Below are 65,274 nucleotides of genomic sequence, written 5' to 3'. Positions count from 1 at the left end.
TATAAGGGATGGTGTACCCGAACACCTTTCTTCTTGTTCGAGGAGGGTTCACCGAGTAAGGACCAGGTGGCAAAACAGGGTGTGTGTTAATGTAGATTGTCTACTCTCCAGGCCTTTGAGCAGCACGAAACTTGGGCCCGTGGCTATTGTAGGTTCGGGTTGGGGCAATGGGCCGCACTGCTGAGTCAGAACCTAAGGCCCAAATGGGTCTAGGTATCACAGTTCCATACAACCACTATACCAAAGGTGCACAATGATAGAGTGCAAATATTCTTATTATAAACAATGTAATATCAATTAAGACAAACAATTCTATATTTATTATGTACCAATAATAACATACTACTTCTATAATAATAATAAAAAATAATAATAGTAACATACTACTCAATAATTATGCAATAAGTTATGAAAAAAAAATTGTGTGATATTTTGTTTGAAATATTTTATTTTCTTCCATGGGATTTCATCTGTGTTGTACGATATGACAGGACTTACCGGTAGATATAGAGTTGTCGGTAGAAATGTTAATACCATTAAATTGGGTGAAATCAATATTTAATTATTTCTGTATTCTTCTCCTGCCCAATCCAACAAAGTACCCAATATTTCCTGCTCACACTGACTCCATTCAAACAGAATGACAGCCAGTGCAGATTTCTGGTTTCATTGAGTAAATAACAGTGCCCTAGTACTTTTTTTTTTTGAAACCACAGTGCCCTAGTACTTAGAAACGTTTTTTTTTTTAATTTAACATCATTTCATATGATTAAACTGTAAGGATTGGAATTTGGAGCGGGAATGTATGAGAAAAAATGTTACCCAAAAACAGAGCCACATACCTTGACAGCCTAAATATGGATGAATCGGTAAAAAAAAAAAATACTAAGAGAAGTATAGACAGTTTATTTAAGATATTGTAGTCGTATTATATTGGTATCATACCGACATTATCATATTATAATTTTTCAAATATTATTCTTGTTACTCGTGTCTATATACGTAACACTGCTTCATAAGTAAAAAGTGTCCATCAAAGTTTAACTTTTTTAAAGATTTAAGGCTGTTTTGTGACAGAAGAAAGGAAAGGTACTTATTTATAATGATTAAAAACGAACAAAATGAGAAACATCAAACAATTTGGCCATGATCCCAATATTGGTCTTTCCCCCAATTTAGGATTACTGCCTTTTGCTTTATTATTATTATTATTGTACGGTACAAAACTACAAATAACGAAAGGAACGGGACCTCTCTCAATGGTATTACAGTTCTTACAAGTTACAACAGCAAGGGCATTCTTGAAATTATGATTTCTTTTTGGGGTAAAGAAAGAAAAGGAATTCCATTGTCTCTTATGACAATTTTTTTAAAAGAGGAAAAAATGGTTTGAATTATGGATATTTTTGTTTGAAATATCAAAGATATTAGTTGAATTACAAAATATTTATAAAACAAATACTGCTACCGTCACAAACTAATTTACAACATTTTTATAAATTATTGATGAGGCAAATTTATACTGGTTCTCATTTGAGTTCATTACTAACACTTCTTTTCATTTACCATAAATCACTTATTACATTATCAGTTTGTAAAATAATTTGTGTTTGTAACATTACTCAAAACTAAAATCAATATAGATTTAGCTTTATGCATGCATCTAGTTTATCATGATGGAAGAGTTATCAAATTTGTGACTTAAATCCTGTTTGTATCATAACTAATTATGAGAAAGCAAACGTGAGCACTAAGCAACATGGCATTTCAATAGTTCTATACTTTTATTCCCCCGGAAAGAAAGTAAAAATTATATAGAACTCAAGAAGGTATTGATCAATGGATTGTAACCTAATCGTATTTCATCTCATTTTAGGAAAAAGATTTAGGATTTGGCCAACTCTAGTGTTAGATGTAAAGGACTCTTCCAATGAAAAAAAAAAAAAAAGAAGCTTTAAACCATTTCTTGTTTCGGATCATGTGGTATCTTTACCCAATAAAAGGTATAATTCTCCACAATATATCATTTATTGGTTTAGAGTATAACTATGATCTTTTTTTTAGAGATAACTACGATCCTTTTAAATTGGAAGTTGTTTGGTTTAGTTCAATGCAGTGAGTGAATATTGCGGATTTTAAGATTTTGGGAGCACTTTTTAGCAAGTTGAATTCAATGATTATCAAGGGGAGGGGCTTCTATACGATTTGAATCAATCCCAGTATTCTTTTGGTTTTAATTTTTTGTAGACAATCATTATAATGTCATACTTTACACAAGCAAGGTGCAAGGAGCACCCTTCACAGGCTTCACCTTTTATTTGGGAGAGAAAAGAAGATAGCTTTAAAAAAAAAAAACAATACATAAGGTTCCCCACGCAAGAAAAGAAAAACAAGAAGAAAAGAACACAAAAGATGAAGAGGTAAGTCATTATATTAACTTACAAAAAGTAAAAAACAATATTGAAAGCAAAAGATTGTACAATATAATGATTGTGATCTCAAAAAAATGATGGGGAGAGATTTGCCTATATTTGGACAGAGGGAGAAGAAGATGCCACACACTCCCCCCCTCCCCCCCCCTTTTTTTTTCTAAACATACCTTCAACTTAAATTCTGTACATATAATGTTTTCTTTCTTAGATAACATTAAAATATCTAACTCTTAAAATCATGTTGAATCACACTTCTTGTATTATCTCGTTTTTTTCCCTCCAATTTTATATTTCTTACCATTTCTAAACAGGTATTTTATGGACAAAATTTGTATGAATAATAGTTTATTTTCCATTAAAAACCTAAAATCTTAGTCTCTTCAAACCACTAATTATTATTATTTAATTAATAAGTGAAAGAGAATGGATTCAAATCAAAGTTCTTATAATAAGAAAAATTAGACGATATCATTAGGTCACAAGACTCTTGACATGGGTAAGCTTAAAAGAGAAGACGTCATCCACTTAACTTGGTTAGATTTCATTTACTCAATCAACTCTGTTAATGTAGAGCTCTTTCGCTTACTCTAGATCATCGACTCTACAAAATTTAGCTCATCAAATATTGTACCTAATAATTGGCATCAACTCTCAGCATGAGAAGCCAATAAAGAAACGACCTTTATGCTTCAAAATCAACTCTAGCATTTACAAATCATTACTCATCATTTAACAAAATAACAAAATTCAAGGAACCAATTTTCTATTAATAACGGCCTAAAACAACCATAAAAAAGAAAATTAATAAGAAGACAAGGCATGCATTGAAAAATTGTCAATATAATTTTTTTACTTTTGACAAAGTAAATATTTAACAAGATAACAAAATTCAAGAAAACGGCTCTCTATCAATAACTGCCTAAAACAACCATAAAAAAAGGGAAATTAATAAAAAGACAAGACATGGGTTGAAAAATTGCCCAAAATATCATTTTCTTGCTTTTGATAAAGTAAACTCGATTTCTCACTAAATCATCATAATCTTACTAGTTGACACCACGCTATCCCCTGATTAACTCTCTCTCTCTCCTGACAAATACACATCTTCAAAATCAACTGTACAAACAAATGATTCTTTAAACCACTATTGTACTTGTATTAATTATCATCGAGAATATAGACTACACATGCATTGGAATTGTCTTCTCAAAACAAAGGTAAAAGGAGTAAAGGACCCAAGTTAGCTCTTTGAGAGGAGACACAAAGGGGAAGTGGCTTAAGGATTAGGGTATAGAGGTTAGAGATGTTCCTAATCACGGAGTGAATTGCGGGCCTCTCTTCCCTATGACGAGGGAGACTGTGAGAGAGTGGCACTGTGGCAAAGTTGCAACTAGCAAAATAGTACAGCTGAGATTAACAAACGACGACAATTATGTGGGGCCCACATGCAATCACAGCTCTGCACGAACAAAAACTGTGAGAAAGAAATAAAGAGAAAAAGAAAAGATAAGCAAAGCAAACCAAAGAGAACTCAGTTTGGGTCCCACTGGCTTTGAATAAGACCGCGCACGAGTGAGGACAACACACGCGTGCGTGTGCTGACATGTGTGTAAGAGTGTCTGTGGATCACGCGCTCAGTACATGTGTGTGTGTGTCTGATGATGGGTGAGACAAAGTTGCGGAAACTTTGGGGAGTTTGTGGGATCATAGGCTACAATGTTTTACATGCTTAGAGTGAGTGACTTCAGTATTACTGTACTCTCAGTAATAGGAACGTGGATTACACGAATATAATGAAAGAAAAAATGTAGTATTTTAGGTAAAAAGGTGGGGCCTGTAGGGGGCTGTATAGCCTGTATTCAGTACTCTAGAGCCACTTGATTTGGTCAAGTCCAAATGACATTGCTTTCGTCCTTCTGTCTGATGGATGGTGGAGTTTCTGTTTTTCACTGTTATTATTATTATTATTATTTTTTTTCTTTTGGATGGCAATGAGGTTGTTCATCCTTTCCCCTTTTGATTTTTATGGGATTTTTATTTTTTATTTTTTACACATTTAAAAAAAATGTAGATATTAATATAGTTTTTTGTATTTTCAATATAAATCATTAATCTATAAATATTATTTCTCATTTCTCTCTAAATCGGTTCGAAATGTGACAAGTTAAATAAGTATTTATGTGTATTTTTAGTCACATAATTTACTTCATAGTCATGTGACTTGTTTAAATGATTTAATGAACATTATGATTTTATATATGTGAATGATTTTATGAACCACCACTTAAAAAATTGGAAAATATTCATTCAATCTAGTTTGAAGGAAACTTTTGTTTCTATTTCTTGCTTTTCTTCTTAAGAAATGTTTTTTGATTTTTTTTTTTAATGTAAAATTGACATATTTTCATGTGTTTTGTTACAACCTTAAAAATGAATCAGAAAACATTGTTTATTGTTTGACTAAAATGAAATTCATTACTATTTTTTATAATTTCAAACAATTATATGAACAAAACTTTTAATAATGAAACATGTTGAGAAAACATTTAAATATATATATATATAAACTTTTGGGAGCATCAAATAGGAAAACAAGCCCCATATTTGGAATCTACACGGAAAAAATTATGTGAAGAAGTAATTGGTTTGAGCAAAAGAGAAGGAGAAAAAAAGAAAAAAGAAAAAAGAAAAAGAAAAAGGAAAAAGTCAATGATTGGCAAAGTTGTTCACTGACGATCAGTGGTGTGTAGAGAGAAAAAGAGAACTGACAAGTTACCATTGGACTCATTTTATTTTGTTAACCATAGAATATGTTTTCCTCCATACCAAATAGGGAAAAAAAAGTTTTCCATTCAAATGAGCGGATCATATATTTGTGTCAAATTAATCATCTTGTTGATACTTTCTTTTAAGTAATTTTTAGATTTTCTCAAAGTACGGAGAATAATACTTTCTTCTCTCATATTCACAGTAAGTCCATCATAAATATGAAAAGAGAAAATACTATTTTTCCGTATTTTGGGAGTACTTAAGAATTTTTCCTCTTTGTTAAAGTTTAGTAAAAAACTTTTTGTACAAGTCTAAGATATCTAATTTCATGATATGCATTGAGCATTTAACCCAGTCTTTTTAACCAAATCTTTGGCCCATGGTTTGCATGATGCGCACTTAATTTTGTCATATCTCTAATAATTTTTAAAATATCATTATTCGTTATCACAATATACATATACACATAGTACATGATTAAATTTGTTACACTTTAATAAAAATGTTTGGGAGGTTAATTGTTCAAACTAAAACTCCGAGAATTAGATTGACACTCACGCTCTTAAAAAAATTAAAATAAAAAATTAACACTCATGTCAAAGTCTTATCCTTTTTTTTATTATTATTTAAGATGAAATTTCTGCATCTTTTGCATCTTTTGATCGACATTGATAAACATGTATTATATTAACATTTTTTTTTCTCTAAATAACAAGTTCCGTTAAACAACACACAATTGTCATTGGCTACAATCTTATCTCTAGAGTTTTACCGCAAAAGAATCAAGGAATTTCTTAATATAGATTACTTGATAATCTTCAAATGTTGGCAGCTCTAAAGCATCTTTGAAGCTACGTTTATTAAACGCAGCTCAAGCTATACTACAAAAAAAAAAAAAAAAAAAAAAAAACCCTAGATGGGATTAAAGCCTCGGTTTTAAAAAAGCGGCTTCAGTCCTAGGGAGCTAAACGCAGCCTCACCTAGGCAAAACGCGGTTTCAGTGCTAGTCTATAATTGCGTTTAGTAAACGCGGCTATAGGACCAGGGGTGGAGCCGCGTTCTTGAAAAACGCGGCTCAAAGGAAAAGCTGTAGCCGCGTTTTTTAAAAACGTGGCTTAAGAACATGTTTTTTGTAGTGTAGCTTTTACCACATTTGTAGAACACGTACATTTAAAGATGCTATTTCTTCATTTTTCAGCAGTTTTACCCCAAGATTGAGGGATACTATGTATAGATGCAATATTTAGTGATTGTGTAGATCAAATTGCACATAGACATAGAAATATAGGTGTTAAGGTGAATTGTTCACTAGATTCATTGGACATATGTTGTTTAAATCAAGGCCATGCTTCAAAAGTAGTTATAGTTGGAACAACTAGTTGAGTTACTATACAATGTGCAGTGCCACTTGTTATTAGTTTCTTCCAATATTTCAATATTTGTTATCAAGAGCCTTGTAACTCAATTGGTTGGCACCTTCTCGTGTTTTGACATCAAAGGATCAAATCGTCCCACCCCCAACTATTGATGTATAAAAAAAAATCAATAATTCTTGTAAAAAATTGTAATCTTTAGTATTCTATTTTATAAACAAAAAAAAAAAAAAAAAAAAAACAAAGTAGTGTAGTGATTTGATCATACTATATGTGTTTGCAAACTTGAAATTGCATAATATAGTGATTGATATAGATGCATATGTTTCATGTCTACTCAAGAATGCAAATATCATTTTTATAAAAAAAATGCAAAAAAATTTCAATTATTTTTTTACATTCTTGATTGTGTTTTATTAAAAAAATATATATATATTGTTGGATGTCATTTCAATTGTTGCAAAATCAACTAAATTTGAGCAAGAACGCTATATTTCAAATCAATTGTTTCTCATACAAATCATAAAAAAATTGACATCAAGAGTTCAATATACTTAATAATTAATGCATTACTTAAAATAATTAATATAATAAAACAAATGTATTTATCATATCAATAATATTTTTAATTACATAGAATAAAGACGACAATGTTGGTTTCATCTAAATGGTTAAGATTAATTTTAGTGAATTCACAAATATTTAATTTTAGATGGCTTGTATGTCAATTGTTGTAAAATAATAATAAATAAATATGAGGAAGAATATCATATTCTATTATTATCATTATTATTCCAAATAAAAAAAAATTCTTATACAGTATTTATTGATAATAATCATATGAATTCCTTTAATGTAAATAATCAATGAACAATTATAGATAACTAATATATGCATATAATGAATTAATAATTTGATATAAATGCAAACTTTGTTGAGGTTTTGAGAAGGCCTAAATAAAATGAATTTTAAGGAATGCATCACATGGTAGAAGTACCTTATGCTCTCTCACATGAGGTCTTGGATTATATATATATATATATATATGTGTGGGGGGGGGGGGGGGTGGGCTACGGCCCAAAATAACAAGTTGGGCCTTGGGTCCATCCGAGGAGGCAACATGGCTTAGCGATCCACGTTTTAAGCCTTATCACAGGAGACAAAGAAAAAAGGTCCAAGGAGGAATTCCTCCTCGGACACTAAAAACCCGGAGCAAAGGTACATCCAAACCACTAAATCCCATCCCCTAAATACGTGAAATGGGAGGAAATACAAAAGATCTCAGCAAAAACTGTCACCACCACATTGAATGCACTACAACCACCTTCCTGGCCGTATTAATGTGGAGAAGATCCCTGAACAGTGTTGCCTTGGCCACTGCAACTCACAAAGGACTGAAAGAGGTGTCTGATGGGATGGGTGCTCAAGTGGAGGCTTGGATGATCAACAAGTGTAAAGCCCAGATGGCAAAGAGGGGTTTATATAATGTATAGAAACCTCCAAAAGAAGGGGGGAGATAAAAAAAAAAAAAGAAAAAGAAAAGGGGCAAGAAGACTGGGGCATGAAAAGAAATTCTAATGTACTGGTCTGTATACATAAATATAACTCTGAATCTCCTCGGAGTAGAAGATTTTTCAACGTAATGGTTTATGTTCTTGCTCATGTGTACCTATGTCCCATGCAGGTCTTTGTCTAACTTATTTAACCTTAGTTCTTAAACCCATACTCTACTATATTGATTGTGTTGAGCTTTTTGGATCAAAACTTCACACAATTGGGGTTTGGGCTCCAAAAATTATCACCCTACAATTGGCGCCGTCTGTGGGAAGAACTTGAGTGTTAGTGAGTATGACGTTTAAGCATGGTAGGATTAGGTCCACACCAGGAAAATCCACGCCAAGCTGACCCTCAGCAGACAGAACCTATTGGGCCTCAGTGGCAAAATAATCCTCCTGACCTTGGGTCGAATCCAGTTAATGGAAGAAACTGAGAGGGAAGCGTACATACTACTCAGACGAGTTAAAGCCACTCCCAAGTAGGTAGTCGCATATCCTAAAGGCAAAACAACTATCAGGCCATGCAACGAGAGATAGACGACCTGAAAAAGAAGTTGCGCTGTGCACAGTGAAGGCAATCCCTTTCTAGCTCAGATACATCCACTAACAAGGAGGAGGATGTCAGTTACAGGCGGAGGTCAAGAACTCTCCCAAGTGAAACTTTTTCTTACGAGAAGGAGTCGCGCCATGAACGGAGATATAAGAGCCCATCTGGTAGGGGTTTGGGTAAGGCACTGGATCAGATCTTCAGGTCACCCTTCGTGCACAGGATAGAGGGGGCTAAATTACCTCGGCGCTTCAATCAACCTACGTTTGCCATCTACAACGGTCGAGCAGACCCTGTGGAACACATGAGCCAGTTTAACCAGAGAATGGCTATCCATTCCTAGAATGAGGCTCTGATGTGTAAAGTTTTCCTGTCCAGCTTGGGACTAGTGGCGATGAGATGGTTCAACAGCTTGAAAACGAACTCCATAGATTCCTATAAGCAGCTCACTCAGGCTTTTTGTTCTTGCTTTATTACAAATAGCAGAGTCCTGCGACCCCTAAGTTCGTTATTATCCTTGTCTATGCATGAGGGGGAAACCTTAAAGGCGTATTCGGATAAATATTGGGAAGTGTATAACGAGATGGATGAAAACCACGATAACATCGCCATCAGCACGTTCAAAAGTGGTCTCCCCACAGAGTATGACTTAAGGAAATCTCTAACTGGTAAACCCGTCACCAGTGTTCGCCAACTGATGGACAGATTGACAAATATAAAAGGGTGGAAGAGGACCAGCTACAAGGGAAAGGAAAGGAGAAGATCATCCCCCCCAAAGGGAATGATTACAGGTCGGAACGATATAACAGTAACCAGCCGAGGAGGGATTTTTCGAGACAGGCTGGACAAACTAACATGCGAACGGTTAATGCTGTATTCAGAGAGCCGGTGCAACAAGTTCTGGAGAAAGTAAAAAATGAGCCTTTCTTCAAATGGCCGAGTAAAATGGCCGGAGAACCTTCGAAGCGCAACCAAAACCTGTATTGTCATTATCATCAAGACTACGAGCATACTACCGAGAATTGCAGAAATCTATGGAATCACCTGGATCAGTTGGTTCGAGAAGGAAAGCTACGTCACCTTTTACACCCCTCCAGCGGTCATCTGGGCCAAGCAGTTCAAGAGCCTCAGAAAGATGTATCTTTGAGACCTCCCATAGGGACGATACACATCATCCTCGCCGCCCCAGGAAGAACCGGCTTTTTTCCCTCTGAGGTACTATCCGTCGCCCGACTCTCGGCCGAGGATGGTAAGAGGGAGTCCAAAAGATCTAAAAAGGGAAACTCACCAATATTGAGGTTCTCGGACGAGGATAAGGGAGGAACTATCCAACTTCACGACGATGCTCTAGTGGTTACGTTGAGGATTGGAGGGTTTGACGTGAAGAGGGTACTAGTAGATCCGGGCAGTGTAGTGGAAGTAATGTACCCCGATCTGTATAAGGGGCTCAACTTAAGGCCTGAGGATTTAACGGCTTATAACTCTCCTCTTATAAGTTTCGAGGGGAAGACTGTTGTACCAAAATGGCAGATCAGATTACCCATACAGACCGGATCAGAGGTGGTGGAGGTAGATTTTATCGTGGTCGATGCCTATTCACTCTACATGGCCATAGTAGCCAGGCCAGGGCTCTATGCCCTGGAGGCTGTGTCTTCTACGCTTCACCAGAAGGTAAAATACCCGTCCGGAGGCCAAGTGGAAGAAATTCGTGGAGATCAAGCCATGGCTAGGCAATGCATGGTGGCCGCCATCTCGCACCGATTCAATGCCGAATCCTCAGCTTCTGTGAAGGACTCATAGCAATCAACCGCCTCGACAGCACAAGTCAGCGAACTAGCCGAGGAGATAAAATGTGAAAGTTTAGAAAGGGTTGCCGTTGACGATAATCCAGAAAGATTTTTCCAAGTCGGCTTGGAATTACCTCTTCAAGAAAAAGAGGAACTGGTAGGGTTTTTGAGGAGGAACGTTGATGTGTTTGCATGGGACGCCTACGATGCCCCGAGGGTTGACCCTAGTCTCATTTGTCACTACCTGAACGTTAACCCGTCCTCTATTCCAAAGAAGAAGCCACCCCGGTGCCCGTTGAAAGAGCATGCCGACGTTGTTAGAGATGAAGTGATGAAGCTGAAAAAGGCAGGGGCTATCAAAGAAGTCTTTTACCCCGAATGGTTGGCAAATACGGTGGTGGTAAAGAAGAAGACAGGGAAGTGGCGAGTCTGCGTAGACTTCACAGACTTGAACAAAGCGTGCCCGAAGGACCCGTTCCTGTTGCCTCGAATAGACGATTGGTAGATGCGATTGTAGGCCATCCCAAAATGAGCTTCCTGGATGCCTTCCAGGGTTATCATCAGATACCGCTGGCTCTAGAAGATCAGGAGAAAACGGCGTTCATGACACCCGTCGGAAACTATCACTATAAAGTGATGCCTTTCGGTCTAAAGAATGCAAAGTCAACCTACTAAAGGATGATGACCAGAATGTTCGAACCATAGTTGGGCAAGGTTATTGAAGTCTACATAGACGATATGGTAGTAAAAAGCAAAGTGGTGTCCGAGCACGTGAAAGACCTTGAAGTTATCTTTGGGATCTTAAGGGAGCATAAGCTGCGCCTCAATGCTTCCAAGTGTTCATTTGGGGTCGGATCTTGGAAAATTTTGGGCTATATGGTAACCCACAGAGGAATAGAGGTAAGCCCGGACCAAATCAAAGCGATTAATAGCCTACAAACTCCTCGGAACCTGAAAGAAGTACAAAAACTCACCGGTATGATCACAGCGTTGAATCGGTTCATCTCCCGATCTGTAGACTGATGCCAACCTTTCTACCTCTTGGTGAATAAGTAGAAGGGATTCAAATGGTCTGAGGACTGTGTCATAGCCTTTCAGCAACTTAAAGAATACCTGCCCCAGCCACCCATCATGTCCAGCCCTGAGGCCGACGAGGTTTTGTTCGCATACATAGCAATGGCCTCTCACGCTGTAAGCTTGGTACTAATATGAATTGATAATGGGATACAGCAACCGGTATATTACATAAGTAAATCGTTACATAACGTTGAAGTGCGCTACTTACCACTGGAAAAGGCAATTCTTGCAGTAGTGCATGCCACGCGAAAACTTCCCCACTACTTTCAGGCACACACGGTCATTGTCCTGACTTAACTCCCCCTCCGATCGGTGCTCCGAAACGCTGATTACACAAGAAGAATCGATATGTGGAGTACACTTCGAGGGGCTTTTGATATTAAATATATGCCTAGAACCTCTATCAAGGGCCAAGTCCTCACGGATCTAGTCGCTGAATTCGCTGAACCCGCTGTAGAAGTAGTAACCAAGGAGGAAAACATGGATGGAAAATCGGTTGGAACAATCTCTACACAAGGAGCCTCGCGATGGAAGGTCTATGTGGATGGCACGGCAAACCAAAAAGGATCCAGGGTAGGGCTAGTTCTAATATTGCCCGAGAATATTACCATTGAAAAATCGTTAAGACTTGGGTTCTCAGCTACAAACAAGGAGGCCGAGTATGAGGCTTTGTTGTAAGGAATGGTCATGGTGCAAAAAATAGGCGGAAAGGCGATAGAAGCATTTTCGGACTCCAGACTGGTAGTAAGCCAGGTGAGGGACGAGTTGGAAGCTAGAGATACAAGAATGCAGGAATACCTCAGTCGAGTCAAGCGCCTGCAATCAGACTTTGAATTTTTTAGTTTGACGCATGTCTCTAGAAGTGGGACAACACATGCGGATTCGTTGGCCACGCTTGCCACGTCTTTTGCACAGGATCTACCTCGAATAATCCTTGTTGAGGATTTATGCAAGATAAGTACAACCACAGAGCATATAGTTCGAATCCATCAAGTCAGAAGCAATTCGAGCTGGATGGATCCCATAGTGAACTTCCTCAAAGATGATATATTACCCGAAGAGAAATTAGAGGCCGAAAGGATACGGAGGAATGCTCCTCGGTTCTGGTTGTCAGAAGACCACAAGCTATACAAGTGCTTCTACTCTGGGCCATACTTACTATGCGTACACCCAGAGGCATCAGAATCGTTGCTTGAAGAACTGCATGAGGGAATCTGTGGAAGCCACACGGGAGGGAGATCACTAGCATATAGAGTACTCACCCAGGGATACTGGTGGTCGGACATGCAGAGAGAGGCTCAAGAATATGCAAAGAAGTGTGATCAATGCCAGAGATTTGCCCCAAATATCCACCAGCCGGGGGGGTCCTTAACCCTCTCTCCAGTCCTTGGCCGTTCGCTCAATGGGGTCTGGATATTGTCAGCCCTTTCCCGAAAGCAGCAGGGAACAAGCGATACTTAATAGTCGGCACAGATTATTTCACCAAATGGGTAGAGGCCGAGCCATTAGCCAATATCAGGGACGTGGATGCAAAGAAGTTCATTTGGAAAAAAATCATTACGTGCTTCGGAACTTCTCGCACCCTCATCTCTGACAATGGCCTTCAATTTGATAGTAAAACCTTCAGGAAATACTGCGGCGACTTTGGAATCACCAACCGGTATTCCACTCCAGCCTATCCCCAAAGAAACGGGCAAGCTGAAACTGTGAATAAGGTCATAGTGAATGAGTTGAAGAAGAGATTGGATGATGCAAAAGGAAGGTGGGTGAAAGAACTACCACACGTCTTATGGACCTACCGAACTACGCCGCGATGGTCAACGGGAGAAACCCCTTTTTCAATGACTTATAGGGCCAAAACTGTGCTTCCCCTGGAAACTAGCTTCCCAACGTTGAGATCCAGCACTTTTACCCCAAGGAATAATGACGAATTGCTAGGGAGGAGCCTAGATTTAGCCGAGGAGAAAAGAGAAAGGGCAATGATCCAATTGGCCTATTACCATCAAAAGCTAAAGCAAGGATATGATATTAATGTAAAACTAAGGCCACTAGGGCCAGACGACCTCTTGATGAGAAGAATTTTTGGCAGTGCCAAGAACCCTTCTTGGGGTAAGTTGGGACTCAACTGGGAAGGACCATATCGCATCACCTCAGTGGCAGGAATAGGTGCTTATTATCTGGAAAATCTAGACGAGAAAACCGTACCTCACCCATGGAATGTAAACAATTTGAAAAGATATTATTATTAATGAAAACAGCTATGCCTATGTTGCATCCTGTGATTATCGCGCATTTGTTGACTCACTTCCATCTATACAAGTTTTAAACAGAATCTAAGTCCTGCATGGCTCCTCGGACCACAGACTTAGGGGAAATTAACAACTTATGGTATCTATACAAGTTTTAAACAGAACCTAAGTCTTGCATGGCTCTTCGGACCACAGACTTAAGGGAAATTAATAACTTATGGCATCTATACAAGTTTTAAACATAACCTAAACCCTGCATGACTCCTCGGACCACAGACTTAGGGGAAATTAACAACTTATGACATCTATACAAGTTTTAAACAGAACCTAAGTCCTGGATGGCTCCTCGGACCACAGACTTAGGGGAAATTAACAACTTATGGCATCTATACAAGTTTTAAACAGAACCTAAGTCCTGCATGGCTCTTCGGACCACAGACTTAGGGGAGATTAATAACTTATGGAATCTATCCAAGTTTTAAACAGAACCTAAGTCCTGCATGGCTCCTCGAACCACAGACTTAGGAGAAATTAACAACTTAGGACTTTTATCCCATTCTAAGGTATGTTCATAGTCAGGCGTGATAGCATTTATTGTTCTAAGTTCATTACACAGTTCTGTTTCTTCGCATTTATTTATTTTAGTAGGGTTGCAAACATTAACTAAAGAAACAATAACATTAACTCGGAACAATATAATAAAATTCCATCAACATCAATCATAAAAAATGAAGAAAGGAGCACTTGTATTGATAACCAAAAATAATACAAGAGGTCTATGCAGAAAGCCAAAGGCAATACAACTTTCGTTCGAAACAAAAAAGATAATATTAATAGTAAGGACCCTAGGAACTAAGCCTCAGCAGGAGGATCACACTTTTGCTCTGGCTGAGGAGGAAGAGCATCCTTGGCCTGTGAATCTGCCCCATGGTTTTCAGCCTCAGTGATTGCCTTCTTAGCGGGATCCTTAGCCTTGGAGGAGGGTTTCTTTCCCTTACCCTTGTCCCTACCTTTCTCTTCCTCCACATCCTCGACTTGGCCAGAGCCCCCAGCAATTTCAGCTAAGGGAATGGCATCAGGAACGGCCGTAGGTTGCTCAGAAGCTTCAGCGGTGTCGGCAGGGATCTCCTGGATCTCTGGAGGGAAGAAGACACTCTCGGGCAATCTCAAGGTAGAATCTGCAAGGATCCCTACAGCATCAAGAGATTGAGCCCATGAAATACTGCAGTAATCCCTGCATACTTCCGGCAGCTCCTCGGAAAGTCTAGCCTCAGTCTCCTCCGCCCCCAGCTGGTAGGCAGCCCTTTTCTCAGCCTCAGATGCTTCCTTGGCTAGCTGAGCCACTTCCTTTGCAAGCCGGGCCTCTTCTTGGGCTTTTTGCAACGCGGCCTTGAGATCCAACACGGTTTGCTTTTCAGTGGCAAGGTTGGTCTTAGCCACATATAGTTTTTGGCGTTGGTCTTCGGCTTGACTCTCAGCGTTCTTCAAGCCATCCTCAGTGCTCCTGCGACCTTTCTCAGCCTCTTTGAGCTTCTCAGATAGCTCGTAATGCTCCTGCTTAAGGGTTCCTAAAGCCTTTTCCACCTCGGCACGAGAGAGAGCCTCAACGTCAGCTAACTTGCGATTGTTGCGGCAATACTCCTCAGCTACAAACACTTGGTGAGTAATCTGTCCAAGAAATGACAAAATGATGTGTTAAAACATGATAGGATCTGATGATCTTACCGAGGAGAAGATGAATTGCCTTACCATCGTAAGATCTCTCTTCAGGGATAGGAAGAGCTCAGGCTGTGAAAATCGTCTGTAAGCCTCCATGTCTCTGGGAAGGAGCACGGGCTGTTCTAGGGCTTCAGCTATATACCCTACTCGACCCTTGTTGTACTCTCGGACCGAAGCAGTATAGGGAATGGCAGCTCCGTCCACTTCAAGTTTCGGGCTCCAAGTACACGGAGTAATGCGCACTTCAGCCCGCTCCATCTCTTTTTGGCTTTCTACAGATGGAGCCCTTCTGTCCCTGTGCTCCCGAGTCGTTTTTTGCTGTTTACCTCCCTGGTGAGGACCCACCTCGCCTTCCTCAAGGGACTCAGCCGACCTTTTCTTCTTCAGGTCGGGATTAACTTTTAAGCCGAGATCGGCAGGGAGTTGTGGAGCAACGGGAGGAAGGATAGGGGTCTGGGACTTGGAGGGCACCTTCGATGATTGCCCTTTGCCTCGGGAAGCCATCAGCTCTCGCAAACTCTTTCCTTTGTTAGAGGCCATGTTGTCCACCTCCTTGTTTGAAGAATCGTCCGAGCAAGCAATAACAAGAGGAACGCCGACCACGGAATTCCTATCTGGTTCTCCCTCAGGGTCTGAAAGCTCGATTAAAAGAGCTTTTGGGATATCTTCCTCAAAGTAAAATTCGTCTATCTCTTCTTCTAAAGAGAGACAAGAGGACTCAGTCTCCTTCTCAACAAACGCGGCGGCCTCAAGATTTTCTTGTGGGGGAGGCAGTGCGGCTGGTTAAAGGTTTTGAAGGACGGGCAAAACTACAGGTGGGAGGTCCCTTCGAGCAAAAAATCTTGGCTTCGACACGTCAATCCTGGCCAACCTCGGACTACTAGCTCTTATAGAATGGCCGACGTTTGTGAAAGCGTGGGATAAAGGCTTGTAACCTAGGATCAAATGAGCAGCACGCAGTTGCCCATCCGTGTGAATGAAGATCTCCGACCTTAGGAGGTAGTTCAAGACTTGAACGTTCGTAAGACTTAGCCGAGGAGCGACGTGGCGCCTATCTGTAAAACAGCTGAGAAGGAAATTTGTAGTTAAAAAAAAAAAGTGTTTGAATCTTCAAATGAAGTAAGACTAAAGGGCTAAACTCCCTTCCCTAGGGATTCATCCTAAAGGTACCGCACCTAGTTCTCCTGCCCGAGTTAGACAATGAAGACCGTCGCTCCACTCCCCCGAGACAATTAGGAAGTCATTCTTCATACTCTTATTGGACTTAAGAAGACAGGAAATTAGCCTAACGATCTCGGACCGGGATTTAAGGTAGTACCCTACCTTGTCAAGATGGTGGCACTCATACAGGTGGACTACGTCGTGCCATGTAAGGCCTAAGCCCATCTGCTCGTTCAAAACGTCTATGCTACCCAAAACCCTAAATAGGTTGGGAGCGCATTGATGTGGTGTCAACCTTTGGTTAAACAGGTAATCCCGAGTAATCCTACGCATGGGAAGCGTCATTCCTCCCTCTATAAAAGCGATCATGGGAATGACGACCTAACCCTCTTCCCTATCGGTCAGCACTTGTTCCGGAGGACAATACTCCGAAACCACCCCCTGCGGGATGCGATACCTAGCTCTAAAGGCCTCTATGGCGGCCGGAGTATTTACTAGACACTTGAATTTACCCATCTAGACAATTTGATAGGCCGAGAAGGAGGGCCGAGATGAAAATCGAGATTACGAAGAGGAAGGAAAACTTACGGGTGCCTTTACAGCAATCTCTGAAGTAACTAGGAATCTCTTCAGAGAAAGACGTCTCACGAAAATGACTACAGAAGTTCAAAAGGGTTAGACTGTTCGTGAATATCTGGGCATTGGAGTTCTTTGGAGTTCTCTGGAGTTCTCTGGACTTCTTATATGATAGTAGAGGAGAAAAGCAAAAAAGAGTCTCCTCAGGGTTTTATATAGCAAGGGGAAAAAGAGAAGGTCAATTCCCGCTCAAAGATCTAGGAGAAATGTCAACCATTGGATTTGCGCTTCGCCGTTGGATATGGGAGACATAAAGCAGCTCAGATTAATAAGTAACGCCTCGTAACTTACAACGCGTCAAGATCAACTGTTCCTCACATGTGCAAACCAGAAATTAATTGGTCCTGCCCCTTTAAAAGTCAAAACCTCGCTTTTCTCCTCGGATGGATATAAAAAACTGGAGTTTTGAGGGGCTATTGTGGGGGCTACGGCCCAAAATAACAAGTTGGGTCTTGGGTCCGTCCAAGGAGGCAATGTGGCTCAGCGATCCACGTTTTAGCCTTATTACGGGAGACAAAGAAAAAAGGTCCAAGGAGGAATTCCTTCTCGGACACTGAAAACTCGGAGCAAAGGTACATCCAAACCACTGAAGCCCATCCCCTAAATACATGAAATGGGAGGAAATACAAAATATCTCAGTAAAAGCTGTCACCACCACATTGAATGCACTACAACCACTTTCCTGGCCGTATTAATGTGGAGAAGACCCCTGAACAGTGTTGTCTTGGCTACCGCAACTCACAAAGGACTGAAAGAGGTGTCTAATGGGATGAGTGCTCAAGTGGAGGCTTGGATGATCAACAAGTGTAAAGCCCAAATGGCAAAGAGGGGTCTATATAATGTATAGAAACCCCCAAAAGAGGGGGGGAGATAAAAAAAAGAAGAAGAAAAGGGGCAAGAAGATTGGGGCATGAAAAGAAATTCTAACGTATTGGTCTGTATACATAAATATAACTCTGAATCTCCTCGGACTAGAAGATTTTTCAACGTAATGGTTTATGTTCTTGCTCATGTGTACCTATGTCCCATGCAAGTCTTTGTCTAACTTATTTAACCTTAGTTCTTAAACCCATACTCTACTATATTGATTGTGTTGAGTTTTTTGGATCAAAACTTCACACGATTGGGGTTTGGGCTCCAAAAATTGTCACCCAACAATATATATATATATATATATATATATTACAAAAATTGAATTTTTAAATAGCACTATATAGCTAAAACATATACTAATAGTTATATTCTATAAAACGAAGAAAATAATGTCTTGTAAAATTATTATTATTTACAATGCATAAAAGAAATTCATTATAAATTAAAAGAATTTGTTATTGCATTTGGAATTGAAAATGTTCTCCAATATGCTACTCTTGATCTAACTTAAAAATAAAATCTATAAAATAGGAATTTAATACATTAAAAAAGTTTTATATCCCTAAATTTATTGTTTAATGGATGTCTATTGTAGCAACCTACTCATCGATAAAACCACAAATGCCTTAATCCCACCATCATTTGATTTGAGAAATTTGGTTAAAATCCATCATTCATATCCCATAGCGCCCACAGATTCCCATTTAAATAAAAAAATAAATAAAAAACAAAGCATCAAACATATCAAATTCTATACCCATTTAACAAAATTTGCTCTATAATATTCAGCAACAAAACCTTAAAATAACCAAACTTAAATTTGGAATGGTGAATACTATTAGTAGATAGCAATAAACCCAAAGATCATCCCTTCTGATTGCCTACAATAGCAGGCTAAATGGTTATAGTAAATTTTTCATTTTTGTATATAGAGAACAGCCTTATTGTTTAAACCTAAACTAAATGGCTGGATTGATAATACATTTTCACCAAGTAGAGAAAGAGAGAACAAAATAAATAAATAATTACGTAAATCAAGCACCCTTGTCTGTCATGTCTCCAACATCAAGTTTTTGGTCTTTAGTCTTTACCTTATTTAAACCCTTTTTTTTCCACTAAAACCAGTGAACACTTTTTTTTCACCAAAAACCAAACCAATCATGCAGGGATTTCAAGCAATGAACTACCCCCAATGAGAAAACCACGGCCAAACATACCACAGGGGACCTAAAATAAAACAAAACAAATACTGACTTCCCAACAGAAAAGACTGAACAATTTTATAAAAAATCCAAAAATCCTCTTCTTAACCAATAACTTACCTAAATCATCAATGACTTTTGCTCTAGGAAAATTGTTAAACATTCTCTAATTTTTATATACCATAGAAGCTCTAATTTTATGTACCATATAGAAAAGCCATTATCAAGATAACATTTAAGAAAGCTCAGGCAAGAAAGTAGCTAAAGCAGAAATCAAGATAAATAAATATTGATTTCCAATCCTAATTCTCAAAGGATTAAATTTTGTTGGCTGTGAAATTTAGGGTCAGCTTGATTCATTTTAAAATCTAAAACAACAACTTTAAGCGAAACATTTATTTTAATATTTAAATAAAATTAAGTAATATTTTTTTTATACTTGAAAAATTCATTTATTTATCCAATCTTTATGAGATTCACTTAATTTTTCTATTACTCTCACTCTCTAGTCTCTACTTTTTCTTTCTTCGAAGTTTTTAATAACTAGAATCATATGTTCATGTAGATACTTATATTAAAAAATATTTACAAATAAAAGAAATATTATCTACATTATAAAAGAATATTCTAAAACAAAATAAATTTTAAGTTGTAATACAGTAGAAGCTAATGAGCTTATAACAAGAGAATGATAGAATCAGTCGATAGGAGAGAGAGAGAGAGGTTTAAAGGAAATATTATTTCTTTTAATTTATAGGAAATAAAAGTATTTAGTTTCTTTATTTCTAGTTAAACATGCTCATTCTCTTAGGAAAAATGGATATGATATACAGTTTATTTAGATTACTATATAAATATAATGTTACATGAGAATCTTGTTATTATTAGTATAGATATATTATATATAGGATAAAAATTAAGGGGACTTCTTCCATTGTTGCCTTTGACAATTGCTTTCGTGGATTTTCACATCCATAAAGTCTTTCAATCTAAACTTATACGTACCTATTGCTACCTTGAAGGTTATATTATTCATTTTGTTGTCCTTGACTTGGGAGTACACCTATAGCTATAGCCTATAAGCTCCTTCCTATTCTTCTTGCTTAGGGTGAAAGATCCAAACATTTAGGCCGAAAATGTATTATTACCGGCTCCTATGCCTCAATCAAAGTAATTGAAATGGTATATTTATTTTTTTGTTGGAGTAAGTACGATACTGGATTGAACATTAATTGGAATGGAAGATTTTGTCTAAATTTTAGTCCGTGATTCTTCTTTCTTCATGCCCTTGCCATAGGGTATTTGAATTTGAAGATGAAACTTTTTTTTTCTTTTTTTTTGATGGAATTGAAGATGAAACTTTAGAAGCATGACTTTTGTGAAAGTTCCCTATCCTAAATGTTGGACTTTGTTTTCCTTTATACTAAACCAATCGTAAATGACAATAGATTCTATAACCAAAAGTAGATGTTTCCCCATCAAGAGCTTTTTCTTTTCTTTTCTTGTATTGAACTTTTTTGGCTTATAATTTTATACCTAAAAAGATAACGCAATTAGTTAAAGATTATGGTTCTTGAAAATAAATGTCATTGATTCAATTGGAATAGATTGTACATAGGATGGAAAAGTGTAAATGTCATTGATTTAATTGGAATCAAATTTGTAGGGGGAAAACTATAAGAGGAAGTATGGACACAATAAAATCTCACAATAATATTGTTTTGAGTTATCGTGAATTTGGGTGTAATATTTTATTTATTTTGATTCATGGTGAGCTAACATCTCAGCTTATTAGAAAATGTGGTGAGATTTTATTGTGGCATAAAAGAACTCTTTCCTTAGGACTAAGCTCACTCATTAAAAAAAATGCAGAAAAAAATAGATTATTTTCTTTCTTTGTTATCGAGATTTGAGAGAGATGATACTTTATTTTAAAAAAAATTAAATTAAATCATTATGTGAACCTGTTTGTGCTTCAACTGAAACTTATGTTGGTATATAAACAAAAATACTTATTTTCTCATACATAAAATTAGATCTCATATATTGGGTTGAGTAAGACCCTATTATTAGTATTATATTTATTTTATTTTATTTTATTTTCTTAAAAGACCCTATTATTGAAGTATTGAATATCTGCACCTTAAATAAATTTATACTACATAAAAAAATAAATAAATAAATTGTGCACTATAATGGGAGGACAATCAAGCTGTCCTCCAAAATAATAAAAATAAATAATTTTTAATCAACTTCTAATTTCAAGTGACTCATGTAGTCGCTAAAACCCACAATAATTTACCGATATTAGTTAGGGGGATCATGTATATGTTTCAGGGGAGGAACGAATAAATTTCTCAAATTGCTGATGATTTCATCATACATATGATTAAATCATAGTAATACGTCTCCCTCTTCAAATTTATAGAAAAATTTTTAACTCATGAGCTTGCATTTCCATGTGCATAACATAAGATGTAACATGGTCATCTCTCATGCATGCATATAAAGCTGTAAAAAACATGTGTGCTTTGTATGTATGTGGCTTCGTCAAAGTGACACAACTAATACCTTTCATTTCATGACACAACAGTTTGTCAAGTATAGAATTCATGATTATGCGCGCCCATCGATTCATCTCCACCAATCCGCTTCCACAAACATAAATAAGAAGACAAATATACCATTTTGATCCTTACATTTTTTTATCACTACCAATTTAGTCTTTATATTTTGGTAGCAGTCAATTTGATCCATACATCAACTCGCTAATGGAAATTGAGACTCAAATAGTATTTTGGCCAAACGAGAATTATATGATACTGTAGTTGACTCTATTTTAGACAATAAAATATTCAAATCCCAAAAGAAATGCTTCAAGATACAAAACCATACACACCTAAAGCTGTCCCCCTTATATTTGGGGCTATGCGTTGGATTGAATAAAGGGCATATGAGATATTTTCTGGCTACGGTTCCTAGAAGCTAGAACTGGTGTGTAAAGGTGGTTTCAGAAGCTTTGTATTGGAGATATGTTATGTAGTTTTCACCTTTATTTTTAGAATCCTTTACATAGATCATAGTAGACATTATTGTACCTTTATGCGAAAGAATGGTACGAGTACAATGTTCAATACAGGTTATATTTCTATCAGCATTGTGTCAGAGATCAACAAAAGTTTGTAAATAGAGATTGAAGAAAATGAAATTTGAAAGGAATCACTCACCGCTGCATCAAGGTCAAGGCCCCCACCACCATAGTCTTTGTGTTGTGAAATTTTAGTCATCACCATGACCATAGGCCCATAGACAAAGACCCTTTTGTGAATGTGTTATTTGAGCCTGAAATTTTGTACAATTATAATGTCAATGAACATTTTTTCCTAGACCCAGAGCGGCGCTTTTGTTGGTACTACCATATTATGCAGAAAAAACCACTTGGCTTTGGTGCTTGAATTTTGTGCCATTTAGTCTCCACAGAAATCATCATTATCATATAGGTCTTGTTCTTATTCAATTTTGTCCAAGCTTAGGTTACAGAAAATCTTCAGCAAATGATTTTGTTAGATGATTGATTGCGATATCATGCTTAATTTTACCGAGAAGGAAATATCCAATAAAGTCTCTTAACTCCTAATCCTTGTCGCTGACTAAAAATCTTGTGTACATTAAAAAAAAGTAGGAAAAAACTTGTGCTATTGTAGGCAAAGGAATAATACTAATAATGCAGAAGTGTAAGAGGGAAGAAATGAATCAATCTGTAGATATAGATAATATTTACTATGGTAGTTGAAATCTGTTATAATGTTTGTAAAATCGTAGGTGAACATTGAATGTATGTAGTCAATTTCACTAAAGGCCATGTTTTTTACATCCCATACTGAACAGAGATTTTATTTATTTATTCCTGGGGGAGACAAGAAATTGAATGGATTGAAGAAGTTGTAGGTGAAAATTCAAGATGACAAGTATGGCCAAGCAATGGAGCCATCCAAATTGTTTTTTTTTTTTTTTTTTTATATTTAAAAACCTAGTTTTTTGTATGCAAGTAGTGTACAAATCACTGATGATCATGGATCTTTATCTATCACTATTTTAGATAAATAACTAAATTTAGTTAATAAGAGTTAGGGAGATTATGTGGGGAAAAAAAAAACATGATGGCAAGTTAGGGAGGAGAGATTTGAATCATGAATGCCTCTATTAGAATTTGAAAACATCAAAAGATGTAAATTAATTAAACTATAAGGCTCTTAGTTTAGTTTAGGTGTTTTTTTTTTTTTTTTTGGGTGAGATTGTTAAATTATTACTCATTAGGCAATTTTGTTGTAGTACACTTTTATTGCAAGGTACTTTTTATCTATGGAGGGAACTCATTGCCTATGATTTTTATTATGGAGGCCACTTCTTGTCAAATTTTTACTAAAGAATTAGTGCATTCTTGTTTCTCCAAAATTTTGCTTGAAATTAATAACTAATTTATGGTGCACCCTATCTCGTACCATAATAACCATGTTAGAGGACAAAATCGAATGCTTCAGTGAATTGTATTTTCAGAATTTTGCTAAAAAACTACCTTTTAGTAACGTTGTTTGTATTTTTTAGAAATACATATAAGTAAAAAAGTGTGTGAAAATATGTGTAATGTTTAAAAACTGAAAGTTGTTGCTTAAAATTCCATACTAAACGGCGCCTAAAACTAACATTTTATTTAGCTCAAATTCAACGACATAATTTCTTTATAGGAAAACATGATATGGAAAGGCTTATATTGTGATGTAACGATCCAACCAAAAGCAAATCCACCAATGATGATTATTGACATGAATGACTAAAGAAACTGCAGCAATCCTGTTAAGAAAAAAAAGAACCGAAAGAATCCTTACAAGTTATGATTTTTTTGGTAAACAAAAGCTTATCAATCAAATGATGTTGTTTTTCATGAATTATTACAAGGGATCTGTGTTCGTTGGTATGTATGTGATTGGATAAAAGATGCTTATCAGGAATCTGCTTTGGTTTTTGTCATTTGATTAGACCCAGAAATCCTCAAATCACTCCAAAATTTTGCTACAACTACAACACGAGCTTTTCATTGCCGTCTTGTACGGTTATACATCAGCAAATATCTTCAATTGTCGATCCTGATTCATTAATTGTTGGTACATAAAATGGTGTAACTTTAATTGAGTGTCTGAAATTGCTAGCCAAATTTTACTAGGAGTTAAGACATTTGTAGTACAAGTGTACAACCATGTTAATTTTCTCATCAACTTATGGTAGTGCCTTTTTCTTTACATAAATATTTTCAGAGTATACTATTTTCATTGCTTCTCTCTCTCTTTGAAAGTGGAGATGTCTAGAGATAATAATATTATCAGAGAGGATTTTCAGAGAAGTGATGGCCTGATGGGTACCCTATTTTTTACCTATGAGGCTATGACCAATTATTGCTATTTTACTTAAAAACTAAAATAAAATATAGCTAAAATTGCATATGTGATCACTGCTCTCACATCACTTTAACTTCTACATTGCGTGATATGAGATTATCTAATTACTAATGTATTTTATCATCACTCATACTCACAATTCTTAGACTTATATGTGTAATGGGTTACAAGGGCTTTCTATTACTAGACACCTTCCCCTGTTTTGGTAAATTCAATGAATAGGTTGATCACATAATAAAGGGTAACTAGCAAACTAGCAAAAATTAAAGATCAAGGTGGATTCATATGATAGAGTACGTGGAAAGAAAAATAATGAGAATGGAAAATTATTTATCTCAGGCCAACATATTGTGAAGGAGCAGCTGTTATAGCCGCTCCATGAGATGACACCTCCAATAAGATAAGGAGAATTTTGTTACATTGGAGAAAATGCATATGAAAAAGTGTAAGGTATAAATCCAAGGACTAAAAAATTATGTCTCATATAGGATGAAAATTATTTGCATCTATTATATTTATATTTATATATATACAACGGATGTCTCATTGCGTGTGAGTTTCCGTGGAACACTCACTAGCTACTAAATAAGCTTTAAAAAATAATATACATCTATTTCTTGTTTCATTAACCAAAATTGATTTAACCTTTTGCCCATTCTTTTTTTAATGAACGTTGATATTCACATTTATTTTAACAATTAAGAATGGATCTACAATTTTGAAAAGAGAAGAATAATTGTGGATCAAAATCCGTGAAACTTTTTTTTTAGAATACTAAGTATTTTAATACACACACGAGAAGAATACTAAGTATTTTTTTTTTTTAGAATACTTAGTTTTTTAATACTAAGTATTTTCTTCCCTCTCCCCGTATGTGTGTGTTAAAATACAACTGACCTTCTCAATCACTCCAAAATTTGCTACAACTCCAACACGAGGTTTTCATTGCCGTCTTGTACAGTTATACATAAGCAAATATCTTCAATTATTGATCCTGATTCATTAGTTGTTGGTACATAAAATAGTGTAACTTTAATTGGGTGTGAGTTTGGATCGCAAATGCGGCTGGCGTTTGCGTTTTTTCCTGGGTCCCATGCACTGTTCATGGGACCCATAAATACAAAAAAATACAAATATAACTTTAAAACTGGGTCCCACGGGCACTATTCATAGTTTAAAAATTATTTTGTTACAGTATTTTCAACAATAAGTAGTATCCAAACAGACCCTGAGTATTTGAAATTGCTAGCCAAATTTTACTAGGAGTTCAGACATGTGTAGTACAAGTGTACAATCGTGTTAATTTTCTCATCAACTTATGGTAGTGCCTTTTTTTTTACATAAACATTTTCAGAGTATACTATTTTCATTGCTCCTCTCTCTTTGAAAATGGAGAAGTCTAGAGATAATAATATTATCAGAGAGGTGAAGTGGTTTTTGCTTGTGCTAAGAGAGTATATTCCAATCTCCCTCTTCAGGCAGAAGTAGAAGCCATTAAATGGGCTTTAAGTTTAGCTAAAAGTATTGATATAGCTGCTATGATTGTGGAGAGTGACTCCAAAGACTGTGTAGACGCTCTAGCTCCTTCTGGTAAATGGGTTCCCTGGAGAATTAGAGGTATATGCAATGAAATTCTCAACTTGATGTCACTTATTCCTGGCTGTCATGTCGCTTGGATCCCTAGGGAAGCAAATAAAGCAGCTCATTCTCTAGCTAAGTGGTCATTTGTGAATAATGTTTTTGGTTCTTTCGATGTAGGTTTCGGCCCTTCTTGTTTTGAGCTTATCATTAAGGAAGAGGCTCTTGTTTTCTCTTTGTAGTTCTATATGTCTTGTGAACAAAATTTCTTGTTCATAAAAAAAAAATATTATCAGAGAGGATTTTTAGAGAAGTGATGGCCTGATGGGTACTGTTTTATTTGACCTATGACCAATTATTGCTATTTCACTTAAAAACTAAAAAAAAAAAAAAAAGCTAAAATCATAGGTGTGATCACTGCTCCCACATCACTTAAACTTCCACATTATGTTATGATGTGAGACCACGTAATTACTAATGTACCTTATCATTATTCAAACTCACAATTCTTAGACTTATAAGTGTGATGAGTTACAAGGGCTTTCTATTACTAAACAACCTCCCCTATTTTGGTAAATTCAATGTATAGGTTGATCACATAATAAAGGGTACTAGCAAACATTAAAAGATCAAGGTTGATTCATATGATAGAGTACATGGAAAGAAAAATAAAGAGGATGGAAAATTATTTATCTCAAGCCAACATACTGTGAAGGAGCAGCTATTATAGCCGCTCCATGAGATGACACATCCAATAAGATAAGGATAATTTTGTTACATTCGAGAAAATGCATATGAGAAAGTGTGAGGTATAAAATTAAATCCAAGGACTAAAATTATGTCTCGTATAGGATGAAAATTATTTGCATTTATTATATATATATATATATATATATATATATATATATATATATATATACAACGGGTGTCTCATTGCCTGTGAGTTTCCGTGGAGCACTCACTAGCTACTAAATAAGTACATATAATGAATGCATAAGATACCACCTTCATCTAGTAAAGCTTTTTGAGAATGCTTTAGCTATAAAAAATCATATACATCTATTTCTTGTTTCATAAACCAAAATTGCTTTAACCTTTTGCCCATTCTATTTTCATGAATGTTGATATTCACATTTATTTTAACAATTAAGAATGGATCTACAATTTTGAAGAGAGAAGAATAATTGTGGATCAAAATCCGTGAAACACTTTTTTTTTAGAATATTAAGTATTTTAACACACATACACAGGGAGAAATGAGAAGGTCTTAAAGAAACTGACAGTGGTGTATATCCAAAATGGCCTAACACACAGCACAGACTTTAAACCTTTTTAATTCACACTCATTTTTCGATGTGGAATTAACTCATTATTTTTTCTTTTGAAAATATTAAGTATTTTAACACACACACACACATGGAGAGGGGAGAAGGTCTTGAAAATATAAGTTTGTGAAAGTTGAAAAACAATACCTAAAAAAAATTATTTGACATTGTCTATCGAGACAGAAAATACTTACGATTAAATCATAACTAGCTTATAATCCTTCCATATACACAAATATAATTAACCAAAACCTAATAAGTGAGAAAGTGCACATTCATAGCATTGCTTCTTGAATATGCACAGGTCCTTTTTTTTGTTAATTTAATTTAATTTAAAAAATTTTAATTTGGGAAAAAGTTATAATATATTGCTATTTTGGGATTGAACCTTTTCAAATTAGACAATCGATGAATCACTGAAAATAGCTACATGAAGATAAATAAAAACAAGTAAGGAATTAATTACACAAACACACACACACACACAGAAGGCAGCAAAGGTAGATAAACTTGGTTTGGTAGGTAGAAAATATGCAAAATTTTCCAGATTTTACAAAATGAAAGTGAGGTACTGCTTGAAGGCCAATTGGGCCCGGGCTTAGTTTAAAAAGTTGTAGATAAACCAGGCCTAGTCATAGTAGTCATGTTTTGAGCAAATATCAAGCTTCAAATTATTAATGGCCTCCTCAAGCCCATGGAAAGCATCAAAACATAGATGACAAGCAGCCTATATTTGTAACCAAACACATTGGCGGCTGGTTTTGCCCATTGTCTGATATGGATTACAATTCTCTGATCTATACTATCAAAATTTATGCCCTGTTTCTTCCATTGTGAGAGATCTTCAGCCACTACGGAAATGTTCCATGGTAGAATGTCCCACCCTGCCATTACTGCACTAGTTTGTACCCTGGCACTTATAAGTAAAATTTTCCAATCTTTGTGGATGCTACTTTCTGCTCAATCTTTCTTGCTTGCTTGTCTTGACTTAACTTCCTCCCCTGCCTTGAATGCCTCAAGTGCCTGTCAACCAAGCATTTGCTAGACATTAGTGCTTCTATGGGATCGATTTGCTTGCCTTCAAATATGAGCTGATTTCTACACTTCAAATTGTCCAGAGAGTGATCACAATGGTGGTTTCAAAAATGGGGTTTCACTTCTCTAAGGTTTTGTGTATCTTGTAGCCAGTTTGTAAGCCAGTACATCAGTACTAGATTCAATATGACATAAAAAAAGTAATGCGAAAAGGTTGTAACTCCTGAAAATGCAAAGATTCATTCAGATAAGTAGAACTATACTTCATGATCCATGTAGCAAGGGTCCCTGAACACTGTAACTTGTGAGCTTGAATGACACACAAGTACTTTTTTTTTTGAGGACACACAAGTACTTGAATCAACAATAAAATTCTGAAATTATATCCTAAAGTTTGCCCACGCATTACATCCCAAAAGCTTCTGGCCATCCATATCTTGGTTTGAAATTCTGAAATTACATAAAAGTTCATTAAAATCCTTCATATAGCATTATCATTAGAAATGGCCTTCATAAGAAAAGATTTATAGCTTTTTTAACATCAAACCATTTTTTCAACTCACAACATTAAATATTCTTCATAGTGTATCCTTAATATTAGCTACATTGATAATTCTCTTCTCTCATCTTCTCACAATTCCATTACACTTTCATGAACCAAGAAATCACAAAAATTGGGTTGTTTAGCATGTATATACAAATTTTACCCCGACTCCAATTTCCTTTCCCACTAGCATTTTCTCGGGTGACAAACAATTTTTAAAAAGCTTAAAACACATGTCAAATGTCATTCTTCTGCCAATTTCAATTTCAAGTGCTAGAACTCTACAAATTGGTGGGCAGTCCCCCAACCAAAAAAACTATCACCATCCTCCTATATTTGGAACCCCTACCCCTTGATGTGTGATCAATTTTGAATCTTAATTAATGACAGGAAGAACTATTGATTTCTTCCACCCAAAATTTCTTTGTATATCACAGTAAAACAGAATTATTGTATCCATGATGTGACTTGTGAGCTTGATGATGCAGGAAGCATTGGTACTTAATTGACCACCCTAGTCCCATTTTAGCAGCCACATAGCATAGTTACGATACGGAGACCAAATTGTTACTCAATAGTGTATAGACAAGAGTGTCACTGTGCCAAGTACATGAATTAAGCAGTAAGCACACAGGAAAGAAAGACCTATTATAATAAATTATGGGTTGTGTTAGTTGCTTGTTAAGAAATTGTTTTATATCAAATATTTTGGCTTTTAATTTTAAATCTAAAAAGATAACGTAATTGGTTAAATATTATGTTTCATGAAAATAAATTTCATTGATTCAATTATACAAAGTAAAAGTACGATAGATAAAGTAGTGAGACGCATGAATAGTAGAAAAAATAAGTTAAATATTAAATAAAAAAAACCGGTATCAAACACAACTCAAATGTGTAAAGTGAAAAACTATAAGAGGAAGTATGGATCAAATTGACCGTGCCAAATATAAAGCCTTTTAATTCTCCCTCTTAGAAAACTTAGGAATTTCGTACTAATCCCAATACTAATCCCAACGATCTACACCTTCTCTCTCCCCTTCAAGATGAATACTAAAACATAAATATCTCTAAGAGATAAATATAAACAAAACATAAATATCTCTAAGAGATAAATATAAACACAACACTCAATTATCCCAACACAAATAATGATGATCAGCACAATACTATTTTTTTTAAAGTATAACTAACGTTTGAAACCAACCAAAACCAAATCAAACCTAGAACTTCCAAACCTTCCTGCGCATATATTTTCTCCAAGAAAAACACACAAAACATGGAAAAGGAAAACAAACGCAAACCCAAATTATGGCACCGCATCTCTGCCAAAAAAGTTACTATGAGTTGTTCATTCCTCGTCGTTTTCATCCTCCTCCTCATCTTTCTCCACAAACCTTCATCTCCCACCTCCAAGTCCCCAATCCAACGCATCGTCAAGGAAACTCATTCCATCATTCACTCCAAGCCCTCATCTGCCTCACCCGCGAGCCTAGAGCGCGTTGTTTTCAACTCCGTCACTCCCAGAGGTTCCATCAGCGACCACCACAAAGTTGTTCTGGTAACCGGTGCAGCTGGTTTCGTTGGCACCCACGTGTCCCTCGCGCTAAAACGGCGAGGAGATAGTGTCGTAGGCCTTGACAACTTCAACAGATACTACGACCCTAAACTCAAACGCAGTCGTCAAGATCTCCTCCTAAACGAAGGCGTTTACGTGGTCGAAGGAGACATAAACGACATGGCGCTCCTTAATCGGCTTTTCGATACTGTTCGGTTCACGCATGTGATGCATCTGGCGGCTCAAGCTGGAGTTCGTTATGCTATGAAAAACCCAACTTCCTATATTAACAGCAACATTGCTGGGTTCGTTAGTTTACTCGAAGTATGTAAATCTTTGAATCCAAAACCTGCCATCGTGTGGGCTTCGTCTAGTTCTGTCTATGGTTTAAACACCAAATTGCCGTTTTCAGAAGAAGACCGTACTGACCAACCAGCAAGTCTCTATGCTGCTACAAAGAAAGCTGGCGAAGAAATAGCACACAGTTATAATCATATCTACGGGCTTTCACTGACGGGGTTGAGATTTTTCACTGTGTACGGACCATGGGGGAGACCAGACATGGCATACTTTGAATTCACTAAGAATATATTGAAAGGGAAAAAAATAACTGTGTTTCAAGGGCCTGGAGGTGTTTCTGTAGGCAGAGATTTTACGTACATTGATGATGTTGTGAAGGGTTGCATAGCTGCATTGGATACCGCTGGGAAAAGCATTGGGAGGGAAGGAAAAAGAAAAGGTTTAAAGGCGCCTTTGAGAGTTTTCAATATAGGGAATACTTCGCCGGAGAGTGTTGAGAAGCTTGTGGGGATTTTGGAGAGGTTGTTGAAGAAAAAAGCGATGAGGGATGTACAAGAAATGCCTAAGAATGGAGACGTGATGTTCACGCATGCTAATATAAGCTTGGCAACAAGGGAGCTTGGGTATAAGCCTACTACAGATTTGGAGACTGGGTTGAAGAAATTTGTGGAGTGGTATGTTGATTGGATCCAAAAAGATTAGATATGGTTACTTAGGTACTATTGATTAGGTTTATTAATTAAATTCAAATACATTGGCACACTTTTTGTATTGTATTAGTCAATGCAATCGTGTTTTTTGAATCTAATTAAGAAATCTAAGAAATAGTTCTTAAGGAATCCGTAAAATTGTAATTTTTTTAATTTTAATTTTTAGGTTTTCTTTGTGTGGTAGTTTCATTTGGATTGTATATTTATTGAATATTTTTAATAACAATTTTTATTGAATTTGATGTTAGAGTTTGTTGGATATATAGAGTTGTTGGAAAAACCTATGCTTGCATATAACCAGGAATTTTATGTTGTTCACAGGTTCTAATATTGCTCTTTCTCTAGTAAATTAAACACTGACATTGGCAGATATATATTACGTTTTTATGCTGGCTATTTCTGTAGCATTGGTGCATAAGAAATGCAGGATTATATGGCCACGCAAGATTGGTTTGTAAATCCTACAGATTCAAAGAATGACATAGTGGACAATCACCAATGACATTAATCGGCTTTAGTTCTATATATTCTTTTTTTTTTTTTTGAGCAAAAATTCTATATATTCTAATGACAGTAATATTGCTTGCTTTCACATTTAGGTTTATATGTATATCCTGAAATGTTCAATAATTACATTCAAAGAAACATTGATCCTTCTCTTAACCATTTTTTTTTACTCATAAGCAATATAAACATGACAAGTATTCCATTATGATTTGCCTAGACCATAACTTGGTTGCTATCACTAAATGTAGTGAATTATTTGTAAAATTAGACCATAAAATTCTTAAATGGTTGGTCTGTTGTTTTTAATGTCTTATCCATTGATTTGAGCTTTGTTATACAGGAATTATTATTATTATTATGATGCAGAGTGTTAGTAATTCTGTTTTTATTTTCTAAATATGGTTTGGGGTGTATAATTCTGTTACCAATATTAGCATTTTTAGCATTTTAAAACGTATTTAGCAGATCGACTCCTACTCCTGCCTTTATTTGTAGTATTGGACATTGCAGATAGTCTTGGACACCAAAGTTCCAAAGCCATTTGTCATGTCCACAATCATATTGCAATTTTGTCAAACTTGTTTACATGAGTTGTGATGGGACATTTTATGTTGTCTAATGTTATAATGCATCAATTAAGATTATTACCATTTAATAAACGTGATGACAGTAGAAGATCATCACAGCTAATGCAATGATTTCTTCTACAAGCAGCCAAAGTGACTTGGCATTGACTCTCTTGCAATGTAGCCCAAAGTCATTCAATTCACTTTGGTGCACTTACTTAAGAATTGGAACAACACCACATTAATCAACGTGAATGTGAGATAGTTTCAAATGGTGAAACCTTTTTTCCCCGACAAATGACCTAGGAAGCTCTGAGATTGACATAAATTGAACCTGTAAAAACAACCACTTGTCACCACATCAATTTCTTCCAAGAGAAAGAACATCTCGACTTAAAAGACATTTGATAGGAAAAAAATTCCCTTGGTATTTAATATCAAATATGATAACAAATAGTCATTTAAACATCTCAACTAAAGGCAACTGCAAAAACAAACCCCAAAATCCCTCTTCACTGATGTCTTTTGATTCAAGAAAAATGCAAGAAAAACACACACTGCTTTAACACTTAATCAAGCTTGGGGTATGTTCCAAGACAACATAATGTAAAGATTTCTAAGTAAGGAGGATCAGAAAAGTGATATTTTTAAAATAGGCCATGTTCAAGAGTCGGCAATTGTAACTTCGACTTCCACGCCAGGTTCAATAGCGATGGAGGTAATCTGCTTAACAACTTCAGGGGAGCTGAAGAGGTCAATAACTTGTTTGTGGACACGAAGTTCAAATCTATCCAAGTGTTGGTACCTGCAAACCCAAAACCAAAACAAATGAAAATAATTTTCCAATAAACAAAACACACTTAACAAAAAACAAGTTACACAATAAACCTATATCAACACCAAGCACAAAGGATTCTTCAGTTATTCAGAAGCTTAAGTATGTATGAGCACATATTAGTTGACCGATGATAATGAAATTGTTTATTCTATTTTTCTGGGCCACAATGAAACAAGGTATGGTATGATCAAATATGAAAGCAACAACCACCCATGGCACATACATTTTAGCCATTAGCTCTTCCCTTTCAAAGTATAAATTGAGTTGCTAATCAGACCCAATTCTACAGGTTGACTTCAATTAGTGGTTCAAAGCAGAGTAATTCTAATTTGGCTTTCAGCTGCGAGGCATGCAGGGATAAATAAGGCTATAGCATCAAAGTTTGTTTTCAATATTCTATGACCTCAACATCAAAGACAAAACAATGAGGGTTCACCATTTTAATGTTATTGAGACAACTGAACCTCAACGCAAACCCTGGATCTCTCCCTGCTGTCTTTGAATTATGATACAAGGGACCCTGTGAGACGCCACTAACAATTTCCTTAAGCAGAGGATATACAGGTAATAGCAGGCTAAGTAATAAACCAATAGAGAAATACTTAAAATGAATAGAATAGGATTATTATCAAATGAATATTGAAGAATAATGAGGAATATAGTGATTTTTTATTTTTTACTTATTTATTTATTTTTTATGAAGCCCAGCATCTGAACCCAAAAACAGTAGCCAGTAGGATAAAAAGAAATATACCTTCACCACAAGGGGACTTCCTGGTGGTGATGTGCAGAACCTTGGTGGGCAATGCCCACTGGGCATACACTCAGGCTCATAGATGCAAGATAGCATGAGAGTTTAAACTTTAAACCCTAAATAAAACCAGAGATTACTCAAAAAACCCATAAAATTAAATTAAATTAATAAAAAAAATACAACTATAAAGTCATAGTCCCAAAATTTTGGGGTCAGCTGCGAATCCTCAACAAATTAGTCAAAGTTGGCCACATATATTTTTTTTCGCCATTTTATTTTATCCAAAGTCACTCTCTTCTCTCTACCTAAAAATTGTTACTAACATAGTATAATATTGAAAAATCATAAATAAAAATAAAATAAAATAACCAACAACAAAACTGGTTTTAAACCATAAAAATCCCAAATGGGTCATCTCCAATAGATAAGATAAACCTTAAATTCAAATTAAAACCAACTAAACCCAAATCAATCCTCAGATAAAACTAAAAGAGTGTCTGTCTAATCTCTGAACTTAAATCAAAACAAACTTTGTGGTGGATCATCGCTAACTCTAATAGGGATGATAAACCTTAACTCAAACCGCCAAATCAATCCTAATATCTGAAATTAAATCATTACAAACTTCATCAAATTGGCCATGCTGATTAGAAGTGAAAGATAACAAACGCAAGAAACAAACTTTGTGGTGGGTCATCTCTAATAGAAAAGATAAACCTTAACTCAAACCAACTAAACCCAAAGATAAACATTCAATGAAGGACAAAGAAACCAAAAAAAAAAGAAAAAGAAGGCAACATAATAATAAAGTTGCATTTGGATTTAAAATTAAAGAATTTGAAGAAAATTCGAAATGTAAATTGTCTAATATGAATTTAACAGCATATAATGGATTTAAGCGTTAGGTTTTAAGAATTTCCTTCAACGAAAATACTACATTTCAAAATGTCATCTAACACTTGATAATTTTACATATATGTATTAATAAAATATAAATTTATCTATGAATTTCAATGAAAGAAAAAAAAATCATTATTTCATAATTTATTCAATTAATTTTTGATAAAATAAAATTTTATGCATTCTCTTTAAATATTTCCATGCACATAATCAAAAATTTTGTAAAAAAGAGAAGCACATTCAGTTGTTAATAATGGTGACTCAAACTTCATATACTTCTACTTTTACGGTAATGTAAATAACTTTTCCAATAATGTTTGATGAAATGATTGTAGATGTGAAGCTTACTCTATCTTTTTTGGACAAAATTTAGTTACAAAATTAGTTGTAACTTAAGGGTACAACCTTACTAAATGTCATTAACATTACTATATATTTTGAAAATTAAACCGTTGGATTGCATGTTCTTTACACTCTTAATATACTTGTCAAATTTTGAGTTAATCAGATATTATTTATTATATGATCTATAAACTTATATTTTATAGATGACATAGCTATTGATTTTTAATTTTCTAGAAATTTTGCAAGTATAAAGGATATAAAAAGAAGATGTAATCCAATGATGGATTTGTCAAAATTCACCTTCAATAAAAAGATATCGAGTAAGGTTGTAGTCTTATACTACAATCAATTTTGTAGCTAAACTTTGTCCATCTTTTTTATTGGTCCCCTACCTGTCAAAATATTACTAAATTGCATTACTTAATTTAGTTTGCTGATTTTAACAAGAGGTGGTGCCATTGCCCATTTGACATACAATTAAAATAATTTTGAGGGCTTATTTGATTGGACTAATCCATGTACAAAAATGTCAAAGGAGCCTTGTCATGCCTTAAAAGAAAAATAAGAATTAAGTAATGAGTAAAATAGCATGTCAAGGCTTCAAATGTTTACAGTTTGACAGTTTGTTATACCTTTTTTTTTTACTTGATAAAACCAACTCTCGTTAAGAGAATACAAGATCTTTCTTACAGTTCAACCCACTACTAGTATCAAAGATTCAAAATAGTAATTGATATGAGCATGAACTACACCATTTAACTCTCTTGTAACCCAATTATAAGAGCAAATAGTATTATGAACTCTAGAGCATTGCTAAGTAAGTTTGGAATGGACCAAAAGCTCTCTGTGTTAGAGCTGCTCAAGGGTTCAATGCACAACTTTTTGTTTAGCTAAAAGCTAAAAGTAAAGCTTATAATTAGCTTTAGCTTTTACATACAGCTTTTTAAAACCTCTTTTTTTTCTTACTTTTTCTCATTCTTTTTAAAGTACGAGTATACTTTAACACACTTTTAATAAAAAACTAAATAAGCTGTTACCAAACGGACATAGTCTCCTTCCATCCCTATGGCTCTATAATTTTCTAACAGTGCCAATTGCAAAGCCCAGAGAATAGCACTTATTTCTGCCACTAGTGAGTCACTCACAAGAATGCAAATCCTTGCACATGAATCATTAACATTAACATTTAGCTTAATCATACCTAGAGGGGGCGTTGCTAATGTATATGTTTGATTTGGCCTTGCTCTTGCTTTGGCTCAATTCAATTGACTTGCTCCTCTATCCTCCATTTCAAGTTGTTGATGGTTGAAGCATATTATTTGCTTTGGTGCTGTCATGAGCAGTTGCCAATGTACAATTTGCAATACTCAGCTTTTTTTAAGAGGCACAATTTCTTTTCTTTTTCTTTTTTTTTTTTGTTTTTTTGTTTTTTTTTTTTTGTTTTGGAGAATGAGGCACATATGTAATTGATGTCACCTCAGCAACAAAAACACCAAATGTAAAATGGGTCTACCAAAAAATTCGCTGCAAAAGATATTTTTTTATTTAAGTGCGGAGATCTAAGTGGGAAGGGGGAATTTAATCCCAATTTCTTCTCTATAGGAGAATTGGACAATGCCTTGTATAATTCTTAATATAATATAAAATCCGTATGAAAGGTAAATTAATAATAATAATAATAATAAGAGGACAAGATTTAGGTACAGTACTTTAGTGCTGTTCCTTAAGTTTTCCTTTTAAAATTCTGTCATTTGGATTTTTTCTCATGGAATGGAAGTGCAATTTTTTAATTAAGTAGCCGCATACCTGAATCTTAAGAGAGGAATCTAAAGACCAGTACCTAAGGTGCTGTACTTAAGTTTTGTCTATATATATATATATATATATATATCTAAAAGCTGAAACGTAGCATTTATTGTTGTTTCGCTCCAGTTAAGCCACATCAGTGTCCACGTCATTATTCTTTTATTTTTTTTATTAATTTTCTTATAATTTTTTTTAACATTCACTTATTATTTTTAATATTTACACTTTTTTCAACATTTCTCCCTCCTTTACCTTTTCATCTTTCCATTACCCTCTAACTTAATATCACTATTCATCTTCCTTTATTTTGTCTCTTCTTATTCACACCCTCTTACTCTCCAACCTTTCTCCCTTTCTTACCTTTTTATCTCCCCACTATCCTCTACCTTAATATCACTATTCATCTCTCTCTTCATCTACCTTTATTTTGTCTCTTCTAATTCACGCCATATTTATTACAAATTTGTCATTTGCTCTTCCATTCTTTGCATAGTTTTTCCTTACAAAAAGGTTATATCTCTTTCTCTCTCTCTCTCAATTTTTTGGTGGATTTTTTTATTTTTCTTGCTCTATGCTTTAGGTTGATAAATTTTATGTTTTTTAGAACTCTAATTTGGGTTGATGCGATACAGTTTTGTGTTTTAAGTGTTTTTTTTTTTTTTTTTGTTCTCTTTGATTGTTAAATATTATCCTATTGCATTATAAAAAATTTTAAGATAGTAGATAAAAATATAATATTATTATATTACATAGTATGATTTGGATAATTTAGTGTTTATTGTTATGTCTTTTATTTTTACTTTTTTTCCTATTCTCATCTTATTTTATTCAACATTAGACTAGGATTGGTATTTAGTTATTAACATGTCAGTCATGGTTGCAAATTTAGAATTCAAGTTGGGCCATGACATGTTTTTGTGACAATAGGTGCTAATGATCTTTACATGGTATATGTGGAGTCTTCTTAATATTTTAGTTTTCACCTTAACAATATAGAAATTGTTTCATCAATGATTGAGTGTTTATATGTTACACATTTTTGCAAATCTTTTCAATGCATTGAATAGATTAGTGATTATTACAAATAATAATTATTCAATCACTTTAAATTTGGGTTTGGATAAGAATGAAATCCAACTTATATATGATTACTTCTCAAATTATTTCTTTATGGGATGTACAACTTTACACTTATATAGCTTTATAAATAAATAAATAAAAGCATTCTCAAACGACTGTGAAGTCATTGAAAATTAATATTTAATCACTGAATTAGAAAAAATATAATATGCGGAAAAATGGTTTACAATCAAAATTAGGCAAGAACTTATTTAAATACACAGTTGTTTTAATGAAAAGAAAACAGTCATTATTTTTCTCAATATTGATCACTTCTAAAATCAAGAAAAAAATATATATATATTTCAAACAAATAACAACTAACAACTAAAGCTACATAGAATTTATTCAAATTACAAAACAGCCATAATAAAAAGAAACTAATGGTTACATTTTTTGAAAGTGATGAAGAAAAAAATTTGGAATATTGAACATATATATTTTTGAAAGTTATGAAACTAATGGTCACACCTCATATATTTTCTCTCCTTTTTATTTTAAAAAATTAAACATATAACATTTTACTTAGATTCAATAAAAAAAAAAAAAAATGTCTTCATAAAGTGGAGTAGTACTAGGGAAACACTCATTCTCACACCCAATACGTTAAAGAAAAAATAGAATAAAAAACTAATGCCAATTTAGAAACACTATATTAAAAAAATTAATGAGGATATCAAACCAAATATAATATAAAGAAACTAATAGTGCATATTTAATACCATAGAATCATCATCAAATTTTGAAAAATGATAGGTTGCAGAGAGAGAGAGAGAGAGAATGTAATAAAGAGTAGATAAAGAAAAAAAAAAAATCAAACGTCATTAGAAACCGTTAATTGGAAAACAAAGAGGCTGTAAGGAGAAGTAAAAAACAAAATAGAGATGATCATACGGAAAATATTAAAACTTTACAGTGCAGTAAAATAAACCATTTCATTCACTTTAAAAATTAAATCAATAATCAACAATTAAATACAATTATAGTACGTAAAAAACAAAATAGAGATGATCATATGGAGAATATTAAAACTTTACAGTGCAGTAAAATAAACCGTTTCATTCACTTTGAAAATTAAATAAAAAATTAAATGCAATCATAGTTCTAAATTTAAATTTAAAAATAATCAAACTTTAACCATGGAAACCATATTTCCAATCATAACTAAAAAAGTGATGTTCTCAAGTAATAATAGAAATTGCATAAGAAATAAATTATATATATACACATATATAATTTTCATACACTATAACTTTTTAAAAATCTAATGAACGATGCTACCTCTCATTTAACGTCTTTGTTATGTAAATTATCAATAAATATATAATAATAGTAAGAAGTATTACAAATGAAATTATTAAAAACATGATAAAATTAATTAGTGACTATCATTATGGAGTAGTAGTCTATAGTTTTACACATCTAAAGAAGTGAGATATATAAAGTTTACTTGAAGGTATATGTAAAGATACACATTAAATACAAATAAATAAATAAATATATATAAAGGTTTTTTTTTTTTAAAAAAAGTTATATTTAAGGTTTTTATTAACTTAAAAGATAATGAAAACCAATTGTTAATAACTAAAACAATAATATTAATAAAAATATATTTAATGAGAATGCCAAAAAAAAATTTATCACGCACAACACGCAGGTTTGCGACTAGTAATAATAATAGTTTTATCACAATCCAACAAATAATCATTGAAAAAAAAAAATGTATCTTATTGCTTTGACAATACCTTCATCATCAACAAAATTTCTTGTATATACCTTCCATAGTTCTTTCATCAACAAAATTTCTTATTGCTTTGACAAATGCGACACCTATTTACTTATTGAACTTCTGCAAATGTGGGGAAATTACAAGGTGATGACAAAGTGTTTTTCAGGATTTTTTATGTACCTTGATCATCACTTTGTTGGTAGAAGAAGCATTCCATCACTCAATGATCTTGTAAGTATGCTCTTTTATGCGTAAAATAGCTTCCTTGATTTTGCATGGTTCTCTTGCATCTTTTTTGTCTATTATCACCTTCCTTTTCTGGTTAAGGCTTGTAGACAACCCATAGGCTATAGCTAAGTTTTAAAGATGCTGCAATTTCCCTTGTATGTTGACATGCTATATTAATTTTATGAATTGGTTTCTGTTTCTACAAATGGGGCTTTAGACACTTGTGGCTTGTGTGTTCAGATCAACAGGAGCGGAATGGTAAACAGGCCCAACAAGATTTGCTGAAGAATGTCTTGAATTTTTTTGCAGAAATTGCAGAGGGGAAAATAGACTACTGTAGAACATTTGAGCAGCGCATGCTTGAAGATGCAGCTGGTTACTACTCTAAATTAGTTTCAAAGTTGCTTTGCTGCATATTATATACAGAGTACATTCGGAAGGTCGTTCTTTATCAACAGTGGTAGCTTGAAAAGTTCATATATTTTATACAAAGTAAAAATTGTAGGCGTACTTTTTCTGAATGATCCAGGTTGTGTGGTTATTGATTCAAGAGAAAGAAAGAGCTTTTTTGTACTTAAAGCAGGCCGCTAGATAATTTACTTAAGGTATTTCTTTTGTTTTATTAATTTTTTACCACCAATGCATAGTTGTTGATCATTGGGCTTCCTGATGGTGCCTTAAATTGATCTTACATGAGGGTGAAGAACTCACCAAAGTAAATTAGTTGAAGGAACTCAATGTTTGATGATTAATTTGCTATGGAAGCTGGTCCATTTTCAAACATGTAAGGTGAAAGGTATTCTAAACAGATATAAGTTTTCCATGCTTTCACAATTGGTCTTTACAGTTATAACTTGAATTAGCCATTGCATTCCTTGAAAAAGATTACAAAAGCTAGCACATTTAAAAAATAATTTCCTCCTAGAAGCACTTTTTGGTTTTATAGTTTTGGGATTATTTGTTTCTCAAAAGAAGTTCACATTCATATCCACTCTTCCCTGCCAAATTCTATACACTGGGTATGCTGCTTCTTTGTTTTGAGCTTTTCAGCATTGTGCGTAGGTAACTTGAAAGGATACATCTGTGCACACTAATACTGGGATCTGAAATCTGGTTCTTATTACATAGGGAATGGTCTCTCTCCTGAACAAACTGGTCCATTGATGTTCTGCTCTCTCTGATATCTCTTGCAGATTGTGAAATGGAAGTTGATGGGTGAAACTGCACAAGTATTGATTGAAAAACAAAAGACTGAGAGCCGTGACATAGAAATATGCTAACATGAGCCTTGAAGAGGGAAGTTCAGTGTCGCTTTCAAAACAATGACCCATGCAACAGTGAAAGCTCATCTTTTAGTAATTAGGATGTGTTAGGGGAACAAGCAATACAAATACACTGATTTTTGTAAGCAAATTAATGAAGCGTAATCTATGCTAGAAGTGATAGGATTAACATGCCATTTGGAAAATAAAAGTCCATATGCGTGTACATGTACGCCCCTTTCTTCTACTATAAAGCAATTTTGGTTGGGATTAAGTGTGTTGATTCATTAATTTACTGGTAAACACCAACAATTTTGACATTTTTCCCACTTGCAAATAGTTTCTCTTTAGGTAGAAGATCAAGTTAACTTTAGGTATGGTGGTGGTGGCTGAACAGCTCTTAGTGGCTGTAATTATGTATTAGACTAATAGTGGCCACTCAGTGAAAAGTGTTAGCATGGACAACCAAGCAAAAAGAAAGAAAACGTAAATGTTAGTATGAAATTTGGACATGGATTAAAAAAAGATTAAATAGAAGAAAATAAATAAGTCTAAGTTAGCAAGCAAGCAAGCACAGATGCCTTGTTTGCATATTTCTCTTGTTCCACATGAGTTATACAAGTCTAAGTTGGCAAGCTAGCATAAATGCCTTGCTTTGCCTACTTACTTATTTCTTTTGGCACAATGACATAATAATCTTCTATATATAGTGTGCGTTTGGATACCGTTTATTTTGCTAAAAATTGAAAACAATAAAAAATCATTTTTTGGTTACTATTCACTTTTAAAATTACTGTTCACATACCTATTTGCACTGTTCATGTCCCATGAACAATGCAATAGGCGTTGGTTTTAAAAATAAAAAAAAAAACGCGGACTTGCAAACCAAACAAACCTATAGTTGAAGTTACATAGATGATTTCTACATGAATTCGGCTTTCACAAAATTAAAATTGAGGCTAACTTGGAAGCTTTCTTATTGTGGGTGCTTCTTTTGGTGTGCCAATCAAGAAAGGGGTGGTAAAGGCAATTGGTGCTGCAACTCCTGTGGGCAAAGGTAAGGAGAAGAAAATCAAGCAGGAAGCTGTCAAGAGAGCTGAGATTGAAGGAAGTGTTGAGGGTACCGAAGCTGGCCCTGGGACTAAGAAAATGAAAACTTCTAAGTCTCGCTACAAAATAATCATTGAAAAAAAAAAGTGTATCTTATTGCTCTAACAATACCTTCATCATCAACAAAATTTCTTGTATATACCTTCCATAGTTGCACATGACCCGATCCCGATAGTGAAGTTGGTTTAAAAAATATCCCTAAAAATGAATAAATGTGACCCCATCCTTTAAAAAGAAAGAAAAGAAAAGAAAAAGTGGTGTTATCGCATAGAACATGTCAATCTCCTCAAGAAGTGTTGTCAACTTGCCTACGAACCACCAATAAATTTATTTGTATGTTTTGGGGGTAGATAAAACTAAGATGAAAAATAAATTATATTCTTGGTCCTACATGTTGTGAGAGAGATAATGCATACACTAGATCTTACTGATGTACAAACTCCTGATGCAATCTTCCAAGATAATCTTTCTGCGAACTAATGCCCTAGGGGTCTACATTCAAATTCTCAACATGTAAGCTTGAGAAAAGTTTGCACCCAAGGGATCGTGCCATTTTCCCAAACCAATCTCATCTATCATTTGGGGTGTTTTGATTTTTATCCTCAAGTTCAGGGCTATTGCAGTGTCAAATTTACCTAGTGGGGAAGGGATCCAATGAAAATTTCCTCAAGGTTTGTATGGAGTGACTTTGGAATTGGAATGGCTTCAATGACGTTCTATTATAGAGGTGGACAACATCAACTACAAGATAAAGTAAAAGAACATAAAATCAAAAGAAGCCCAGCAAGAAAATAGGGTTGGGATTCTCAAGTATTGTTGGCTACACTCATACAGCCGGATGGATATGGCATTCAATGATTCAAGAAAAAGTTGGAGTGAAACACTAACATAAAGAGTTAAATCACCACCTGTCAGTGTCACCACATCAATTTCTTACAGATTACTTCCATGAAAATGTAAGACAGCATCTACTTGAAATATAAGACTGGATAACATTTCTAATGCTATTTAGTCAAACATGGAAATAAGTATTCATTCAAATTAATCCACAACTGAAGAATTCTTTCCAACAAAAAAAACAACTAAAATCCTTCCTCTTTCACATAAAAAATGCGCTAAAAACACTCATACTACCACCTAAAGCAATTGTTCTGATAAACTAAAGAGTACAGGGAATCGATATTATGGAAGTAGCGCATTTTCAATTATCCGCAATGGTAACCTCAACCTCCACACCAGGTTCAATTGTAATGGAGGTAATCTGCTTAACAACTTCTGGCGAGCTGAAGAGGTCAATAACTCGCTTGTGGATACGAAGTTCAAATCTATCCCAAGTGTTGGTACCTGCAAAACCAAAACAAAGAGTTAACTGTAATTTCAAAACAAGAATTAAACTTCACCATAAAACATCTTTCTTAATAGCTATGTGATTACGCCTATAATAGAAACTAGCAAATACAATTCCATCATGAGCACAACATAGCTGGCCTACAGGGCTACAACTATAAAATAAAATAATTATTTTATTTTCCAGGCAACAATGAAATAAGGTATAGGATTGATCAGAAGCAAAAATATTTGAGCCCCTAGGTCTTTCCTATCAAACTATATATAAAAAGATTACATGATGGGAAAATGTTTAAAAGGGTCTTAAGTGTGATATAGAGATACTGAAAGTACAATAAGTTGCACAAAATCCAACTGAAGATCAGTCTAGAGTTAAGTCACAAGGAACCAAAAGCAGCATTTGTAGAAAAATGACATAAATTGCTGAATCACATGCTAATTTTATGGGTTAACTTCAATTAGTGGCATGGAGAGAGTATTAAGGGTATAGCTTCAAAGTTTGTCACCAGTTTGTTCTCTACAAGCCTCAAAATCAAAGGCAAAACAATAAGGATCATTTTTTATTTTTACATACATCATGAGACGCACAACTCAACCCAAACCTTACAAGGGTTATTTTGGATCTCTACCTGCTGCCTTTTGATTTTGAAACAAAACCCCTATGGAACACCACTAACAATTTCAACCTTCTTTCAATTCTAATGCCCAGTTTCCTTAAAAGTTCTTGCAAGGGGCACTAGCTAATATACTAACTTAAAATATAGGAATGCTTAAAATTGAATTACATAGGATTATCAAATGAATATTGGTAAACAATGGCGCGATGATATATTTGTCAAGGCAATCAACTGAATACTACAGTAAGATATAGAAATATACCTTCACCGCAAGGGGACTTCCTGGTGGTGATGTGCAGAACCTTAGTGGGGATTCTCACTGGGCCCTTAACCCTCAACATCTTGTCCTTGGCACCACGAACCAAATCCGTACAAACTATCAATAAAAAAATAAAATAGAATAAAAAGCCAAACAATCAGCTTAGTACTCTTGTTCCAACTTCCAAGCATACCCAAGATGCTAAACAGGTTTAAACTCTCACATAAAAACCAAACAAAATCAGCTTAGAACTGACTCAAAACTTAAAACCCAAATCGAAAAAATCATGGCCAAAAACAGATACTAACATACAAGGTATTAAAATTACCAGGACTGATAACATTCAATAATAAAATGCCAAATGGGTCATATCAGTATAACAATTACAAAACAAATTCATTTCAAAACACATACTACATGAAACTAAACCAATCAAATAAATCAGAATTAACTCAGAAAACCCACATTAAAAAAAAAAAAAAAAAAAAAAAAAAAAAAGCAGCTAAAACCTGATACTAACATATAAGATCAGAAAAACTCAAATATATCATATATCAGTACAAGAATTATAAACCATATTCATCTCAAAACACTAAGAATGTTTCATCTCTGAAACTAAACCATTGCCATAAACATATTAGTATTATTATTATTGTCTAATCACCATTTTCATCATATGGGTCAAAGCAGATTAGAACTAAAAAAACAAAAACAAAATAAATGCAAAAAAAAAAAAAAAAAAGGTTTTTTGGAGTACCCTTCTCGAGATTCTTGACACTTTTTGAGGTCAGGGTTATCCTGATCTTGTGAATTTGTTCCGGACCTTCATCCGCACCCAACTGCTTCGCCGGCTTCAATGCGTACGCCATTGTTTCTTTGCTTCCTTTCCCTGAAAAACAAATACCAATAAATAAATAAAAAGACTTATTTCTCATCATCTTTCATCGATTTAAAAGCATCATCATCACATCACGGTAGAAATAAAGCAAACCCAAGAGGCTCTTTTTGATACCTTGAGCTGAGCGTGGAGGCTGGAAGTAGGGGCGGCCGGCCTCTTTCGCTCTTTTTCAGAGAACTGGAAGGGAGTGGAATTCGATGTAACTCTTTCTTATAAGCGGGTTAGGTTCAATGGGCTTTTTAACCCAGCCCAAATGCAAATTTTTAATGGTTAGATTTTTCTTTTTTTTAGATGATTTAAACATTAAAGGTCTAAATTAAAAATAACAAAAAATATCACTTAAGGGACAAACCTCTTGCAGTTTTCTAATGGATTTGCGAGAGGTTTAGAGGTTGTTTGGATTTGTGGGTTTCCATCACTCATCATCCAAAATAAGTGGGTCTCATTGAGAAGGTACTTGTTTGTATGAGTTTTGAGATTTTGTTTTCATCACTCAGTTCTCACTAAATCGAGTAATGAGTTATTGAAAACAAAAACAAGTTTTAGGTGTTTTTGAATTATAAAAACAGAGTAATGGGTGGCAATTTTGTAAATACCCTCACATTAGCGGGCTCCACGGTCAGAGAAGAGTAAAATCTGCAGCTCCTTTTCGTACTCACCACCAACGGCTCTAATAAGCATTGGCTTCCACAATTACAACCCCATCTGCATAGTCACATCACTACACTCCTAGTCTTTATGAAAATTGGTAAAGTTGGGTTTTGGGGTAAGTCAGGTAAGGAGGGGGCAAGTAGGGGTTCTGAGAGCACTAGTAGCCTAGGTCAAAGTGTGGGTCTCACATTTTAGATTTTTTGAATTTGAAAACATAACTGAGTTTAGCTGCCATTTTTAAGTGATAGGAAATGAGTTATAGGGTAATGAGTGATAATATTTTTCCACCCAAACAAGACCTTAATTTCACATTTTAAATCCGCTACCGTTTGAAAATTGTTTGGGCTTAGTAATTATATTATTCATACTAAAATTCAACCTAATTAACTTAAATTACAACAAATTTAAAAAAATATAATATATATATATACACGAGAGTCTTTATAGCATATATTTGTACGGGTGTATTTTAAAATTTTAGGGGCAAAGCTTTAATTTATTTTTTATATAAGTATATTTATTATGAGAATTAAATTTGGAGTTAAAAGAGCTGCTTGGAGGTATGCATGATTGTTCAATTTAGGTTGGGTCCTATCCTCTTGACAGCCCATATCACACACTTTTCTTCTATTGAGTTAGTACACAATATCATATTTTGTTAGTTGTGAATTCATGTAACAGTGTGATTGCAATTATCATATCTTGTAATCTTAGCAAGTTGAGGAAAAAGTCATCTCTCTTATTAATTTTTAAAATTAATTGAAAATATGTATGCAACTTTAATTTCTCGGTCATTAGATTAATCTACATGCCAATTTGGGAAAAAAAAAGTCCTTGAATTCACTACGTGCCATTTAATAAAAGCTATCTAAATATACTTTTAGTTAGCTATCTAAATATACTTTTAGTTACATAACATATGTATTTGAGTCATGTTAACTTGTTAATAAATCCTAATGTGATAGGTTGGAGGAGAATTAAGGCCGACAACAGGTGAGATTTAGTTGTTTTTGGAACCGATATTCTTGTAATAATAAAGTTTTGAATATATTTTTTTCATAAATGTATTTTAAGATCAAATTTTTAACCTCATAGAATTCCAAAAGGAATTAGATCTTACCATTGACTCGATTATAGAATCACATTATTAAAATACTCACATTACTATTGTTAATTATTTAAAAATATTTATATTATTTATTAAATAATTTAAATTAAAAAAAAAAAAGCATTGATTTTTTTTATTTATAACCATTTCATTTTTCTTATCCATTCAACTAGGTATTAGCATGGTACACATACTATACGTGCACAAACGTTAAATCAAAAGACTTGCTGCTATTGATTTCCCTAGATTTCGCATTAAGAACCAAACAGGATTCCATCTAATAACACCTAGAGCGAAATTTGCAGATATATTTCTAGTAACACCTAGCAAACTTTGCAGACATATTTCTACTAATACACTAATTTTTTTTTTTTTTTGATAAGTTAGGATTTGAAATAAATGAGATATAGTTGCTTCAGTGTTCTCCCAAAGCAAAAGAAGATACGTTGAGAGATAAATTAAACAAAAACAACACGATCGATATCGCTTCAAGGGAACGAGTCATGTGGGAATGGGTAAATCCACACTGACCAGATAATGAAGCCTAGTAATAATACACTAATACCTGGCAAACAAAATATATTTCGGTATTCATTAGAGGGAAAGAATTAGGTGGGACTCCTAATGAACCTAGTGAAGCTCACAGCGAACTTTGCAGGATTCCATCTAATTAGCAAGATATATTTCAGCTGCAAAGTATGCTTTAGGTTCTAATTTAAACTGCAACAACCATAGTTACCAATGGAGACTGATATCTGATTCTGATGTGAGCAAAACTATAAAAATTATAAGAGCAAAATATTAGGAAGGAATCACAGCCTCTGTAACAAAACAAAACACACTTAGGCCTAGGTAAGGTTCTCACGCATCTCAAACTGAACAACTCTTTCAAAATAACCCCATTTTCAAACGCTGAAAAATAAGTTATATATCATACGGGCACATATATATAAAGTTATAGCACACATACTAAATGGTATTTAGAATCAAATATGTCAATAAACATTCAAACATCACAACTGAATAATGAAAAACCCCTCTTCTCTTTCACTTCAAAATTACTTCAAAATTGTGCTAAAAAACAGACTGCGAACAATCAAAGTTGAGGCATATGTTCTGGGATAACAGTGCAACATAAGACAAATATTTCTACCAAACTAAAGAGATTAGAAAAGCAATAACGTTGAAGTATGCCATGTTTAAGAGTCGGCAATAGTTACTTCCACCTCCACACCAGGCTCAATTGTAATGGAGGTAATCTGCTTAACAACATCTGGGGAGCTAAACAGGTCGATAACACGCTTGTGGATACGAAGTTCAAATCTATCCCAAGTGTTGGTACCTACAAACCAGAAACGAAAATAATTTACAATAATATTTATACAAGGAAATGAACAACACAAAAACATCTTTCATAATAGATACATTTCTAATAAAACCTAGCAAACAAGATTCCATCTGCTATTCAGATTTAATATGCATGTGCACAACATATCAGGCCTACAGCCATTAAATTGTTCATTTAATTCATTCAGGCAACAATGAAACAAGGTATAGCATGATTGAAATGCAACAAACCATGGCATTCTTAAGGGAAAATATTAAAAAGGGTGATAAGTGTGATATACAGACACTGAAGAATACAATGAGTTGGCGCAAATCCAACTGAAGATTAATCCAGAATTAAGTCAAGTCACAAGGAACCTTAGCATACCACTTAAACATACATATAACCAACATCTGTAGATCAATGACATAAATTGTTAAATAACAGGCTAATTTTATAGGTTGACTTCAATTTTTAGATCAAAATGAAAACAACAATTAGGGGCATTCAGTTGTGTGGCATGCTGAGTATTGAGGCTATAGCTTCAAACTTTCAAAGTATGTTTTTTCAGTTTATTCTATACAAGAGTCAAAATCAAAGGGATAAGGACAGACAAACACATTTTATGTACATCAAGAGAATACTCAACCCAAACCCCACAAGAGTTGACTTTCCAACCTCTCCCTGCTGCCTTAAGATTCTGATACAAAACCAATATGGGACACCACTAACAATTTCATTTTCTTTCGATTCCAATGCTCACATTCATTACAGGTTCACTAAGGAACTAGCTAAAACATAGGATTATCAAATGAATAAAAGTACAGTAAGATATTAAAAATAGGGATCATTTTTTATTTTTACGTACATATTGAGACAGACAACTCAACCCAAACCATACAAAGGTTAACTTTTGAATCTCGACCTGCTCCCTTTTGATTGTGACACAAAACCCCTATGGAACACCACTAGCTAATATACCAACTTAAAACATAGGCATGCTTAAAATTGAATTAGATAGGATTATCAAATGAATATTGGTAAACAATGGTGACGATATATTTGTGAAGGCAATCAATTGAATCCTACATTAAGATATAGAAAATATACCTTCACCACAAGGGGACTTCCTGGTGGTGATGTGCAGAACCTTGGTGGGGATTCTCACTGGGCCCTTAACCCTCAACATCTTATCCTTGGCGCCGCGAACCAAATCAGCACAAACTATCAATAAATAAATTAAAAAAAAAAAAAAAAAACCATCAGTCAAATTGTTGCGTTATTATTCTTGTTCTAAACAGATATAAGATGCTAAAAAGGTTTACAACCTCAGCTATAAACCAATTAAGATCAAATCAGAACTGAATAAGAAAAAAAAATCATAGCTAAAAACTGATACAAACATATAACACAGAAAATTCATTAAAATACCATTTGTGAAACTAACCCATTTCCAAAACCAACTAAATAAATCAGATTTGACTCAGAAAACGCACATTAAAAAAATGAAAATACCTGATACTAACATACAAGATTTAACAAAAATTCACACATACTCTAAGAGTGTTTCATCTCTGAAACTAAACCATACTCAGATCCACATTATTATTGTTTAATCACCATTTTCATCATATGGGTCTACGCAGATTAGAACTAAAAATCCAAAACAAAAGCAAGAAAGAAAGTATTTTGGAGGTACCCTTTTCAATGTTTTTAACATTCTTTGAAGTGAGAGTGATCCTGATTTTGTGAATTTGTTCCTCGCCACCATCTGGACCCAGCTGCTTCGCGGGTTTCACAGCATAAGGAGGAGCAGCCATGTTTCAGAGCTTTTTTTTTCTCTGCAAAATACCAATCACAAATAAACAAAAAGAGCTAAAACCCATATTTGATATTGCAGAGAGAGAGAGAGAGAGAGAGAGAGAGAGAGAGCGAACTTGAGAGTTGAGAGAGCTGGAGATGGCGGCAGCTCTTTTCACAGAGAATGCAAAATGGGGAATTGAGGAAACATACGATTATACTTATATATGTGTGTGTGTTTTTTAGGTTTAGGGTTTTAAGTTTTTTTTTTTTGTTTTTTTGTTTGGTGGGTTGGGTTTTTAGTAGGCTGGGCTGTCTTGGAAGATTTTATGAATTGGGCTTGAGTTTGGCTAGATATCTAGCCCAAATAATTGATGAGGTGGGTTTAAAAATTACTGTAAAGAAAATAAAAACATAAATTGGATTTTTTTTTCTTTTTTTTTTGGAGGGAGGAAAATAAATTTGTTTTGAGAAAGCAAAAATGTTTCGGAAAACCTATAAATAAAGGTAAGATTTCGAAATGAAGTTGTTGTAATTATTAGTGTTTTTTGAAATTTTTTCTTATTGGTAAAGATATTTCAAAATTTCTTTAGGAAAGCATAAATGAGCATGTTATGAAAGTGTAAGTAATATGCAATGCATGTATACAAATATTTTATTAAAAATATATATACTTTATCAAACACAAATTTGATGCTTCAGTTTCGAATTGTTGGTGTTATAGTATATATGCTATCAATGATAGTTCATTTGAGCTGAAGAGGCACTACACATTTCACATGAAAGCAAAGGGAGGTTTCTGGAATTATCTAAAATAACAAGTTTATGTAATTGAGTAAACAAAATAATAATAATAATATCAACAACAACGAGGTTATGTTAAGTTTTTTATTAAAAAAATATATATATCAATGAGTCAAAATATATTAAATATAAACCATCATGTTTTAGGTAGAGTTCGACTTTATCAAAAGTGAGCATGAATTATCACCAAATGTTGTAGGTTATCAAAACCAACATAGATAGTAGATTGTTTGGCACCTAATTTTGCATGTGTGCACACTTATTGGCTTTCCAATATATGTGATTGTTGATGGCCATTTCGGAAGTCCAAGAGGAAGAGAGAAGCCCAGCAACACGGACAGAAAGGAGTTGGCAAACGAATAAAAAACCCATTAAGCCCAAACGGCAGGAATAATGGATCAGAGGCCCATGAGATAAACAAATGGGTCTTGAATAGGTAAATGGGCCTAAAGGAGCCCGGAAAGAGAGAAAAAGTAAACCATGGGCAGTATATGATGTGGAAAAGTGAAAATGGGCTGTGACAGGCCCAAAGTAATGAAAGCAAAGAAAGTAAGGGGTTGATGGCAAGCCCATGAACCCCAAGGATGAGAGAATTGTAATTGGGCCGGGGAAGCCCAAAGAATTCAATAAAAGCCCATGGTATTGCAAAGTTAGGAAAAAGGCCAAGGAAACCCAAGGAAAGCAAACGAGCTCGGGACGCCCAAGGGAAAACAAATGGGACGCAGGAGCCCGCTAGTGATGTAACACAAAAATCAATGGCCTTGTCGGGCCATTAGGGGAAGAATAAACGGCAGGCCCAAAGAGGCCCAACCAGATTGAAACAAAACAACTTTGCAATAGGAATGATAGAGTGGTATGGTAGGAGATAGTAGCAGGAAGAAGGGTGGGCTGAAGAAAAAGCAAAGTCCACCATCAAGCAAGGCTCGGCCCCAAATAGGGCGAGACATAAAGGAAAGGGAAACCAGAAAATAGTCAAGAACGGACGGTAGACTGTGCAAACCAACCACAACAGACGCATGAGCAGCAGGCAGATTTTGGACATACATGGAAAAGAGGCACGCGTAAGGCCCAAACCTCACCGACCTATACCTAGCCAATACAGGACACGATGAGGTCATGGGTCAAAGGTAAGAAGGCATGGTTTGGCGGTGGGGAGAAGGGAAGACCTATTTTGAGGTTTCTGCTAGGGCTCTTTTAGGGGAAGTGTCCTGCTGGGATGACATACCACCCAAATAGGCAAAGCTGAGCTAGAACCACTAGGTGCATGCCATGAGGGATCGAGAAAAAGAAAGCACCCACACTGTAGCAGGAAAGGGTGCCACAGCAGACAAACAAACAAAATAGTTTTCTAATCCGAGTTGGCACAAACTTAACACAGATGGCGCTTCGCTTGGAAACCCAGGTAGAGCTGGTGGTGGAGGTCTAATTAGAAATAGTGATGGAGTGTGGATTAGAGGGTACTTGAGATCAATTGGGTACACTACAAGTGTTATGGCAGAATTGTGGGCCTTGATGGATGGGTTATTTCTTGCCATTCAGCTGGTAATTAGTAATTTGGAAGTGGAACTTGATGCCAAGGTAATAGTAGAGATGGTAAAAAATGCTGACAACTCTAATAAAAAATTTTCTCCATTGCTTCTTGACTATAGATCTCTCATGGCAAGTCTCACACAAGTTTGGGTAGCTCATGTGTTTAGAGAGGTGAACAGGTGTGCTGACTACTTGGCCAAGAATGGGTGCTACATAAGGGAGGATTTTGTTATTTTTGATGTTTCCCCCTCTAATGAATTAGATGGTTTACTTGTATTTGATAGAAATGGTCTGTGCAGTTATAGGCGGGTAGCCTCTACTTTGGCCTCTGTGGCCAGTTTGTAGCATCTTTTGTTGTTTAATATTATGCCTATTAACCAAAAAAAAAAAAAAGAATAGAGACCCACATAATAGTTAATTTTCAAATCAAGGTAACTCACATGTAATTTTATAATTTTTCTAATAATTTTTCCATACTAAATTATAACGTGGTTAAATAGAATAGTAATATGCTGAATCCAATGATAATTTTTATTTTTATTTTTTTTCTTCTCTTTTGTCATTTTGGATAATAATGATAATAGGGTTTCACCTCAATGTAACTTGGTCACCTTTATTAATAGGTGATAATTCTCGTCATATTAAAAAATAACTTCACTTTATCACACATTATATAGTTAGCTAGACTACTAGAAATGTATTAAGAGTTCAGCTTACCTATAATGCTCTTATACACTAGTGGAGGCACAAATATGACATGTATCTTAAAATAACTATGAATTAGTTTAGTGTCTCATCTAATGCAAAAAAGCATTGGATGGAAGCTTTATTTAAACATAAAAAAGACTATAAAAGAAACAAAATAATAATAATAATAATAATAATAGTAGTAGTAGTAGTAGTAGTAGTAGGAGTCTCTTGAGGGAAAAATTATATAGTTCTCTGGTGGACCACGTCATTTGTCCACTATTCCACTAAAAGACTCACTTATTTAAAATTGCCGAGTTAGTAATTAGTTTATGTTTTAAAAAAAATTTCTATCTCAGCAATTTCAAATAGATAGGAGTCTTTTAGTTGAATGGTGGACTACATCTCTTGAGGAACTTCTATCATCTTTGTAAAAAAAAAAAAAAAAAAAAAAAAAAAGAGTCTCTTGAGGACCTTCTTCAATAAAGCTTTGATCACTGTAGTGGGTCTTTTTTGGTTAAAGTGGGCTAGGTTGCCTCCTGCGGTATTGGGCTTGAGTGTTTTGGGTATGGGAGTTGAGACCGGTCCAATTGCAACTCAACTTGGTCCGGCTTGTGCACAAATTATGCCTCGTTTCCCAGGAGCACGCTTACGGCCGGCAGAACTGTTTCAAATGAGTTGCGACAGACAGATATGATAATAATAATAAAATCAAATACTTTGAGATCTTTATTAAGGTGAACAGATAAATCTTACTTAAGAAAAAAGATAATAACAGTTTTAGCAACAATCATTTTATAAGAATAAGAAAAAAGATAATAACAGTTTTAGCAACAATCATTTTATAAGAAAAGTAAAGGGGAACAAGTGGGTAGTATGTGAGTTGATTGAGAGAGTAAATAATTTAGATCAAGTCTGATCCGCAGGACCAAAACCAAAGAGGGAAGAACATCTCTTCTCAAAGTGAATAATCTCTTATGGAGATCCTGCCATGGAAGTTAATCACTTTGAGGGAAGTGGACCTAAATGGTTGGTATACAGGAGCACCTTTCGTTTCTGGCAGAGACCAAGATTTTGAGAGGGAGAGAGGGAATCAACCTATTGGTACATGCCTGCCATTCTAACTCTCTATCATTTTCTTTCCTTTTTCTAATATTCCCCTTTTTCTTATCTTTTTTCTTTCTTAATCCTTGTTTCTATTTCCTGACTTTCAAGTTTTCAATACCGTGGTGCTTATTGTTGTTGTTGTTCCTGTACACGGTAAGGGCCTCTTTATAGTGCCTGCCGTGACCGGATTTTACTATTTTAGCCCTTAATCACCTTTGTCTGGTCTGGGTGTACCTGCCAACCACCACTGGTATGACTGTGTGCCACTCCCCATCGCCAAACAAAAGCTTGCACCATTTAATAGGAATAATGGTCCTAGATGTGACTTGCTTGGCTTTACTAACATAGTAAAAATATTCTTTAGCTTGGCCAAGACACACCCTATCAAGCATGGTGTTAGGAATAGAGTTGTCAAACATAACTTTATTCCCGTTTTTCCACAAATTCCAAACAACAAAAAGGAAAAGAAAGCACCAAGGAGTGGACCTTTTATGCCTTACTTCACTTAAACAATTAATCTTCAACCAAACTTCAAAATTATCAGTGAAGGAACTAACAAGAGACGGAGGAACCTCCAATTCCCTCCATAAATCACGAGCAAAAACACATTCACGGAGAAGGTGGACTATAGTTTCATCCTGATCTCTACACAATGGACATACATTGTCACAATTTATGCCTCTTACCGCAAGAACTACCTTCACTGGAATACTACCATGCAAACACAACCAAAGGAAATTTGTAATTCTCGACAAAATATCTAATTTCCAGATCCAAAGGCCATGAAATTGCGTGACAGGTTCCTCCCCTTGATTTGCCAATTGGTAGGCTGAACTAGTAGTAAATTCTCCATTATTTGAGAATTTCCACATCAAAGTATCTCTCCCACTTCCATGTAATTGAATTGGGACTGCTTTAATCCTTTCTTTAATGGGCTGAGGGAGATCGAATGAAATCAGCTCCCATTTCCAAATTTGACCACAACACAGATCTACAACTGTCAAATTTTGTTCTCCTTGCCTAAGAGGCCCTTCAATCATATCCCTAAGAGAATCACCATTAATCCAGTTGTCCCTCCACACCTTTACTCCAAATCCATTACCAATCCCCCAAGAAATCCCTTTTTGGAATATAGGGAAACCCAAGTGAATGGCTTTCCAATTGGGAGACGATGGAAGTTTTTCAAGATCCCTTGATCTAATTCTTGAATGGGAGCAATATTTATTTAGAAATTACCTTCGCCCACAATGCATCTTTTTCATGATACATCCTCCAATTCTATTTGGATAACAAGGCTATGTTCTTAGCTCTTGCCTCTTGTATTCCCAATCCACATTCTTCTTTAGACTTTACAATCTTACTCCAACCCACTATGTGCATTCTTCTTTTCTCGTTTGTTGACCCCCTTCAGAAATCCCAGTTGATCTTATCCAACTTCTCACAAACATAAGCTGGTAGGATAGCCCCTTGCATTATATGATTTGGGATAACTGACATGACAGATTTTATTAAAATAGCCCGGCCAGCAAAGGAGAGAAATTTTGCTTTCCATCTAGCAAGTTTACTCATAACCCTCTCTACAATAAACTTGTATGGGTTTCTAGGTACCCCTCAATGTTTAAGAGGAAACTCGAGGTATTTTCCTATGTTATTAGTCTCCCTAACACCCAATCTTTCACTTATTTCCTCCTTCAAATCATCATTTACATTAGGAGAAAAATAAATTCTAGACTTGTTATGGCCGATCTTTTGGCTAGATTCTCTACAAAAAATTTCAAGCACATCTAAAATTGCTTCACATCTAATAGCATCAGCCTTGCTAAAAAGGATGATGTCATCCGCAAAGAGGAGATGGAAAAAACCAACGTTGTTCTTTAAAGCCTTTAAAGGTGTTCACCCTCCACTTACACACTTCTGCTCAATGAGATGCCCCAAATACTCCATACATAGGATAAAAATATACGGAGACAAAGGGTCCCCCTGCCTAATGCCCCTAGTAGGCTCAAATTTCTCTAAGGCACCTCTGTTAACCAAAATAGAGGTTCTCATGGATGTAACACAGCTCATGATGATCTTAGAAATTTTTGGAGGAAAATGGAAAGCTTGGAGCACTTTGTAAATAAAACTCCACTCTAATCTGTTGTAGGCCTTTTCCAAGTCCAACTTCACAGCCATAAAACCGGTTTTCCTGTTCTTCTTATCCAAAGCATGAAACAATTCTTGGGCAATCAGAACATTATCAGTGCCTCTTCTACCTGAAATAAAAGCAGTCTGAACCGGCGAAATTAAACTACCAAGAAACGGTCTAATCCGGGCCACCAAAATCTTCGAAACAATTTTATAGACCGAATTGCATAAGCTAATGGGCCTATAATTGCTTAAGGATTCTAGATTTTGGCATTTGGGAATCAAAGAAATCAACGTCTCATTAAGGTAATTTGACACACAACCTTTTTCAAAAACACCCTTTACCTCCTTGCAAACCGAATTTTTGACCTCTATCCAGAAATGTTGATAGAAGTTCGCATGCAGACCATCTGGCCCTGGTGCCTTAAAAGGTTTAAGGGCCCATAAACCAACTTTAATCTCCTCTTTAGTCACATCCCCATCGATTCTAATTCTATCCTCCTCATCCAGAAAACAGCAAGAAAAATCCGAGATATTCGAAGTTATGGAGGTCATATTCAACTCAGTCATATACAATTTTTTAAAACCATTTCTGATGTAGTCCTTAATTTCAACTTCATTCGTCAGCCAATTACCCTCCACATCCTTAATACATCTAATTTTGTTACTATGCCTCCTGACCAATGTAGAGACATGGAAGAAATTAGTATTGCGATCTCCAAATGTGGCCGTATTTAACCTAGATTTGAGTGCCCAATACTCCTCTTCCTGCATGAGGGTTAGAGAGTACTCTAAAATCAACTGCTGTTCCAACTCCAAAAGAAAATCATTAGGATTATTAGCTAGCGCTTTTTGCACACCATGAAGTCTAGCTAATATCCTCCTCTTTCTGGCAAACAAATTTCCAAAAACTTCACAATTCCACTTCCTAACTCTAATTACAAACTCCAAAGTTACTTCCTGCAAATCTCTATCTTCGGACCAAGCTTGCTGGACAACCCTTGGAAAATCATGATGCAATAACCACATGGTTTGGAAGCAAAAGGGTTTATTTTGCTGGTTGGCACTAGCTCTACTTAACTCAATCAAGACTGGACAATGGTCCAAAAATGTCCTTGGGAGGTGAGTCACTAAAGCTTCTGGGAAAAGAACACGCCACACCAGATTAGCAAAACACCGATCAATTCTTTCTAATATCAAATCTGAAATGGGCCTACGGTTTGTACAGGTGTACTTAGGACCCGCAAAACCCAAATCCAACATATTACACTCATCTAAACAATTCTTAAATTCTAAAGCTCTGTTCAGATTGACATGATTACCGGCAAATTTGTCCTCACCACCCAACACTTCTTTAAAATCTCCCAACATAAGCCAAGGTAAATTGTGGAGATGGGCAACAGTTTTTAAATTTTCCCATAAAATTCTTCTTTCAGCTAACCTAGGACTAGCGTAAATAGCAGTCATAAGCCAAGTGAGATTAGAAGAACGCACCTTAATCGTGGCATGTATTTCCTGTTCTATGGAAGATAGAGGAAGAACTTCCACCTCATCTGATTTCCAGAGAATCCACAGACCTCCAGCATAGCCAATAGTCTCCGTAGTAATAGACCCATCAAAAGGTAGCCCTTCAATAATTTTTGCTGCTCTGTCTCCACCCACTCTCATTTCAGTCACTACTAAAATGGCAGGTCGATGATTGATTGCCATTTCAAAAATCCTCCTCTTGAAGTTCGGGTTCAAAGCTCCTCTACAATTCCAAAGTAACACATTCATTTTTACAAATTGACCTAACGGCACCTCAATCGCCGATGGATTAGCGCTCATTGCTGCCGCTTCCACCATACTCCACCCCATTCTTCTCAGCAGATCCTTGGATGCCACCCAGTCTGGCTTCCAAATTATCATGTGTTTCAGGATGCCTAGGATGTCCTCTTTGCAACTCAGAAGCACATCGCATCTCTGCACCGGAGCCATAATTTGGACCAGCTTCAGAGTTGGGCAATTTCCCAAGTGAGCCGTGGCCATCCCTCTGAAGTCCACCAACCCTCTCTTGAATGATCCATCCAGATTCGTCCCAATGGGGCATCACAGATGGCCTCCTTTGCCTGCTCAGCTCCTCTGATGCTTCCCACGAGATCCCTGGCACATCCGTTAGGAAGTTCCACCACGGATTGGGTGTGAGAGCCCAAGCCTTGTGTTCCAAAGGAAGATCCCCCAATCTGATACTTTTTGGGGTTATAGGAAACAGATGTTTCCATACCTGCTTTAGCTCTTCCTCGAACCACCCCGGTGTTTCCATTGGAGCCGCTCTTATCTGAGCTATGAACTCCTCTAGAATAGCCACCACTTGGTTCTTGTACCAAATTGCCCACTCGGATCTTGGCAGTGGTGTTAGCCTATCAAAAATCTCTCCATTTTCAACTTGGTTCTCACTCCCCAGCTCTCTAGATAGAAGTAACAGACCACTATGACCCTCGACACTGTTAGGAAGCTGTTTATGACATTTTGAACTTTTTGAGCTTCTAATACCCAAACCCTCACTCCCTTTACCTTTGTTTTTTGCTAATGCTTTCCTTTTGTTTCCTGAGATATGCCTCGGGTCCTACTGAGAACCAGCACTTGGATTTTCAAGGCACTCCTCCATCACACAATCTTTCTACATCTTAAGATCACTCTACGAGTTTAGGCCTACCACTACACGTGCTGTTTCACATCTTCAGTTAGCTGAATCACTGTGACTTGATTTAGTGAGATCCTCACTTGCTTTCACATGTGTTGAAGCTTGAGAAAGGTCCAAATTGCCCTTGAATTCAAACGGAGTAGGTGCAAAAGTCTTGGCTGGCCCACTAACCTTTCCCACCCTACCCAAATTCTTTTTCTTCCTTGTGACAACCATCCAAGGTCCATAGTTCAAATTGGACTGAACTCCCCCACTAACTTCGTTAGTTTTTAATGAAACTCCTGCCTCATCATCTCTGTTTGGCTCCTTTACTTTCAGGCCACAGCTTTCCTACTTATGATCGAGCTTACCGCAACAAAAACAGAGGGATGAAATTCCTTCATAAAGCACTTTCTGAACTAATTTTCCCACTCGAATAGAACTGATCAATGGTTTCTCTAAATCTATCTGAACATAAAGTCTTGCATAACCTGCTCTTGTCTCTGAAGCTGTGTTAGAATCGATGCGTAAAACCGAACCGATAACACTTCCTATTTCGCACAGCACAGAGGCATCACAAAATTCAATTGGTAGCTTAGGTAATCTCACCCAAACTGCCACCGACATGAGTTTAGCCTTAGAAGCAATAAAGTAAGGCTCCCATGGTTTGATTGCAAGAAAATATTCCCCTATAAACCATGGACCTCTCCTAAGAACGTTGTCATAATCATCCTTATTACTGAATCGGACCAGAAAGAAACCTTTGGCCAAGGTCACACAGTCCATCTTTGCCGTCGGTTTCCACATCGCATTGAGCTTGAAGGTGAGGTAGTGAAAACCAATGGACCTACCATACACTTTCACTATTAAGGCTTTCAACCAAGGCGCTCTAATATGAGCTTTTGTTTCTTTGGAGAGTTTAACCTCAGCCATACCCTCTATTAAAGGCTCCATCTCAGACTCCGATTCACAATCTTCCTCCCAGTCTTTACTAAATTTAAACGCCTGCTCATACGCTCCAGGGATGTCTCCCACGAGACTGTCTTTGTAACTTACTAACTTCCTAGATTGCAAGAAGCTTCTTGCACCATTATTTTCTTTAAACTTTTTAACACTACGTTGAAATTCATCCTGTTCTTCACTTGAATGCTGGGCTGGTACAAAGAACTCTACATCCATATATTCCTATCATTTTTGTATTTTTAGTCCTTCATTATATTATTTTATCATTCGCATAGCTATTGATAAAAATAAATAAATAATCGTAATCATTAGTTAAAAAAATAAATAAAAAGACATTATTATTACCATTATCATCAAGATTTAACATTCAATGCTTTCTACCTATTCAGTCAAAAAAAAAATCAATGCCAAAGTCCCCTCTTTAATCCCATTAAATTAAAAAAAAAAAAAAGCCAAAATCCCCTCTTCGGACCCAAGAATCATTTATTCCCCCCGAAATACAAAAGGAGAAAAAAAGAAAAGAAACTCAACATCAAACTACAGTTGTCCTCTTTGATAAATCTGCTGTCACGATGGCATTGTTAAAACAATGTCATTTTATCATTCAATTAACAAATTTACCAATCACTCTGATTTTTCAATCAATTATTTTTAAATAACAGAATTTCATAAAGAGGGGCAATGGCATGAGTGTAAGATTTTAAAAAGATTTTTTGTAGCCCACATTTAAGTGATAAATAAAAACTCATGTTTTAAGGATTTTATTTGTGAAAGACTTTATGGTGAATAACAATTTTTAGATAACTCTAAATTGGTATAATCTATTTGATTAATAAACACCTTGAAGTTATAAGTTTTAAACTCTTTGATGGAAGGAGGGTTATTGAACAAATCTTAATTTAAAAGAATCCCTAGTCTAGCCTATATATATTGTCTCCATCAAAAGGAAATATGTGAGATAAAAGTCATAAACTAGAAGACATCTTTTATAAATACACTATCATACCGTGAGTCTTCTTTTTCCTATACACTTAGACAATTATAGCTGAAGGTATATTTATTTTCTTCCACTGCTCTCTAAATTTTTTTCTTACATTTGGTATTAGAGCCACCCTTCATGCTATGTTGTTTAGTGATTTTAGTTTTAGAAATTTCTATTATTTCCAATTGTCATATATTTGTACAGTAAAATTTTGTTTGCACTAATTTAATTTTGGGATGAAATTTAAGCTGTCCTGAATGCAAATATAGAGCATGTGTACTCTAAATCCTAGAGAACAAATTACCATTGAGTTTAATTTTGAGATTGGAAGTATCAATTTGAAATCCATAGCATTATTATCTATATAGAACTGGATAGGTTCAAAGGTAGATATGTTGTATCTATTTGTTTCTTCATTACATGTGTGACTCAAGAACTTTGTTTTCTCTAATCTTAAATTGTTCACATATAGTATTTTACAATATGCTAATGTGGACTTGTGGGTAATTCGACTAAAATACATGCCAAGGCACTTAAAGTGTTCGTAAATTTGATTTTGATTTTGATATTCATCAAGTACTCATCCAAGTATTTATGTTTGTTTCCTAGATATAAAATCTTAATTATTTGGAAAATAATTTGTGACAATATGGTGGCTCATATGACAAACATGCCTCAATAATTTGTATAATTTTCAATTGTGAATTGCTTTAGAAACTATTTTTGTGGATCAATATATTTGGCATGATAATACAAATGATCCTTATGTTTTGGAAACCATAACGTTTTACAATAAATTATGGGGATAAATGCGTTGCATGTAAGTTTGCAATTATTTCATAAAGTTTATTGTTACGTATGAGATTTGGATCAATGAAGTGAGTAATTTATTTAAGTGTATTTTAGGTTTCTTTGCACTTATCATGCTGTCAAATATTATTTCATATCAATTTTGGGTGTATATTGTCATGATCAACATAAGGATTTGTTGATCTTTATGATGCTTTTTGAAGTAATGAATATCAAAATGACATGGGAGTGGCCATACAGGGCCGGCCCTTCCACTAGGCCAATAAGGTTATTGCCTAAGGCCCCCAAGTGGAAAGGGAGCCTCAAAATTTTGGTAAAAAAAGGGTAGTAGGGAAAAAAGAAATTAGTTTCAGATGAAACTCAAAAAATCTGGTACATTTAGGGCCGGCTCTTCCACTAGGCCAATTAGGCCATTGCCTAAGGCCCCCAAGTGGAAGGGGGCCCCAAAATTTTGGAAAAGGAATAGTAGGGGAAAAAAAAAAGTTTCAGATGAAACTCAAAAATTCTAGTACATGATCATCAGCTAAATCAACCTCTACCATGATGGTGGTGAATATCTCAAAAAGCCAGGGAATGAATCCTAAAGTTGTTGCTTCTATGAAGGACTGTGTGGAGGAGCTTAGTGATTCAGTGTACGAGCTGAACAAGTCTATAAGAGAGATGAACAATGTTAAGGGCTCTAACTTTCAGCTTATGATAAATGATATTAATATACAGACTTGGGTTAGTGCTGTTTTGACGGATGAGACTTCGTGCACTGATGGATTTCAAGGGAAAGCCATAAATGGGAACGTGAAGACCCTTGCGATGGGTAGAATTGTGAACGTTGCACAATTGACTAGCAATGCCTTGGCTTTGATTAATCGATATGCCTGTCTTCAAGGTTAATTAGCTTACCTTAAGTGTGATTATATCATTTTATTTTTGCATAATATAGACCCAAAAAAGCAAAAAACAAAAAACCATAGGACTCGATGCCTATGCAATATCATTTTGGTGTTGTACCCACGTATGAAATTGGTTGATGTATAGTGTAAGTTGTGATCCGTGGAGCTAAGAGCTTGAGATTATTTGTGTTAGAAAGTTGCATTAAAATAGTGACTAGTGAGTTCTTCTCTGCTTAATATCTGTGAACAAGTTGCAAATTGCGACTTTTGCTATTGTAAAATGCAAAATCCAGTAATGGAGATTCCTTTTTACAATTGATCATAGAGGACAGGAAAAGCAGACATTTCACATGCTCTACCCAAGAATATGCAATTGGGGATCTTTTAGCCCCAAAAAAAAGTGGGGATCTCTGGTATTTTATGTTTCTTCAATGAAACCACGTAAAATTATCCAAAGGGCTTCACATTTATATTCTTTTTCTATTGATTTTTCGTTTGATAAGTCCACTCATCTTGACTTGTGCCACACTGTTTAATTCCCTACTTGGTGTTTACATCCTTTTACAATAAGTTGAGGAAGGCAAATGTTGGATGTGGCTCTCTTAAAGCAATACTAATGTACCTTCATTTTCATTTACCATTTAAGTTTATAGCTTGCAAGGATAATGCCAATTGTTGATAATAATGCGCCAATTGCAAATTGCTAGGATAGTGCTGATTGGTGCCATGTTCTTATGGTGCAATGCAGTTGCTAATAAATAGACTGACAAAACAATGGTGGCCTAATTGAACCCTTTTCCTAGAATATATTTGGGCTACACACACATCACTAGGAAATATAACAGGAGGTCCCTAATTTATGTTAATCAATACAATGGAGCTAAAGTCATTATTACATCCTGAACCTGAAACATATACATTTTTGTTTCCTGGCTAGCTCTGCTCTTGGTCCCAAAATATTCCAACTTCATTAGTTAAGTAAAATAGTCCTAGCATCATCTTGATTATTACTATCAAAGAGCTTTTCAACATTTGACTTGTATTCATGTTGAGATCTCTAGGTAGCAAGTACCATACCCTGCAACAGGGTGCAAACAAGGTTGGTTGCCTGCAATTGCAGTCACTGTCATATTCCCCCTAGGTGCATAATGCTTTTAGGATTTTGAATAATAAAGCATTAAATATATCTTAAATTGAATTGTTGACAAAGTCTGTAATATATTAATCCTGAACAACAAAGCGTTTTAACTTGACCTTGATGGCTATACTGCCACCACTACCATTTTCCATTAAGCTCTTAGAAAACAAAATGGAATCAAGGATAAACACAATGAAGAGGAATCAGGCCGCTAGACAAGTTAAGATGTTTTAGCCCATTATCAAGATAGGGGCTACACTTGGCCACGGCTACACTTGGCCCGTGGCCTAGGGTACTTAAACCTACTACCATACCCACACGAGAGTATGACATCACTTATTAAGGGTTTATCCCATTACCTACCAATAGGATTCAGATTAGTTGACTATGCCAGTACCTTGAGCATAAGCTATGAAATGAAATATTCATTCTAATTATGGGGCTCAACAAGCTAATAATCAAGAAAGTAAAATGAAGGAATCAGACTTTCTTAATTTATATAATTTATGAAGAACTCAAAAA

The 65,274-nt window shown here is 35.2% G+C and overlaps 6 protein-coding genes across 6 annotated transcripts; 3 read left to right on the top strand and 3 right to left on the bottom strand.

Annotated features, from left to right (window-relative positions):
* Positions 1 to 9,532: 9,532 nt before the first annotated feature.
* Positions 9,533 to 10,477, top strand: LOC126700816 (uncharacterized). The gene has a single exon (XM_050399000.1). It carries the CDS (start codon positions 9,533 to 9,535, stop codon positions 10,475 to 10,477), a length of 945 nt encoding a protein of 314 aa, XP_050254957.1.
* Positions 10,478 to 30,477: 20,000 nt separating this feature from the next.
* LOC126699151 (UDP-glucuronate 4-epimerase 4-like) lies at positions 30,478 to 32,062 on the top strand. The gene has a single exon (XM_050396800.1). The coding sequence runs from the start codon at positions 30,596 to 30,598 to the stop codon at positions 31,874 to 31,876; it is 1,281 nt and encodes a 426-aa protein (XP_050252757.1). The 5' UTR covers positions 30,478 to 30,595; the 3' UTR covers positions 31,877 to 32,062.
* A 1,558-nt stretch (positions 32,063 to 33,620) lies between these two features.
* On the bottom strand, positions 33,621 to 34,615 carry LOC126700815 (uncharacterized). Its single transcript, XM_050398999.1, has 3 exons — positions 34,550 to 34,615; positions 34,260 to 34,396; positions 33,621 to 33,762 (listed from the first exon to the last, which is right to left on the bottom strand). The coding sequence occupies exons 1-3, from the start codon at positions 34,613 to 34,615 to the stop codon at positions 33,621 to 33,623; spliced, it is 345 nt and encodes a 114-aa protein (XP_050254956.1).
* A 9,440-nt stretch (positions 34,616 to 44,055) lies between these two features.
* Positions 44,056 to 46,438, bottom strand: LOC126698711 (40S ribosomal protein S20-1-like). Its single transcript, XM_050396104.1, has 4 exons — positions 46,284 to 46,438; positions 46,029 to 46,160; positions 45,275 to 45,388; positions 44,056 to 44,392 (listed from the first exon to the last, which is right to left on the bottom strand). The coding sequence occupies exons 2-4, from the start codon at positions 46,138 to 46,140 to the stop codon at positions 44,250 to 44,252; spliced, it is 369 nt and encodes a 122-aa protein (XP_050252061.1). The 5' UTR covers positions 46,141 to 46,160; positions 46,284 to 46,438; the 3' UTR covers positions 44,056 to 44,249.
* Positions 46,439 to 48,952: 2,514 nt separating this feature from the next.
* LOC126698710 (40S ribosomal protein S20-2-like) lies at positions 48,953 to 51,339 on the bottom strand. Its single transcript, XM_050396103.1, has 4 exons — positions 51,193 to 51,339; positions 50,955 to 51,096; positions 50,366 to 50,479; positions 48,953 to 49,270 (listed from the first exon to the last, which is right to left on the bottom strand). The coding sequence occupies exons 2-4, from the start codon at positions 51,073 to 51,075 to the stop codon at positions 49,128 to 49,130; spliced, it is 378 nt and encodes a 125-aa protein (XP_050252060.1). The 5' UTR covers positions 51,076 to 51,096; positions 51,193 to 51,339; the 3' UTR covers positions 48,953 to 49,127.
* An 11,931-nt stretch (positions 51,340 to 63,270) lies between these two features.
* On the top strand, positions 63,271 to 63,615 carry LOC126700814 (21 kDa protein-like). The gene has a single exon (XM_050398997.1). It carries the CDS (start codon positions 63,271 to 63,273, stop codon positions 63,613 to 63,615), a length of 345 nt encoding a protein of 114 aa, XP_050254954.1.
* The last annotated feature ends 1,659 nt before the right edge of the window (positions 63,616 to 65,274 follow it).

This window comes from Quercus robur, chromosome 9, assembly GCF_932294415.1.
Source record: "Quercus robur chromosome 9, dhQueRobu3.1, whole genome shotgun sequence".
Classification (NCBI taxonomy): domain Eukaryota; kingdom Viridiplantae; phylum Streptophyta; class Magnoliopsida; order Fagales; family Fagaceae; genus Quercus; species Quercus robur.
This window is presented reverse-complemented; position numbering and strand designations above follow the sequence as displayed.

Bases quoted from the DNA above. Each gene is read 5' to 3' on its own strand.
- LOC126698710 (XM_050396103.1), bottom strand. From the start codon at position 51,075: ATGGCTGCTCCTCCTTATGCTGTGAAACCCGCGAAGCAGCTGGGTCCA. The intron at 50,480-50,954 runs GTACCTCCAAAA...ATTTATTGATAG, and splicing joins TGTTAAAAACATTGAAAAGG to TTTGTGCTGATTTGGTTCGC. The intron at 49,271-50,365 runs GTATATTTTCTA...TCTGGTTTGTAG, and splicing joins GAAGTCCCCTTGTGGTGAAG to GTACCAACACTTGGGATAGA.
- LOC126700815 (XM_050398999.1), bottom strand. From the start codon at position 34,615: ATGCCCAGTGGGCATTGCCCACCAAGGTTCTGCACATCACCACCAGGA. The intron at 34,397-34,549 runs GTATATTTCTTT...ATTCATTTTAAG, and splicing joins GAAGTCCCCTTGTGGTGAAG to TATTTCTCTATTGGTTTATT. The intron at 33,763-34,259 runs GTTCAGTTGTCT...TTGGGTTTGCAG, and splicing joins GATCCAGGGTTTGCGTTGAG to GTACCAACACTTGGATAGAT.
- LOC126700816 (XM_050399000.1), top strand. From the start codon at position 9,533: ATGCGAACGGTTAATGCTGTATTCAGAGAGCCGGTGCAACAAGTTCTG.
- LOC126698711 (XM_050396104.1), bottom strand. From the start codon at position 46,140: ATGGCGTACGCATTGAAGCCGGCGAAGCAGTTGGGTGCGGATGAAGGT. The intron at 45,389-46,028 runs GTACTCCAAAAA...TTTTATTGATAG, and splicing joins TGTCAAGAATCTCGAGAAGG to TTTGTACGGATTTGGTTCGT. The intron at 44,393-45,274 runs GTATATTTCTAT...TTGGTTTTGCAG, and splicing joins GAAGTCCCCTTGCGGTGAAG to GTACCAACACTTGGGATAGA.
- LOC126700814 (XM_050398997.1), top strand. From the start codon at position 63,271: ATGGTGGTGAATATCTCAAAAAGCCAGGGAATGAATCCTAAAGTTGTT.
- LOC126699151 (XM_050396800.1), top strand. From the start codon at position 30,596: ATGGAAAAGGAAAACAAACGCAAACCCAAATTATGGCACCGCATCTCT.